Source organism: Nicotiana tabacum, chromosome 1 (genome assembly GCF_000715075.1).
Source record: "Nicotiana tabacum cultivar K326 chromosome 1, ASM71507v2, whole genome shotgun sequence".
Lineage (NCBI taxonomy): Eukaryota > Viridiplantae > Streptophyta > Magnoliopsida > Solanales > Solanaceae > Nicotiana > Nicotiana tabacum.
Window position 1 is genome coordinate 43,014,177 of NC_134080.1, and position 72,089 is coordinate 43,086,265.

At 37.0% G+C, this 72,089-nt stretch overlaps 4 protein-coding genes across 6 annotated transcripts; 1 reads left to right on the forward strand and 3 right to left on the reverse strand.

Annotated features, from left to right (window-relative positions):
• Positions 1–30,292: 30,292 nt before the first annotated feature.
• LOC107817598 (uncharacterized) lies at positions 30,293–36,213 on the reverse strand. 2 transcript variants are annotated; one of them, XM_075250309.1, is made up of 6 exons: positions 35,970–36,213; positions 35,710–35,854; positions 31,953–32,209; positions 30,843–30,930; positions 30,650–30,716; positions 30,293–30,568 (listed from the first exon to the last, which is right to left on the reverse strand). In XM_075250309.1, the coding sequence occupies exons 2-6, from the start codon at positions 35,763–35,765 to the stop codon at positions 30,515–30,517; spliced, it is 522 nt and encodes a 173-aa protein (XP_075106410.1). In that variant the 5' UTR covers positions 35,766–35,854; positions 35,970–36,213; the 3' UTR covers positions 30,293–30,514. The 2 variants fall into 2 exon arrangements, with proteins under 2 accessions (XP_075106410.1, XP_075106408.1); XM_075250307.1 differs by lacking the exons at positions 35,710–35,854; positions 35,970–36,213 and adding an exon at positions 34,826–35,480 and having other exon boundaries at positions 31,953–32,214.
• A 1,743-nt stretch (positions 36,214–37,956) lies between these two features.
• LOC107817599 (phospholipase D alpha 1-like) lies at positions 37,957–42,653 on the reverse strand. Its single transcript, XM_016643450.2, has 5 exons — positions 42,610–42,653; positions 42,430–42,526; positions 40,550–40,621; positions 38,568–40,434; positions 37,957–38,469 (listed from the first exon to the last, which is right to left on the reverse strand). The coding sequence occupies exons 2-5, from the start codon at positions 42,517–42,519 to the stop codon at positions 38,036–38,038; spliced, it is 2,463 nt and encodes an 820-aa protein (XP_016498936.2). The 5' UTR covers positions 42,520–42,526; positions 42,610–42,653; the 3' UTR covers positions 37,957–38,035.
• Positions 42,654–47,173: 4,520 nt separating this feature from the next.
• On the forward strand, positions 47,174–49,170 carry LOC107798715 (ethylene-responsive transcription factor WIN1-like). 2 transcript variants are annotated; one of them, XM_075250331.1, is made up of 3 exons: positions 47,174–47,301; positions 47,831–47,921; positions 48,360–49,055. In XM_075250331.1, exons 2-3 carry the CDS (start codon positions 47,842–47,844, stop codon positions 48,922–48,924), a joined length of 645 nt encoding a protein of 214 aa, XP_075106432.1. In that variant the 5' UTR covers positions 47,174–47,301; positions 47,831–47,841; the 3' UTR covers positions 48,925–49,055. The 2 variants fall into 2 exon arrangements, with proteins under 2 accessions (XP_075106432.1, XP_075106429.1); XM_075250328.1 differs by lacking the exon at positions 47,174–47,301 and having other exon boundaries at positions 47,606–47,921; positions 48,360–49,170.
• A 937-nt stretch (positions 49,171–50,107) lies between these two features.
• On the reverse strand, positions 50,108–56,076 carry LOC142161631 (RNA-dependent RNA polymerase 6-like). The gene is made up of 3 exons (XM_075250315.1): positions 55,860–56,076; positions 51,878–54,657; positions 50,108–51,245 (listed from the first exon to the last, which is right to left on the reverse strand). Exons 2-3 carry the CDS (start codon positions 54,593–54,595, stop codon positions 50,370–50,372), a joined length of 3,594 nt encoding a protein of 1,197 aa, XP_075106416.1. The 5' UTR covers positions 54,596–54,657; positions 55,860–56,076; the 3' UTR covers positions 50,108–50,369.
• Between the last annotated feature and the right edge of the window lie 16,013 nt (positions 56,077–72,089).

Below are 72,089 nucleotides of genomic sequence, written 5' to 3' on the forward strand. Positions count from 1 at the left end.
AAATTCCAAAGATCTTTGTATGGTCTAAAACAATCAGGACGAATGTGGTATAATCTTCTTAGTGAGTACTTATTAAAGGAAGGCTATATAAATGATGTCATTTGCCCATGTGTTTTTATAAAGAAAACAACATCGAAATTTGTTGTACTTGCCGTTTATGTTGATGACATAAACCTTATTGGAACTCCTATAGAACTTGTGAGCACGTAATTTTTGCCTTACGAAAACTACTCCTAAAATAAATCAAAAAAATAAAATAAATTTCTTTTACTATGTAATTTTTTGAATTTGCGTGGTGTTAAATATTTATGTTATGTCCGTAAATGTTTATTTTATCATAATAAAATGAAAAAATACATGTTTCATGTATATCTAGGATTTAAGTACGCATTTAAGAGATAATTTAAATAAAATCACAAAAAATATGCATTCGTTCTATTTTTAAATGTGTTACTGTGTGATTAATGTTTTGACTATGTGTTAAATAGTTGTTATAGATTAATCAATATATTTTTGTGAAGTTAAAATTGTTTTATAATTAAAATTGAAATTTAAATTAGAAAAATAAATTAGTTGAAAAAGGAATAAAAAATCGGATCCGGATTTAAATCTAGGCCCAATTACCCCAACAGCCCAATCCAACATCCCCTGTCCGGTCCAATTTAGACCAGACCAAACGACGTCGCTTCTGGATTTTTAATCTGGGCCGTTGATTCATGTCAATCAAACGGTCCAGTTCAGCCCCTTCACAAAAGGAACGACGACGTTTAGGGCAATCAAATCTGAACCGTTCATCCATCCTGATCCTACGGCCTAAAAAACTCACCGAGACCCGATCCATTTCACCCCCGGGTTGACCCCTTTCCCCAACTTAAACCAAACGATGTCGTTTGGTTAAGTGGATTGATCCTAGCCATCCATTCTACTTGATCCAACGGACGATACTAACCCACCCCACCCCTATATAAGTCCCCAAGCCTTACCCGGCCCCCAACTGAACACCCCCCCTCCTACACTGTTCATCATCGTCCCCCAGACCCCCCACTCCTAACCCTAGCCGCCTTAGGATTCCACCGCCTGAAACCCGGCGGCATCAACGCCGTCGGTCACCACCTTGACACCCCAGAACCCTCTGAACACCCTCTATCCGTATATGTTACCTGCTTGGTTCGAATCTCCCTGGAGGTTCTCGAATCTTCATTTAAAGATTCGAGCCAAGTTCAGACTTGAACCAATCAACTCCAAATTAACACCATGGCTTCCCCTAACAACCCTTGTTATGGATCTGAAGATAGTTTGGCTCGAATCACTTCAGAGCTTCTCGAATCTTCTTTTGAAGATTCGAGTCAAACAAAAATTACCCAGATCTGTTCCAAAGTGACACCAAATAACCCCTAGGCTTCCCTCACCCTTGTGTCGTACTTGGTTTCTCTCGAATCTAACCAGAAATGATTAGATCCCAAATCGAGTTTTTAAGAAACCTAAAAAATACCAAACTTCCGGATTCGGTTCAGATTATGATGAAGATTGAGGTTTAATCGACCTTAGTCGAAGTATTTTCAGTGGAAAATACTTCGACTAAGGTCAGTTTGATTTCAAAAAAAAAAAAAAAAAAATCCGAAGTCCAAGTTGAGTTCGAGTCAGAATTTAATTAAAGTTCAGAGGTATTTTTTCTATTTATTTTTGTGTATTCTACGTGTATTGTTGTCCGTATTAATAGCTTGTTAATTTTTCATCAATTCTGTCATTTCTGTCTATTTGATCCGAATGTAAATTGTTTCTGTTGGTTGCGGTTATTTACAATATGTGTAATCGACTCGATTAAGTTCGTCGATTAGTTATATTACGAATTTTTTCATTTCTGAAAATGTTGACTAAAACAGTCTGCTTCTATTTTAGACTAGTTATTGACAAATGTTATAAATAGTCAATTGATTAATGCTCGTCAATTAAATCATGATTGTCTGTGAATCAGTGAATTCAAATGTATGTTGTATATGTTATTGTCTGAACATTAAAAGTTTCAGGGCATTGTCAGCATTGACAATGATCCTGTGTGTGTTTGATTTTGGTTTAATGTTAAGTCCAGTCTGAATGATTTTGATAATTTCAGAAATATGCTGTTATGATGTTAGTTCTGAATTCAGTGTTGTAATGTCCAGTTTGAATTCCAGTTTACAAAAGTTGGTCAAATACAATTGTGTTTAGGAGGTTAATAGGATTGATTTAGCTGTAAATCAGAAAGATAACTGAGTCTGTACAGATTTTAGAATATGTTTTGCTGAAGGTTCTGATTTTTCAGTAATAACATTAAGATTTCAGGGGCACTTATGGGAATGAAACAGTAAAAACAGGGTGTTAGTACTAGTATATTATAATGTAATGTTAGTTGCTATTAGTTAATAATACTAATGGGGAACAAGGGATAATGGGGCTGCTGAAAATCATGTTAGGATCATAAAGTATTAAAAAATAGTTTTTAATGGAAACTTTCTAATTTTTTAAAGGGATAAAGGGTCCATCCAGCACTAAAAGGGTGCAACCAGCCCTGTATAAATACAGGAGCTGGACAGACAGAAAGGGATCAGTTTCAGAAGAGAGGGAAATCAGCTTTTCATAATAGAGGGCAGTCAGTTTTTTTTTAAGATCAGTTTTAGGAGAGTTGGAGAGACTTGAAGAGATTTTAAGAGAAGAAATCAGATTTTAAAAGGGAAATTTACTCAGATTTTAAGGACTGCAATTTTTTTTTAAGAAAAGGAAAGAGAGGAAGAAAACAGAAAAAGAAATAGTAATCTGAAGCAGATACAAAAGCAGAAACAGAAAAATCAGAAATAGGAATTTGAAACAGATAGAGGAAAGAAACTGAAATCTGAAAAATGTTATTTTTCTAGAATCTGTCCATTGTTTGCTTGGGAATATTGTTCGGTTCAAATCTGAAATTTTTCTCAAGTTTTCTGTCACTATTCATCTGGGTTCCTTGGGTCTTATTATTGCTCAAATCTGTGGAAAAACTGGTATTCTGCTGATTTTGTTACTGCTGCTACTGCTGAAATTTTCTCCTTCTGCCTTCGTTTTCCAGGTACATGTCTTTTAAAATCATGTGGTGAAAAGCACCAACATGATGAATAGATGAAGTTTGAGAATTATAATTTTGTCTTCCACGTGTTTAAATTCAGTAGTTCAAACTTCTGTTTTGTTTCGTGTAGGTTAATATGACAATATGCTTGATACGATAACTATTAGCTAATTATTTCCTTTTGAAGTTTTGTATAAATATTGTAACAAAGTTATTTATTTCGAATTTTCATTCAGTATAAGTTGTATTTTAATCATCAAAATAGGGAACATGGCAGAAAACTGGCCATTAATCGCATCTCTTAAAATTGCTAGTATAGACTAGTATGGAAATTTCAAGATAACAGCATTACTAGTCTATGTTGTTAAACATCTGATTTTTAAGGCTAAGATAGTATTGATTGTGTCTTGTTCATATTTAGCATAATAATGTTCATGTTCATAATCAATAGCCGAAAGATGCATCGATAAAATCTGTTATATTCACGATATTGGCATATGGTGAATGGTGTAGGGGTATATTCATGTTATATGTGATATTGTCTTCTTAAGTCAACGATTTTTTTATGTCGGCCAAATAACTCGTATAGGTTGAGAATAAAAATTGGGTTGATTAAGTATATTTCGAATTCAATCAATAGCAATTAATCAAAAATAATTAGGCCTATCAAATTAAGAACAAGCAATGTAGAAAGAGATTAGATTTATAATGTATAACAAGTTTAAGAGTGTAAATAGTAGCATTCGTTGCAAAAAGAATATTGAAAACTCTTCGAAAATATCATTTCCTTTCAAGAATTGAAATTTTTTTTAATTTCATACGTTATTCACATTTTAGTATACATATGTTGTATTTACTAAAAATAGTGTTAATCATATGTTTATTCTTTTCTTTAAATTTGAATAGTTTGGAGGAATGTAATTCATACGCGAAATTATAATCAATGGGCGACAATCAATAAATTGTGAATTTTTTTTAAGAATTAAGAGTATTTTAAATGAAGATTTCTCATAATATAATAAACAATTTGTGGAAAAATCCCTAATATCATTATAAATATTTTGCGCAATTAGGGATACGTTCGCGTACCCTGATTATATTTTTAAAAGAAAAAATTCGGATTATGCGTACGCGCAATTTCGAGCGAATATTTAATAAAGGATTTTTCCAAAGGCGTTAAATCAATTTCATAAAAACCCGAGATGTACGGTTCACTATTCAATAAAAATAAATATCCTTGATTAAACACAATCTCGAAAAAAAAAATGATTGTTTAAAATATTATCAAAAAATTATTGTGTACACGTACGCGTGACACAATTCCGCATTTTAAATTTGTAACACGAATATACGTACGCGTAATTCGATTCGAAGAAGGGTCCTTAATCACGATAAGTATAAGCGGTAGTAAAATCAGATAACATAAATATATTTAATAAAATCAAGATGATTAAGCCAATAATAAAAACAGTTAAGCGACCGTGCTAGAACCACGGAATTCGGAAATGCCTAACACCTTCTTCCGGATTAACAGAATTCCTTACTCAGGATTTTTGGTTCGCAGAAAAATAAACAGAGTCATATTCTCCTCGATTCAGGGATTATGATTGGTGACTTGGGACGCCTCAAAATTCCCAGGTGGAAACTCTGAAACAAATAAACAAATCCCGTTTCGACTGTCCTTTAATTGGAGAAAACTCCCCATGCGCCCCGCGGGCGCGGCAAAAAGGAGGTGCGACAGCTCTGGCGACTCTGCTGGGGAATAACATGTTATTTTAACCCAGAACCATAGGTTCAGGGTTTAAAGAATTCGAGCTTAAAATATCTGTTTTTATTGGCTTTACTTACTATATAATTTTCAACTGTTTATATGCTAATATGCTAAATATTTTTTTTTACCGCTTTAATATTATTTAAATTGTGCATATATACAACTGCTACGAAACCCCCTTCTTTCTGAGTCTTCTGAATTTATGGTGTACACGTGCGCGTGACCCACCTTTCTGTTAAAGTCATACCAAATAAGACGGAGTTGGGACAAGTAACTAGGCCGGGCAGACTTTCGTGCTCCCGGTACGTTGCCCCCGCTTCGGCTCAACCTGTCCGTTTGGGTAAGCCAGGTTTAGAACAATCAACCTAAGGTTTTACACTTAGAATAACTCAGCCATGTACCGGATCCCTAGTAGGAACGAATATTTGCATCATATGCATTTGCCCTTGGAGACTCAACACAGGGGTTGGGTCTGTCTAGGACAGGTGAACCCAAAAATTAAAAGACCATCATGATGCATCCTACTTGCTACTTGTGCATTCATTTGCCTCGAACATGCTTGTTGACCAGTTTAAATAAAATCATGGTAAGAAGCAAGGAATAAAATAAGTTGCCTTAAAATTTTCGAAAAAATATAGTTTTAATTTGTTTAAAAAAATAAAAGAAAAAATTTCGAAAATGATTTTAGTATAAATTTTGACTTTATTAAAATTAAATTTCAGATACAAAATGAGCACTACACAAAGCCCCTCATCCACAAGTACGGAGGAATTTTTATGTCAGCTTCAAATGTGGTGGTATGATTTAGGCGAAGACGGTCAAAAATGGGTCGTCAAGCATTTGGGAAATCTCACGGACATTATGAAAGTTAAGCCTCGGGATGATCTGATTACGGCATTAGTAACTTTCTGGGACCCTGCACACAATGTTTTTCGTTTCTCTGACTTTGAGCTTACTCCTACATTAGAGGAGGTAGCTGGCTATGTTGGTTTTGACGGAAGTTTAAGAAATCAAAGTTTGATATTCACAAAGGCTCCTTCAATACATCGATTCTTCGGTCTTCTGAACATCAGCAGTCAAATCAGGAAAAGCAATGTCATCAATGGATGTTGTTCCTTCAACTTTTTGTATTCCAGATTTGGAAAGTCAGATGGGTTCGAAATTCATGAGAAAGGCCTTACTAATAAGCAAAACAAAGACACTTGGCAGATACACCGACGATTTGCTTTCATGGTGGCTTTTCTAGGAGTCATGGTCTTCCCAAATAAAGAGCGAACAATTGATATTCGCACCGCAAAAATTGTGCAAATCCTCACCACTAAAGAAAATCACACCCTTGTCCCCATCGTTCTGTCAGATATTTATCGGGCTTTGACTTTATGCAAATCAGGGGCGAAGGTTTTCGAAGGATGCAAAATTTTGTTGCAAATGTGGGTGATTGAACATCTCCAACAACAACCCAAGATCATACAGTATGGGTCGAACAGAGCTAATTGCATCGAGAGCTATGAGGAAAGAACAAAAAATTACCAAGCTCCAGAAGGGATAGAAGCATGGGTATCTCATCTAAAGGCTTTAACGGCAAATCAAATTGAATGGACTCTGGGATGGCTCCCGATGAGAGAAGTAATACATATGTCAACCTCAAATAGTTATCTACTACTATTGGGATTGAGAAGCATTCAGCCATATGCACCACTAAGAGTCCTAAGACAACTAGGGAGATATCAAATAGTTCCTGATGAGGAAGATTTGAGTATGCAAGTAATCGAATTACACCCAGAAGCCACTATTCCCGAAGCTCTACTTCAGCAGATGTGGAATGGGTGCCGATACTTGAAAAGTGATACTCAAGTCCTAGACGCTACCAAGGGTGAGATAAATCCTGGATATGCAAGGTGGTTCGAAAAGCGGTCCCGCGTGGATGATGTACCAGAACCTGAGCTAAAAAGGCCAACAAAAAGACCCCATGTTCAAAATTTCAATGATAAAATCCAAGAACGGTTAATCTGGGGAGAAAAAGAAAAAGGGTACAAAGCCACTATCCATGCCCTAAAAGAAAATCTAAGAAGCCTCAGTTTGGAGAAAGATTTGCAAGAACAAGAAGCCAAAGGCGAGAAAAAAAGTCTAGCTTGTGAGAATGAAAATCTTCATGCTCGATTCCAAAAAATGAAAAGAGTCTCTGAAACGCCAAAGAGAAGCTGGAAAGATCAAAAAACCATCGCCAATCTCTTCGAAAAAATGCAAGATTTTGACTCCATTCTTGCAGAAAACGAAAGGGCATTGAGCAGAGCAAAAGAAAGGATCCAACAATTAAATGAAGAAGCCAGATCTAACAAGGAACGCCAGGATAGGCAATCCGAAAAAGACAAGGCTCAATTCAAGAAGGAAAAAGACTATTGGATGCGATCAGAAGACCAGCTTCGTGCACAACTAGAAGAGGCAAGAAGATGCAACAGAGAATACCAACAAGCAGACCTCGACAGGGAAAGATCACAAGCAAGATTAGAGCAGGCCAGACTCCGAGCTCTATTAGAATCAGCTTTAGATCGTGAAAACCGTGTCAGAGACATAGCCACCACTCGTCAGCAGCAATTGCAAGACCAAGACCAACGTCTCCAAGGTTTCAGGGCACAAGTCCACGACTTGGCAGTCTTCACATCTCAAAGTTATGTAAACTGCCAAGGAATGGATTGTGAAAGGTTTACAGAGCATGCGCCCACTTTTGCTCGTCATCTAGCAATAGAGTTGGAAAGGATGTATCGTACGCTGGGAGGCCATCCAGGTCAAGCCCCACATTGAGCAGATAATCCAATATTAGAGAACAAAAGTGGAAAGTGGGGCATTTTGTGAGATGTTATGAATTGTATCTTTTATTCTGATTTAAGTGTGTGTATTTCAAGCTATTTTCTTAAAGTTTTCGAATGTAATTCCATCTTTGTGTAATAAATAAACATGATTGACTTTGGTCCGAACTACGCAAGGTCTGATTCATGTTTGACATAATACATAGGCAATCTCTAAGAGTCGACCACCACGATAAAGATATCTATAGTAAATAAAAGCGAATGACAATTTTTCAATTTCAATAAAGCTGGGAGGATACAAGCAACCGAGCGAATGCATAATAGAAAGGGATTATTTGTCTAGGAGCATTGCATCTCAACGTGTGATTATATATGTGTTAAACTCTCAAGACTAACAAGTTTGTTCATTTTCCAGAATTCAACCAGTTAGTTTTTCTAAAGAGTATACTGGCATATTATCACTATCACACAAGATCAAAAGGACCAATACCCGAAAGTATGTCTATCCCAGATGTTGACACAGGTATGGAGATAGAAGAGATGGATGTCGGGAAAATGAAAGAAGAGATGCTTAAGCTCAAGCAGCAAATGGCTGAAATGTACCAAGCTTGGTCTACAGGACAGTTACCCCCATCTTACCCAAATAACCCTGCTCCATCAATGATCCAAACTCAGGATAATATCACCACTGAATTATCCCCAAGTTTCCCCATTTATCAGCACTACCGAGGCACCACCTCTCAGACACCACAGTCTCCACCTCCAAAACCAGTTCCGTACCTTCCTCCACCTATGACTCCTGTTTTCGTAGCACCTCCCCCTGCTACATTTCACAAATCTCCTAGTGAGCCTACATTCCAGGCCCAAGACAACCAATATTACCCCCGGAGCCCACCTTCAAAGCCTCCGAAATCAATTCAACTGCTCCTCGGTTTGATCTCCCAACCGAAATTGACAAGCCAGCCAAAAATGCTGAACAAGAAGAGATGTTCAGGAAGGTCAAAAGTCTAGAACAGTCGTTCCGAGACATGCAGGGATTAGGTGGGCAAGTCAGTGTAGCATACAAAGATTTATGCTTATTCCCTAATGTACAATTGCCAGTTGGCTTCAAGATGCCCAAATTTGACCTATACAGCGGGCACGGCGACCCAGTAGCCCACTTAAGGGGTTTCTGTAGCAAGATGCGAGGAGCTGGGGGAAAGGATGAATTATTGATGGCTTACTTCAGTCAAAGTCTAAGTGGATCAGCTTTGGAGTGGTATACACGCCAGGACCATGGAAGATGGTACACCTGGGATGACCTGGCACAGGCATTCGCATACCATTTCCAATACAATCTGGAAATCATCCCAGATCGATTATCTTTGACCAAATTTGAGAAGAAACACAATGAAAGTTTCAGAGAGTATGGTTTTCGCTGGAGAGAACAGGCAGCAAGAGTGGATCCTCCTATGAAGGAGAGCGAAATGGTAGACTACTTCCTCCAAGCCTTGGAACCAACTTACTATGCCCACTTGGTTTCAGCGGTTGGAAAATCATTCAACGAGGTAGTGAAGATGGGAGGTATGGTGGAAGAAGGCCTCAAGACAAATAAAATCATGAGCTATTCAGCAATTAAGGCAACTACTCAAGCTATTCAAGGCGGGGTAGGAGGAATCGGAAGAAAGAAGAGGGAGGAGGCAACCGTAGTTGATTCAGGAATTTGGCCGGGACCCAGAGGTTCACCGCTTTACTATAATCAACAACGACCTCGCCAATCAGCTTACCACCATGATTCATCCCAACACTACTATCACTCTTCAGAGCCTCATTTTGCCATTAACCATGCTCAAGCATACAATCAGCCACCTGTTCACACCAATTGGCGTGCTCCTGTCACACCAAATACTTACCCACGAGCCTATCCCGGACCAGGTTTCAGGCCTAGGCCAGCATTCAGGGGAGAAAGGGAACAGAAAAAGAAAACTTACACTCCATTGGGAGAGTCTTACACTAGTCTGTTCCACAGGCTGAGACAGCTAGACATGCTGAGACCAATACAATCCAAACTACCCAATCCTCCTCCAAAGAATCTGGATTACACCATTAGCTGTGAATATTGCTCCGGTGCACCAGGCCATGATACGGAGAAATGTTGGCATTTGAAAAATGCAATACAAGAGCTGATTGATACTAATAAAATCGAGGTTCAAAACCCCGAAGCTCCAAATATCAATAGAAATCCAATGCCAGCCCATCAAGAGGCTAACACGATAGAAATCATACAAGCTAATGGGGAGACAAAGAAGCCGTCACAAACTGTCATGATGATCAAGTCTCATGAAACCAAGCCAGATAAGCAGTTAATGGAGGAGAAGCCGGTGTCTAAGCAGAACAAAAATGGTGATGAACCGTCTATGATAGTTGATGAGGGATCATCGAGCAAAGTTGCCGCAAAAAAAGAAAGGCCAAAGGTGATAGTACCAGGGGTTGCTAACAAACCCGTCGTAATTGTGGAAGGAGCACGTACAGATCGGGTTATTATTGCACCTGTAATTCAGCTGCCAATCATCAACAACAAAGCCATCCCATGGAACTATGAACGGGTGACCGTAATGTACAAGGGCAAAGAAATCAAGGAAGAAGTGTGTGAGGTACAAGGCTTGACTCGTTCGGGAAGATGTTTTACTCCCGAAGAGCTGAGAAAAACTAAAAACAATCCAATGCCCACGAAGAAAGCTGTGACGGAAGAAGAGGCGGAGGAGTTTTTAAGAAAAATGAAGCTCCATGATTATTCTGTTGTGGATCAATTAAAGAAGACCCCCGCTCAAATTTCATTGTTGTCATTACTGATCCATTCAGAGGAACACCGTCTGGCATTGATGAAAATCCTGAATGAAGCTCATGTTCCTGAAAAGATCTCTGTAAATCATTTGGGCAAAATAGCCAACAGAATCTTTGAGACGAACAGGATTACATTTGCTGATGATGAATTACCTGTGGAAGGTACCGAGCACAACAGAGCTCTTTACCTCACCGTGAAATGTGAAAACTCCGTAGTAACCCGGGTATTGGTCGACAATGGGTCCAGTGCAAACATATGCCCTCTCTCCACTTTAAACAAATTAAAAATTAAAGAGGAGAGGATTCAAAAGAACAGTATCTGCGTACGAGGATTTGACGGTGGAAGTAGAGATTCATTTGGCGACATAGTGTTGGAACTAACTATAGGGCCAGTTGAATTCACAATGGAATTCCAAGTTTTGGACATGACTGTTTCTTACAACTTGTTGTTGGGTCGACCATGGATCCATGCTGCTAAAGCAGTCCCGTCAACATTACATCAGGTTGTCAAGTTTGAATGGGACCATCAAGAAATAGTCGTGCATGGAGAAGAAAATTTAAATGCTCACAACAGCACCATTGTACCAGTCGAGGGAGCAGAAATTGACCAAGGACCATGGGTATACCAAGTATCAGACACAGTGTCGGTAGAGAAAATTCCAGAAGGAAAATACCTTGCGAATCCAAAGGTGTCCTCTACATCAGTCATGGTAGCTTATGAAATGCTGAAGAATGGCTTTATACCCGGCAAAGGTCTGGGCTTATCTTTGCAAGGAATTGTACAACCAGTATCTCTCCCCGAGAACTGGGGAACATTCGGTTTAGGGTTCACACCTACCACCAATGACGTGATAAAGGCCAGGAAGTTGAAACACCAAGCATGGGTTCTTCCAAAACCAGTACCACAGCTGTCGAAGTCTTTTGTCAATACCGGCGCTAAAAATCGCCCGGTAACAACAATTCCTAAATCCCGGATCAATCCTGAGGAGGAATTAATTGAAAGGTTCGAGAAATTGTTTAGTGATGTAAATATGCTGGAAGACGGAGAAGGGTGTAGCAACGCAGAAGTTCAATTCGTTGGACCAAAAACAAAGCTCAATAATTGGAAAGCCACTCCTCTCCCAATTCGAAAGGAGTCTTGGTAGTTTATTTTGATTTTTTTTCAGTTTGTTTGGGATATTTCAAGGTTGTAATCCCAAAATTTATCTTACAGTTGGTTTGAAGCGTGCAAAACCTTGTTATTTTTCATTATCCAATAAAAAGCAGTTTCCTTTTTATTATCATTCTAATAGCTTTCTTTTCTTTTTCTTCTTTTTTGTACAGTTCTTTTTATGCTGGCTCTAGTGATATGGCATGCATGAGGAATCTTCAGCCCAGTCTTAAAAATCAATCTGATTCCGAAATATTAATTCAAGAAACATATTGTGATTATGAATCAGAATATGATGAAGATGAGGTTTTTGAAGAGATTAGTAAAGAGTTAATTCACTTTGAGGAAAAAATCAAACCTAACTTGAATGATACCGAGGATGTCAATATAGGGGACACGAGTAATGTCCGAGAAACTAAAATAAGTGTCCATCTCGAGCCAAAAATCCGAGAGGAGTTAATTAAAGCACTCATAGAATTCAAAGATATTTTTGCATGGTCGTATGACGACATGCCGGGCTTGAGCACTGATTTAGTGGTCCACAAATTACCCACCGATCCAACAGTGCCTCCTGTCAAGCAGAGGTTGAGAAAATTCAAGCCTGATATGAGTGTGAGAATTAAAGAAGAAATCACCAAACAATTGGAAGCAAAGGTCATTCGAGTCACTCGATATCCTGTTTGGTTAGCTAATATCGTTCCTGTGCCAAAGAAAGACGGCAAAATTAGAGTATGCGTCGACTATCGCAATCTCAACAAAGCAAGTCCAAAGGATAATTTCCCATTACCCAATATCCATATCTTGATCGACAATTGTGCCAAGCATGATATAGGATCTTTCGTGGACTGTTATGCCGGATATCATCAAATTCTAATGGATGAAGAAGATGCAGAAAAGACGGCATTCATCACACCATGGGGAACTTATTGCTACAGGGTAATGCCATTCGGTTTGAAGAACGCCGGAGCAACCTATATGAGAGCAATGACCATAGTGTTTCATGATATGATACACAAGGAAATTGAGGTATACGTGGATGATGTAATCATAAAATCAAAGCATCAGACCAACCACGTTGGGGATTTGAGGAAGTTCTTCTTAAGACTTCGCAGGTACAACCTCAAGCTTAACCCTGCCAAGTGCGCATTCGGAGTTCCATCTGGAAAATTGCTGGGATTCATAGTCAGTCGACGAGGCATCGAGCTAGACCCATCAAAGATCAAAGCCATCCAAGAACTGCCACCCCCAAGAAACAAAACTGAAGTAATGAGTTTGTTGGGAAGGTTAAATTATATCAGTAGGTTTATTGCTCAGCTCACAACAACCTGCGAGCCAATTTTCAAATTATTAAAAAAGAATGTTGCAGTCAAATGGACCGATGAGTGTCAGGAAGCGTTCGATAAAATAAAAGGGTACTTATCAAACCCACCCGTGTTGGTCCCGCCAGAGCCAGGAAGACCTTTGATTCTTTACTTGACGGTTTTGGAAAATTCATTTGGTTGTGTATTGGGGCAGCATGACCTCACTGGCAGAAAAGAACAGGCCATCTACTACCTTAGCAAGAAGTTCACAACTTATGAGGTTAAGTATACTCATCTGGAAAAGACATGTTGCGCCCTAACATGGGTAGCTCAAAAATTGAAACATTATTTGTCATCCTACACTACTTACCTCATTTCTCGTTTGGATCCCTTGAAATACATTTTTCAAAAGCCTATGCCAACGGGAAGACTTGCAAAGTGGCAGATATTGCTCACGGAATTCGACATCATTTATATGACTAGAACTGCAATGAAGGCTCAAGCACTGGCCGATCATTTAGCCGAAAACCCGGTCGATGAGGAATATGAGCCGTTGAAGACTTATTTTCCTGATGAAGAAACAATGCATATCGACGAGGTGGAACAAATCGAAAAACCTGGCTGGAAACTTTTCTTTGATGGAGCCGCCAACATGAAAGGAGTCGGAATAAGAGCTGTAATCATTTCTGAAACAGGGCGTCACTATCCTGTTACGGCTCAATTGCGATTTTATTGCACCAATAATATGGCTGAATATGAAGCTTGCATTTTGGGGTTAAGGCTAGCTGCAGACATGGGTATCCGAGAAATCTTAGTCATGGGAGATTCGGATCTTTTGATACATCAAATTCAAGGAGAATGGGAAACCCGAGATTTGAAGCTCATACCATACCGACAATGTCTACATGATCTTTGTCAGCGGTTTCAATCAGTGGAATTCCAACATATTCCAAGAATCCATAATGAAGTTGCTGATGCATTGGCTACTCTAGCATCAATGTTGCACCATCCAGACAAAGCTTATGTGGATCCAATACATATTCAAATCCACAATCAGCACGCTTATTGCAATATGGTTGAAGAAGAATTTGATGGAGAACCATGGTTCCACGACATCAAGAAATATATCGGGATGAGCATATATCCCGCACAAGCCACAGGAGATCAAAAGAGGACCATCAGGCGATTAGCAAATGGATTCTTCTTGAGCGGAGGAGTTTTGTATAAAAGAACACCAGATCTTGGATTATTAAGATGCATAGATGCCAGACAAGCTACAATTGTCATGGCTGAAATACATTCAGGAGTTTGTGGACCCCACATGAGTGGATATGTGTTGGCAAAGAAGATCCTACGGGCTGGTTACTATTGGCTTACTATGGAGAGAGATTGTAACAGTTTTGTACGCAAATGTCATCAATGCCAAATACACGGAGATTTGATTCATTCTCCACCATCCGAGTTGCACACAATGTCGGCACCATGGCCTTTCGTTGCTTGGGGCATGGATGTGATCGGACCAATTGAACCGGCAGCATCCAATGGACACAGATTCATTCTGGTAGCTATTGATTATTTTACCAAATGGGTTGAGGCCAAGACATTCAAATCAGTGACCAAGAAAGCTGTGGTCGATTTTGTCCACTCAAATATCATATGTCGATTCGGAATCCCGAAGGTGATCATCACGGATAACGGTGCTAATCTTAACAGCAACTTAATGAAAGAAGTATGTCAACAGTTTAAGATTACACATCGTAACTCTACCCCATATCGGCCCAAGGCGAATGGAGCAGTAGAAGCAGCCAACAAAAACATAAAGAAGATACTGCGGAAAATGGTAGAAGGTTCAAAACAATGGCATGAAAAATTACCCTTTGCATTATTGGGATACCGCACTACTGTTCGCACTTCAGTAGGAGCAACTCCTTATTTGTTGGTATACGGCACCGAAGCAGTAATTCCTGCAGAAATTGAGATTCCTTCCCTTCGGATCATTGCCGAAGCAAAGATTGATGATGATGAATGGGTCAAAACCCGTCTAGAACAGTTAAATTTGATTGATGAAAAACGATTGACCGCAGTATGCCATGGTCAATTATATCAAAGAAGAATAGAAAGAGCATACAACAAAAAGGTGCGTCCCCGGAAGTTCGAAGTAGGTCAGCATGTGCTGAAACGCATTCTTCCACATCAGGTTGAAGCAAAAGGCAAATTTGCTCCGAATTGGCAAGGACCATTCATTGTGACCAGAGTATTATCGAATGGTGCACTATGTTTAACAGATATTGAAGGCAAATGCATAGATATGGCGATCAATTCTGACGCGGTAAAGAGATATTATGCATAACTTTTGAATGTTTGTATTTAGCACTATTTCAAAGATTGAAATGACAAAGGCAATTTATTCTGCTGTCCAAACACTATACCATTTGCTTCCCCTTTGAGCCATACTTGTTTCTTTCCTAACCTCTCTTGGAATCAATAAAAAAAAAAAAAATCTTCACTATTATGGAGTGAACTACGTTTGACCTGATTCCTCAAAGAAGGATACGTAGGCGCCTCACGGCTCGGTCATAGGGTGCACAACATGCACAATATGCACGGAAAAGAAATATCAAGAGACCCCAATCAAGAAACTGGGGCAGGAATTGTATGGGAAATAAGAAAAGATTCCAAGAGTTGTAATTTTAAACCCATACCAAAGCTATTTAGCTTTTAATACCTTTTCCATTCCTAACCTTATACGAAAAAGACCTTTCGATCAATCTTAGAAAAATGCTGAGGCAAGCAAATGAAGTGGTTCATAACACTCTGGTACAAACAAGGAAAGAAAAATGAGAGAGTCTTATAGGTGAAAACCCGCGCGGGCACCATAAGGCGACGAAAGTTGAGAGAAGAGTAAAATGAGAGAGTCTTATTGGTAAAAACCTTCGCAGGCACCATAAGGCGAAAAGGAAGTGAAGAAGTGAAAAACGAGACAAATTTATCGATGAAAACTCCTTGAGACAATTGAAAGGAGATTGATTAAAAGACTGGGTTGATTAATCCGAAATGCATACCCTGATCATTGGTGCCAGTAATTCCAATCAGATAAGTCCTTTATTCTTTTTCCAACAGTCATCCAAAAATTGGATATTTCTTTTCATTCTATAATTGTCGAAATCAGCATATTTCGCTACTAATAATCTTACTTTCTCCAAGCTTTGAGATAAGTTTTATTCTAAACAAATAAGAAAAAATGTCAAGGTATACTACCAAGATCCAAGGTTACAAAATACGGCCACGAAAGGTGGGAGATAAAATATGGGTGTAAGAAAGAGGAAATCAAAAGTGGATCAGCAAAGTCAGGAGAGGCATATGATTACAGTTGAAAGGTTTTGAAGGAAAACACACAGAAGGAAATCCTATAGTCAAGGATCAATTACAAAGACAAAACAGTCTTTTCAATCATTCCAAGGCAATAAAGAGAGACGAAGAGAAACATCACCATCGGCAAGAATACCACAACCAGCCATCCTGTTTTAAACTAACGAAGTTTTCTTTGATTTAAAACAGGGGCAAATACAATATTTGTGTCAGGAAATACCTGGATGAGAAAAGAAGAAGTCAGGCGTCCACCTGGAGAATGAGGACAAAGAATTGAAGAAGTCAGGCGTCCACCTGGAGAATGAGGATGAGAAAAGAAGAAGTCAGGCGTCCACCTGGAGAATGAGGACAAAGAATTGAAGAAGTCAGGCGTCCACCTGGAGAATGAGGATGAGAAAAGAAGAAGTCAGGCGTCCACCTGGAGAAATGAGGATGAGAAAAAGAAGAAGTCAGGCGTCCACCTGGAGAATAAGGACAAAGAATTGAAGAAGTCAGGCGTCCACCTGGAGAATGAGGATGAGAAAAGAAGAAGTCAGGCGTCCACCTGGAGAATGAGGACAAAGAATTGAAGAAATCAGGCATCCACCTGGAGAACGAGGATAAAGAAAAGAAGAAGTCAGGCGTCCACCTGGAGAATGAGGACAAAGAATTGAAGAAGTCAGGCGTCCACCTGGAGAATGAGGATGAGAAAAGAAGAAGTCAGGCGTCCACCTGGAGAATGAGGACAAAGAATTGAAGAAGTCAGGCGTCCACCTGGAGAATGAGGATGAGGAAAGAAGAAGTCAGGCGTCCACCTGGAGAATAAGGACAAAGAATTGAAGAAGTCAGGCGTCCACCTGGAAAATGAGGATGAGAAAAGAAGAAGTCAGGCGTCCACCTGGAGAATAAGGACAAAGAATTGAAGAAGTCAGGCGTCCACCTGGAAAATGAGGATGAGAAAAAGAAGAAGTCAGGCGTCCACCTGGAGAATAAGGACAAAGAATTGAAGAAGTCAGGCGTCCACCTGGAAAATGAGGATGAGAAAAGAAGAAGTCAGGCGTCCACCTGGAGAATAAGGACAAAGAATTGAAGAAGTCAGGCGTCCACCTGGAGAATGAGGATGAGAAAAAGAAGAAGTCAGGCGTCCACCTGGAGAATAAGGACAAAGAATTGAAGAAGTCAGGCGTCCACCTGGAGAATGAGGATGAGAAAAGAAGAAGTCAGGCGTCCACCTGGAGAATAAGGACAAAGAATTGAAGAAGTCAGGCGTCCACCTGGAGAATGAGGATGAGAAAAGAAGAAGTCAGGCGTCCACCTGGAGAATGAGGACAAAGAATTGAAGAAATCAGGCGTCCACCTGGAGAACGAGGATAAAGAAAAGAAGAAGTCAGGCTTCCACCTGGAGAATGAGGACAAAGAATTAAAGCAGTCAAGACACCCACCTGAAGAACGAGGGAATACAATTGAAGTGTTGAAATCAAAAGCCCGCTCATATGATAAAGGAGCACACTTAGAATCAATAAAACAGAGAAGTCCAACAGAATCCCCAGCAAGAAACAACAAGAGTTCCAAAAGGAATACGGAATAAGCCAAATGCCCAAGAGTCACCAAGATATCAAGACAACAAGAAACGCAAGGGCATGATCTAGATAAGATTTTTATAATTCATGTACCATAGTCTAGTCTAATTTTGTATTTCCTTTAAAGTAAGGTGTAATAAGGAGGTCAGCAAGCAGTAAAAACAGCATGAAGCAGCAGTAACATCACAGTACCACGGTAGTCCCAGCTACCCAAAAATTCCCGAACTACATTGACCTGATTCCTTTATAGCCAAGGATATGTAGGAAACCTTTGAAGCAGAGGTTCGGTCAAATCTTTCAAAAAATGCTTCCCACGGAGTATTCGAACGGGCAAAAATCGCTCGTGTCCGCTCACTTTATCTTTGTACGAAAACTCTTCAAGTTTCCGCACAAAGAGGGGCAGCTGTGAGCACGTAATTTTTGCCTTACGAAAACTACTCCTAAAATAAATCAAAAAAATAAAATAAATTTCTTTTACTATGTAATTTTTTGAATTTGCGTGGTGTTAAATATTTGTGTTATGTCCGTAAATGTTTATTTTATTATAATAAAATGAAAAAATACATGTTTCATGTATATCTAGGATTTAAGTACGCATTTAAGAGATAATTTAAATAAAATCACAAAAAATATGCATTCGTTCTATTTTTAAATGTGTTACTGTGTGATTAATGTTTTGACTATGTGTTAAATAGTTGTTATAGATTAATCAATATATTTTTGTGAAGTTAAAATTGTTTTATAATTAAAATTGAAATTTAAATTAGAAAAATAAATTAGTTGAAAAAGGAATAAAAAATCGGATCCGGATTTAAATCTAGGCCCAATTACCCCAACAGCCCAATCCAACATCCCCTGTCTGGTCCAATTTAGACCAGACCAAACGACGTCGCTTCTGGATTTTTAATCTGGGCCGTTGATTCATGTCAATCAAACGGTCTAGTTCAGCCCCTTCACAAAAGGAACGACGACGTTTAGGGCAATCAAATCTGAACCGTTCATCCATCCTGATCCTACGGCCTAAAAAACTCACCGAGACCCGATCCATTTCACCCCCGGGTTGACCCCTTTCCCCAACTTAAACCAAACGATGTCGTTTGGTTAAGTGGATTGATCCTAGCCATCCATTCTACTTGATCCAACGGACGATACTAACCCACCCCACCCCTATATAAGTCCCCAAGCCTTACCCGGCCCCCAACTGAACACTCCCCCCCCTCCTACACTGTTCATCATCGTCCCCCAGACCCCCCACTCCTAACCCTAGCCGCCTTAGGATTCCACCGCCTGAAACCCGGCGGCATCAACGCCGTCGGTCACCACCTTGACACCCCAGAACCCTCTGAACACCTTCTATCCGTATATGTTACCTGCTTGGTTCGAATCTCCCTGGAGGTTCTCGAATCTTCATTTGAAGATTCGAGCCAAGTTCAGACTTGAACCAATCAACTCCAAATTAACACCATGGCTTCCCCTAACAACCCTTGTTATGGATCTGAAGATAGTTTGGCTCGAATCACTTCAGAGCTTCTCGAATCTTCTTTTGAAGATTCGAGTCAAACAAAAATTACCCAGATCTGTTCCAAAGTGACACCAAATAACCCCTAGGCTTCCCTCACCCTTGTGTCGTACTTGGTTTCTCTCGAATCTAACCAGAAATGATTAGATCCCAAATCGAGTTTTTAAGAAACCTAAAAAATACCAAACTTCCGGATTCGGTTCAGATTATGATGAAGATTGAGGTTTAATCGACCTTAGTCGAAGTATTTTCAGTGGAAAATACTTCGACTAAGGTCAGTTTGATTTCAAAAAAAAAAAAATCCGAAGTCCAAGTTGAGTTCGAGTCAGAATTTAATTAAAGTTCAGAGGTATTTTTTCTATTTATTTTTGTGTATTCTACGTGTATTGTTGTCCGTATTAATAGCTTGTTAATTTTTCATCAATTCTGTCATTTCTGTCTATTTGATCCGAATGTAAATTGTTTCTGTTGGTTGCGGTTATTTACAATATGTGTAATCGACTCGATTAAGTTCGTCGATTAGTTATATTACGAATTTTTTCATTTCTGAAAATGTTGACTAAAACAGTCTGCTTCTATTTTAGACTAGTTATTGACAAATGTTATAAATAGTCAATTGATTAATGCTCGTCAATTAAATCATGATTGTCTGTGAATCAGTGAATTCAAATGTATGTTGTATATGTTATTGTCTGAACATTAAAAGTTTCAGGGCATTGTCAGCATTGACAATGATCCTGTGTGTGTTTGATTTTGGTTTAATGTTAAGTCCAGTCTGAATGATTTTGATAATTTCAGAAATATGCTGTTATGATGTTAGTTCTGAATTCAGTGTTGTAATGTCCAGTTTGAATTCCAGTTTACAAAAGTTGGTCAAATACAATTGTGTTTAGGAGGTTAATAGGATTGATTTAGCTGTAAATCAGAAAGATAACTGAGTCTGTACAGATTTTAGAATATGTTTTGCTGAAGGTTCTGATTTTTCAGTAATAACATTAAGATTTCAGGGGCACTTATGGGAATGAAACAGTAAAAACAGGGTGTTAGTACTAGTATATTATAATGTAATGTTAGTTGCTATTAGTTAATAATACTAATGGGGAACAAGGGATAATGGGGCTGCTGAAAATCATGTTAGGATCATAAAGTATTAAAAAATAGTTTTTAATGGAAACTTTCTAATTTTTTAAAGGGATAAAGGGTCCATCCAGCACTAAAAGGGTGCAACCAGCCCTGTATAAATACAGGAGCTGGACAGACAGAAAGGGATCAGTTTCAGAAGAGAGGGAAATCAGCTTTTCATAATAGAGGGCAGTCAGTTTTTTTTTAAGATCAGTTTTAGGAGAGTTGGAGAGACTTGAAGAGATTTTAAGAGAAGAAATCAGATTTTAAAAGGGAAATTTACTCAGATTTTAAGGACTGCAATTTTTTTTTAAGAAAAGGAAAGAGAGGAAGAAAACAGAAAAAGAAATAGTAATCTGAAGCAGATACAAAAGCAGAAACAGAAAAATCAGAAATAGGAATTTGAAACAGATAGAGGAAAGAAACTGAAATCTGAAAAATGTTATTTTTCTAGAATCTGTCCATTGTTTGCTTGGGAATATTGTTCGGTTCAAATCTGAAATTTTTCTCAAGTTTTCTGTCACTATTCATCTGGGTTCCTTGGGTCTTATTATTGCTCAAATCTGTGGAAAAACTGGTATTCTGCTGATTTTGTTACTGCTGCTACTGCTGAAATTTTCTCCTTCTGCCTTCGTTTTCCAGGTACATGTCTTTTAAAATCATGTGGTGAAAAGCACCAACATGATGAATAGATGAAGTTTGAGAATTATAATTTTGTCTTCCACGTGTTTAAATTCAGTAGTTCAAACTTCTGTTTTGTTTCGTGTAGGTTAATATGACAATATGCTTGATACGATAACTATTAGCTAATTATTTCCTTTTGAAGTTTTGTATAAATATTGTAACAAAGTTATTTATTTCGAATTTTCATTCAGTATAAGTTGTATTTTAATCATCAAAATAGGGAACATGGCAGAAAACTGGCCATTAATCGCATCTCTTAAAATTGCTAGTATAGACTAGTATGGAAATTTCAAGATAACAGCATTACTAGTCTATGTTGTTAAACATCTGATTTTTAAGGCTAAGATAGTATTGATTGTGTCTTGTTCATATTTAGCATAATAATGTTCATGTTCATAATCAATAGCCGAAAGATGCATCGATAAAATCTGTTATATTCACGATATTGGCATATGGTGAATGGTGTAGGGGTATATTCATGTTATATGTGATATTGTCTTCTTAAGTCAACGATTTTTTTTATGTCGGCCAAATAACTCGTATAGGTTGAGAATAAAAATTGGGTTGATTAAGTATATTTCGAATTCAATCAATAGCAATTAATCAAAAATAATTAGGCCTATCAAATTAAGAACAAGCAATGTAGAAAGAGATTAGATTTATAATGTATAACAAGTTTAAGAGTGTAAATAGTAGCATTCGTTGCAAAAAGAATATTGAAAACTCTTCGAAAATATCATTTCCTTTCAAGAATTGAAATATTTTTTTTTAATTTCATACGTTATTCACATTTTAGTATACATATGTTGTATTTACTAAAAATAGTGTTAATCATATGTTTATTCTTTTCTTTAAATTTGAATAGTTTGGAGGAATGTAATTCATACGCGAAATTATAATCAATGGGCGACAATCAATAAATTGTGAATTTTTTTTAAGAATTAAGAGTATTTTAAATGAAGATTTCTCATAATATAATAAACAATTTGTGGAAAAATCCCTAATATCATTATAAATATTTTGCGCAATTAGGGATACGTTCGCGTACCCTGATTATATTTTTAAAAGAAAAAATTCGGATTATGCGTACGCGCAATTTCGAGCGAATATTTAATAAAGGATTTTTCCAAAGGCGTTAAATCAATTTCATAAAAACCCGAGATGTACGGTTCACTATTCAATAAAAATAAATATCCTTGATTAAACACAATCTCGAAAAAAAAAATGATTGTTTAAAATATTATCAAAAAATTATTGTGTACACGTACGCGTGACACAATTCCGCATTTTAAATTTGTAACACGAATATACGTACGCGTAATTCGATTCGAAGAAGGGTCCTTAATCACGATAAGTATAAGCGGTAGTAAAATCAGATAACATAAATATATTTAATAAAATCAAGATGATTAAGCCAATAATAAAAACAGTTAAGCGACCGTGCTAGAACCACGGAATTCGGAAATGCCTAACACCTTCTTCCGGATTAACAGAATTCCTTACTCAGGATTTTTGGTTCGCAGAAAAATAAACAGAGTCATATTCTCCTCGATTCAGGGATTATGATTGGTGACTTGGGACGCCTCAAAATTCCCAGGTGGCGACTCTGAAACAAATAAACAAATCTCGTTTCGACTGTCCTTTAATTGGAGAAAACTCCCCATGCGCCCCGCGGGCGCGGCAAAAAGGAGGTGCGACAGAACTCCAAAAGGCAATTGATTATTTAAAGAAGGAATTCGAGATGAAAGATCTCGGAAAGACAAAATTATGTCTTGGTTTGCAAATTGAACATTTGGCAAACGGAATTTTTGTTCATCAATCTGCCTACATAGAAAAAGTATTAAAATGGTTTTACATGGATGGAGCACATAAGTACTCCGATAGTTGTTCAATCACTTGATGTGAATAAGGATCCATTCCGACCCCAAGAAGAGAATGAAGAGCTACTTGGTCCTGAAGTACCATATCTTAGTGCAATTGGTGCACTAATATATCTTGCCAATATTACAAGGCCTGACATAACTTTTTCAGTTAATGTCTTAGCAAGATATAGCTCTGCTCCCACAAGGAGACATTGGAATGGAATCAAACACATATTGCGGTATCTAAAAGGGACTACCGATATGGGCTTATTTTATGACAATAATTGTAGTCCTGATCTTGTTAGTTATGCTGATGCTGGGTATTTATCCGATCCACACAAGGCTCGATCTCAAACAGGTTATGTGTTTACCTGTGGAGGAACTGTCATATCTTGGCGATCGACTAAGCAATTAATTATGGCTACTTCATCTAATCATGCTGAGATAATTGCTATTCATGAAGCAAGTCGAGAGTGTGTGTGATTGAGGTCTATAATACATCTTATTCGAGACAAATGTGGTTTGAAATGTGACAAACTACCCACGATTTTATATGAAGACAATCCAGCATGCATAGCCCAATTGAAGGGAGGATTCATAAAAGGAGATAGGACAAAACACATTTCACCAAAGTTATTTTTCACACATGATCTTCAAAAGAATGGTGATATCAATGTGCAACAGATTCGTTCAAGTGATAATATGGCTGATTTGTTTACAAATTCTCTACCAACGTCAACCTTCAAGAAGCTAGTGTACAAGATCGGGATGCGAAAGCTCAAGGATGTGAATTGATGCTCTCATCAGGGGGAGTTAATGCGCGTTGCACTCTTTTTCCCTTATAAGGTTTTGTCCTACTAGGTTTTCCTTGCAAGGTTTTTAACGAGACAACCAAAAGGCGTATTATTAAACATGTGTACTCTTTTTCCTTTTCTAGAATTTTTTCCCATTGGGTTTTATTTTAGTTAAGGTTTTAATGAGGCACATTACTTATCGAGTAGACATTCAAGGGGGAGTGTTATGAATAGAATTCTATTTAGAGTGAATGTCTATCTTGTAGAGAGTTTTACTTTGTGGCTAAATTATTTTTTCCCTATAAATAGAGGGGTCTTACCTCATTGTAAATCATCCCAAAATTTAATAAAAAATTCCTCTTTCTCTTTCTCTGCAATATTGTTCTTCTACTTTTATTGTTTCATCTCAATTAATATTTTGTTCTAATTTTGCTTGGTATTTATCCAGTAGTCGGAATTTACGTGTCATAAACAGAATATAGACTATATGCTTCGGTCAAACTTTTATGCTCTCACTTTATAACCTATATCTATTTATGAAAAAGATGGTTAACTTTCACACAATTTATGCGAAAAGAAAAATGAAACACAAAACAACACATATAATAGTGGTAATTAATTGGTAATACAGACCTCAACAAGGAAAATATCTTTTTGTTCATAATTCGAGTTTATATGTACCAACTACCAATTCATCTGAACCACATCTGATTTGTATTTTTTAATGTTTGGTGGCCTGGACTGTAGTCTTACTCAAGTATTCAACTTATTTAGTACGTCAATCAAAAGAATAAAGATGATGGTTTTTCGCGTTATCATCAACATGCTTTTGATGTAATTTATTATCAACTTGTTATTATTAACTTTAACTTTAAACAAGATTCCCCCCCCCCCCCCCTTCCAAAGCCCCAAAAGAGAACCTTCCAACCCTAAAAGAAAGTTTATTTTTTGAGGGGGCAAAGATCACTTTTAGCGTGCGTCCGAAATTATTTACATAACCACAAAAATATTTATAATTTCTACACTATATATATATATATATATATACCCTCCAGTCCACAATAAGTGATCATTTTACCTGTTTATTTTGGTCTAAAATAAGTGTCCATTTACATAATATAATCAAGAAGAAATTAATTTTATTTTTCCAAAATTTGCCTTATTTACATATTCTAATATGTCAAGATAACAATTAATTAAATTAAATTTAATGAATACATCTTTTTTTCTCTAGGGGATCGTATTTTCTTAATGGATGTGCCAAAGATAAAATGGTCGACCGGAATGACTTACAATAGTATCATTTTTCTTAATATATGGGCTCCCCTCAACATGCTTTAATTATGGACCGTCCAACTCAATTGAATTGGGGATTCACGTGTTGTGTTTGTTGATACATTTGTTGAATTGAAGAAACAAAATATGGAAGATTTCTTATTTTTGCCTCGTTTGGGATCCCATCCAGATGCATTCATTATGAGAAACAAGTCCCTAAGATATTGCCTGGAAATTCTCTATTCTCTCAAATTTCCATGTAATTCCAACTCATTAAGTTCCCAACTTGTATCCTTTATTATTTAGTTAAGTGCGCGCTTTTAATTCCTCAATTATTTTTTTATTTTAATCCTTATAATATTTGTATAAGCACATTTAATCTTCAATTAATTGAAATGTGCACATCTGCATGTAAATCTTCACGAATTTAATTAATTATTAATAATTACATCATTTAACTGATCATTCGTTAAGTTTGTGAAATGCTCTCTTTTGATTGTTAACGCAAAAGAAGAGAACACATAAGATTTCTTCCTCTTGACAGTTTTAGACATTTAAAGCCTGTTTGGAAAGCCGCCTTGGAAATGAATTTGGGTGTAATTTGATGTAATAACACGGTTTGGTATATTTGTTTGGCCAAGTAATTACTTGGTCAGCATGAAATTGGGTGTAATTGGAGGGGTGTAATTACACTCTCCAATTCTCAAGAGGGAGTTGAGAATTTGTGGTAATTACACTGTGTAATTACAAGGTTGCTTTTTAGTTTCTTTCCTTTTTGTTTTTATTTTAATTTATTTTATTTATAATTTTATTTCTATTATTTTAATTTTTAAATTTTATTTTTACCTTTTAATTTCTTTTGAAATTTTAAAATATTTTTTTGTACATTATTTCTTTTATTTCTCTATCTTTGCTTCTTGTGATTCCATGTAATTGCTTATATTTTATTTATTTATTTATTTATTTATTTATTTATTTTATTATTCTATTTTTTGAAACTACACCTCCTACTATTAGAAATAATGAGTCATTAACAAACTTGGCATATAATGAGTGATGCAATTAAAGTGAAATTTTGTTGTTGAATGTGGTTATAAACTTATCATATTTTCTAATCTTAAGTTATAGTGGAACTTACTATTATTATGTCGGAATTTGACATATGTTAAACTATTTTAATTTTTTGAATTTTGAAATTATGTTATATTCATGGTTCCAATTTACATATTTTAGTAGTATTCGCTCACATTGCATCTTGTTCATTTTTTAGTTAGAATTGATAGATCAGTTTTGTCAAACATTTGAATAATGTTGACATTATATTTATAAATATTAATTTATTTTGTCAAACATGAATTCCAAAATATTCTTACAAAATATATATAAATTAATTTTACAATATTGGTTATAAATATATGATTACTAATTAACGTATATGCACGAAAAATATACATCTTAAATACCAAATATAATATCATTTATAGGCATATATTTATTATATTAACTTTTAAGTTTTGATAATTACTTAATTTAAAATTTAACTAATTGTGTAATTATACTTGTGCAACCAAGCAGTAAACTTGTAATTATACTTTAATTATATTATGACAAATAAACAGGTCGTCGTAATTATATAACTGTGTAATTGCTACTCTAGTAATTACACCAATTCTAGTTACCTGATGGCTTTCCAAACATACCTTAGTTCGTGGAACGAAACTCAATTTCCTAAAGAAACAACGTTACACTTGCGAAAATTTCATTGTTGGTGGTACACAAAATTATCCCTTATATTTGGGTGCATGCTTCAATTATGCTTTTAATCCCTAACATTTGGTTTATCCTTTATCATAATTACCATCGAGTATCCTATAATCCTAGCGTAAATTGTACGTTCAACATTGCGAATTTTATTGTCACTCTCTACTTTTCTTTTTTGTTAGTAGCTAATTTATCCCCACCACCAAAGTCAAAGGATGTGGTGCAGCGAATATGGCTGCTCTTCCTTTAACCAGAGATTTCGGGTTCGAGCTCTAAGTAAGGAAAAATCCTTGGTAGGGAGCACTTCCTTCCTAATGGGACCCTATGCGGTGCGAATCCGTATATAATTGGGCTCAAATGCGAGCACTGAATACCTGGTGGGAAACCAAAAAAAAAAAAGTTTTATCCCCTACTGTTAGGGGCTTGGCTCTTTGACATCGGGCATGGTGCGGCTGTGACAAGGAGTGGATGTGATGACCTTGCCATTGGCCTATGTGCGGGCAAAATGATCATGCGGGCAATGGGCAAGACATTGTCATGTGGGTTGTTGTGGGCAAGGCATGCTTGGCAAAGGCTTGACAAGGCAGTATGAGCAAGTTGACAAGGCAATGCCAAGTGCGGGCTAAGCTAAGGCAAAACACTGTAGGATGATGGCAAAGGCTTTAAATAGCTAATGCGCGGTTATGTGAAGCAAAATACAAGCATTGGCAAGGGTGAAACAAGAGTTGACATAGATAAGGCAGAAACCTGGCCAAGGCATGTGCAGGCAACAGTGGCGTCGGGCATGTGCGACAAAGTAACGAGCGGTAGGTTGCGAGCAAGACATTGGTGCAGAGAAATGTCAAAAGGAACCAAGGCTGGGCGCAATGCCAACCTTGGGCGTGCAACAGCTGGCCAACAAAAGCAAACATGCAGTGCACAAGTTAGAGTAGTTGACGGTTACCTTTTTGTAACTACTTGTATCCATGTCTGCTTTATGCTTGTATCTAATATCATTTCGTGTAGATCATGGCCTATGTGGTTGGGGATGTCAACTACAAGATACAAACAGATTTAGCATTAGCCCGCCAAGTGGCAAAAGCTGTAGACAACAAGTGTCAATGTGCTTTCAAGTGCCAAAGGCTGCCTATGTGCTATAAATAGGTGCTTTTGGACTTAGTCAGATGGGTGTGTGAAATTCAAAAAGTGAAACATGAGGGTTTCTAAGTGTGGGGATTAAAGCTAGGCATTGGGTAGGTCATAATGTTGGCTAAAGAACGACTTGCGTTCTTTGTCAAAGTGGGGTTCTGATCGACTCGTGATCATAGTCAAGTGAGAGTTTCCTTTGTAAGGTTTTCGAATTAATAACAATGTAGGAATTTTTTCGTATTTGATTGTGTTATATTTACGTTTGTTGCCTAAAATAATCTAAGTACAAACTTGCTGAAAATTTGGTTAATTATTGGAAAGGCTGAGTCAAGTGCAATTTGAATGCCGTGCGGATGTGACTTTTGAAAACTTTTCCGATGCCAGGCGAACGGGGCTCCCAGGCCGGGACATCTGGCATAATAATTTAGAAAAAGCGGAATTGGATAACTTCTTTGGCTTTATTGAGGCTTTTGTAGTGTGTCCTCTCTACAATAGAGAAAGCCTTATTACCCTATAAGAATAGACATAATGCTTTAACCTTCCCAACCGGTAACTTCGTAGGCGTCTATTTAGCGAAGAATTTTTTTATGCCCGAAACTTGGGTTATAGAATTTTCCCGCTGGACTGACAAAAATCGCCCTTGTGACACCTACCGTTAATGAACTTATAGTACTTTGACTCAATTGCTATGGAAATTTTCCTTCTCTTTGTTAAGATTTTTCTCTTATACTGAACATGTTGTATCGTAACCCACAGTTTGGAGTAGTAAAATACAACTAATACTATGGATGAAATAAGAGCCCGTTTTGGACATAAAATATTTTTTGCTTTTTTTCGAAATCAACGTTGGTACACAAAATTTTCAATTTTCACTTGAAGATGCATATTGGAAATTTTCGAAAATTTGAAAAAATCCAAAAAGCCGTTTTTCAAAATTTTCACTCAAATCACTTCCAAAACTTCAAAAAGAACCCAAACTGAAATTTATGTCCAAACACAACTCTAAATTTCAAATACCATTTTCACTTGAAATTTTTTTTTACCATTTTTTTGAAATTTTATAATTCTTATGTCCAAACGCCTACTAAATGTTACAAGAAAACGGGATAGAATTATAGAAATATTGAAGGTGTCAAAATTTGTCAAAGAACAAGATAGGGACTTGAGGATGAAATATGCTTGTTCCCTTTTTGGTTTTATAGTCAAAATTAATTGGCTCAATTAATTCGAATTCACATCGAATAAGTTGGTTAGGGAGATAAAATGCGTTTTACAAAGAGAGTTTTCATTCTGATAGCTCAAATTTGAACTTATGATTAAATGTGGAGAAACATGAATCGTCCTGCTAATACAATTCTACTCATGTCCCCAAAGGGGCATAACATGTAGGACCCAAACACCACTTAATACATACTTCCAAACACGCTTCCTTATTTAGTCAAAAAAGGCAAATTGTGTATGAAATGAAATGAAATGAAATAAATGAGGACTGCTTTAGTAATAGTAGTTGCTTTAAAGACGTATTAGTCAATTATGTTAAATAAATTCAAAGTGTGTTTGGCACATAAAATACATTGACATACAAGTCTTCCTTTTATAAATCATGGCATTTTGCATTATTATATTCTCTGTGTGTGTCTTCATACACCTTATTCTCTTCTTTTATTCAATCATATAATGCTGAAAATTTCCCATTACCTGTTCTACATAATTGACCCTTATGCTTTATGGAGGCTATGTTCTAGTGTTAACTATATCTGAACATAATAATGATATAGAAACCTTCAGCAAACCTTCTTTTCCTCTATCTATCCCAGCAAGTTCCAAGAATTTAGAGAAAATATTTCGCTTTTGCTCAAGACACATTTGGATAAGTCAAGAATTTTTTTCTTAACAATTAATAAGTATATATTTTTATAGTATATTATATATTTTTTAAAAAAGATTTAAAATATTGGGTGTCCGAATTTGCATTGGCTATCATATTCTGGAATTTTTCATTCTTTATGGAAAGGAGGTAATACTTCCTTAGGATCACTACACACACCTTTTTGCTAGTTGTAAGAGTCGAAATGATTGACATCATGACCAAGAACACAGGAAGATATGTTGTCTTCTAAAATCTTCACCCAAAAAGAAAAAGAAATATTTCGTTTTAGGGCCTTTAAACAGGAATTCAAGATGATTCACAGATTTTTGCTTGCTATATTCCACGGCGCACGCCATCTGCATGAATTAGTGTATTAACCAATATTACCGTAGAAATTTATCAAGAAGTAAGGCAGCTCATGTGAATGCTTGAATATCACTTTTCTTGAAAATAAATTCGTTTATTAACAAATTAAAGAAGGGTCCTCTCCTCCATTTGAAAAGCTTTCAGGTATTTCAATTTTCCTCTGTAAACATACAAATCTTGTGATTAAACATGAACTGTTTTAATCTTTTCTGTCCTGCTTTCTGTAAACTTTACAAACAGAAATACAATGGTTGGGTAAGACCAGTTATGTGGCAGCTCAATCATATAGCCCCTCCTGTTCCCAGACATCAACAAGAAAGTCTACCATTTCCTGACAATTCAAATGTAGAAAATCAGCAAGTAGCCTTGAAAAAACTACATACCACAATCGTCCTAGTTTAACAAGACTCACCGATAGAGGGATTGACTGAGGGAAAGGCTTGTTGGTCCCTAGCAAAGTCTCGTAACTCGCACCAAAGCTGCAAGAAATGATGGTATGATACACTCATCACATATATATTTACAGTTGTATGAAAAGTAGATACTCTGAAAGCAGCAGCAGTAGGGAACTACTGTCTGAGGAATGTTTAGAAGGGAAAGCTCACCTTAGTTTAGGTTCTCGAGCTGCAGTACGCTTCTGAGGTGTTCTACTTCCAATCCATTCTTGCCTAGTTTTACTCCAAAGAATTAGACCTGTTCCAGCCAATGTTCAATTCAGCATATTAAAACACGTGGAGAGAAGTACAAAACTAAGCTAAGATGAAAAAGGAGAGCACTTGTGCTTCCAAAGCTAGGTCATGCCTTCCTCCAATTAGTGCACCCAGATCAATGGGATCTCTGCATGGGCAATAAGCCAAATCTAAAAGAATGAACAGTACAAAGAGCTGGTTTTGTCCACGCCAAGTGTTAATGAACCATTACACAACCTTGAATCAATTGATATGTTTGCAAATCGCGATTATAAAGACTACTTTTTTCCAATAACAGTGGTGCAAGGGCCAGGTTTTGTGCACCTTGACTATTCCACTTGACTATTCCACTGGGTACCTTCTATCACACATCGACAGAGGTAACAGCAAACTCTACGCCCTAAGGCTTAGACAGATGGAAAGTAATCACATAAAGTTTTGTCTCTGCTGGAATTTGACCTCTGATCTCTCATGGTTTTTCACCCACTATATTGACCAATAGGCCACACACTCTCTCGGGTGTAATTGCAGGCAATTTAAGAAATTTAACGGATAACTATTTTCTCTTTTATTATTTTTTGACATAGCTCTTAGGACACTACAGCTACGAATCTTATTTAGGTTCATTCCTTTACCATAATTAAACTTGTTCATCCCCTCGGTGGAACACCAACATACTGATTTGGATATCTCGAAGAAAGGTTACTACTACACCCTCTGTTTCAATTTATGCGTCTTACTTTCCTTTCTAGTATGTTTCAAAAACAATGCCTCTTTCTATAATTAGTAACTCTTTAACTCTAACTTTCCACATGATATATTTAAGACCATAAGATACAAGGGCATTTTGGTATACTATACATATCTAAAAGATTAAGACCACAAGATTTACAAGTCTTCCTTACTTTCTTAAACTCCGTGCCTAGTCAAAGTGTCAAACCAAGACAAATAAGTTGAAAGGGAGGGAGTAGTAAAATATAGCCATGATATGCGAAGAAAGCAAAAAGGAGAGAAATATGCACTTGCCATGATTTACAAATTCAGCGTTGTTGTTTGTGGTGCTGGAGCTACTATGGGGATCAAGGCCCTGATTTGAAGTACTAATTGACGAGATGCTTCTCTGTGAAGGAAATGCGCTATTCTCCATCTCACAAGCACTACTGCTCCAGAAGTCGTCCCTTGAACTACGTTTCCTCAAGTGTTTACCCTGAACTTTCTGTCCTTTGGATGGCCTATCCACTGAAATAACATGTGGGGGCTTTATACAGCACCCAAGACAACTTCTGCTCTGTTACAATCAGGTTTATAACCATAAAAGATGATTAGTTTAACCAGAAAAGAAAAAAAATCTGTATGCTGTCAACAAGATATAAGGGAACAAATGGACAGAAACCTCATGATATTATATTGTCAAGTTTGAGATCCATTTCATAACAACCAGTGCTCACCCCCTTCATCCAGGGGCATGTGAGATCTGTTACAATGATGGCCCTATATGGCTATACCATTGTGCAAGTGACGCAGTAAGTCCCATGTAATTAATGATAACATCCAAAACAATGATTATACTTTATAAATACATTGCAAGCCTGCTACTAATTGGTTCAAGCAACTTTGAGACATTTGAACTGCAGTTTACCATGTACAAATCATTGGTTTGACATAATCACGTCAGTCGTGAATACCCACAAACACATCAAAAATAAGGACATCTTACTTCACAAACAACTAGTGAAAATTCTCAAATTCAGGTACTTAAAAAAGCAATTAAGGAAGTGAACATACAACCCAAAGGTGTTACTATTTTTTTTTTTTTAAATCTCAAAGTGACTAGTTATTAAGTCTCACATAAACTTATAAAAACAGTTGGATTTCCTCCTGACATACTGGAATCAAAGCAAAACAAAACATCCAAGCAAGGCTCAAAAAGTTATGCCCCATGTTATTTGCTGGTCTAACGGCATATTTGATGTGATGACAATGTTGTGGAAGTGAAAGAGTTGTACCATAAGGGAGTGCTACATAAATGATACTTACTATTTAGCTACCTCATGCATTTGGTTGGGTTAAGAACAGAAGTATGAGAGGATAAAAGTAAACCAGATGCACTATAAGTTAAGACTTAAGAGTATTTCCCTTCTTTGATAATAGCAGGAAAAAGTTCCAGCCTTTTCAACCCCATTAAAATTAGACAAAAAGGAATGAACATTTTTTACTTCTTTTATAGTCATAGTAGAGGAAGAAAATCACCAGTACTCCACCCAAGAAGAATAAACGTTTGGTTTCTCCATCCTTTACCCTTCATCTCCCCTGCTTGGAATTAAAGAGAGTCAATGATGACATTTTACTTCTTTTATAGTCATAGTAGAGGAAGAAAATCACCAGTACTCCACCCAAGAAGAATAAACGTTTGGTTTCTCCATCCTTTACCCTTCATCTCCCCTGCTTGGAATTAAAGAGAGTCAATGATGACATTATTCCTCTTAGCGTTGTTGGATGGGAGACCAGAGACCCCAATAAAGTGGTTTTCCACATTGCCCGGAAGACAACTTTGATAAATAAGAGCTGAAAACGGGCCTCAAGAGGAACTTGGAGATCTTATCGGCCATTTATCTTACGATAACCCGACATCCACTCAACTTTCAGCTAGCTTCTCAGGGTCTAGGGTGTACCCTAGCATGTCGTTTAGACGTATACAAAATATGATATATTTCCACGTTAGGAATACACCAAACACACAACAAAATGCCATAACAGAGCATACAATCTAAAGCTTAGAAATTGTATGACAATGCAGGGATATATGTGAGATTTAAAGAATCTAAATTTTTCGAGAACCTAAAATTTAGGCTGCCAACTTCAACAATTACACTTCAATCTCAAATTAGTTGGGGTCTGAATCCTCACTATCCAATCCACTCCATCTGAGCACTTGTCATTCCAGTACCTAATAATTCGTCTTTCGAGCCGAATTGGGATTTCCTAAGAAAACATTGAGTACTGGAACACATTAGGCCCACCTGAAGCAACATCGATATAGCAGATATATATAGCCATTAGTTTGGGATTGAAATAGCTGTTCTTGTTCAATTCTCACCAGCCTTCCAAATTTCACATGGCAATACAATACAAAAACATCTAATTCGACACAAGTTCATATTTTATACAAATCTTTCATGTCCTTCACAGAATTCATTACATCGATTTTATTTCTCATTTCACCGATGCTTTGATAATGACTAAGTTATTAAGTATTTCTGATTGCATTGTTCAGGAATGGATCAAGTCATCTGCTGCGGTTCCAATACTACCAAAATGGACTTTGAACCCATTCTAACTAACAGGGATTTCTTCATTGAAAGATTAAGATTTAAGAGGCCTGCTAGAGGAACCAACCCCTTCTCCAATACCCAAAATAGAAAATAAAGCAATAATATGCTTCAGAATTGCTCATATCGTCATCATTTCAATCAAAACTTAAAAAATAGGATATAACTAACCTAAAGTTATCTTCAAAACTCCAATAGGGAAGTGTTCAAAAATCAAAAGCTAGTCTACTGAATGCAATGCAAAAGATAAGTCTTGTCATGAATAAGTGTAGCTCGGATTACTACTTAAACAAATTCCTCGACTCATATTTGACTCATCTTGCTGTATAGAAGCATAACCCACAAAAGGAACTTTCTTTGAGAACAAATTGTTCGAGGTGATCAGTGAACTCATGCAATTTTTTTCAGCCTTTGGGTGCTTAACTAATCATAGCAATCATTACACAGAAGAAGATAACTAGCAACTTATAGCAAAATGAAAATTGGCGTCAAAACTTTCCAGAAATAGAAAGGGAATACTCAATCTACTGTACACCAAATTTGAGACATAGTACATAAATAAACTCTTACATTAATAAGTGCCCTCCATGTCTCCTTCAACTTTTCCATCATTGTACCAATGACGGCTCGAAGATATTCTCCAAAAAAACCCAAAATAGAACACAAAGGCATACGTCTAAAACATGCCTCAATTTCGATTTTTAAACATATATTATACATGGCTAGAAGCAAAGCATTTGATACTGTAGCTAGCAAGACAATTACGTATAGAATATAACATTCTAGCAACAAACTCCCTCAACATAACAAGCAAAAGCATGGGAAGAAAAAAACCAAAAAGAAACAGAAAAAGAAGCACCAGCTCATCTTCCTTTCTATTCACTATTATTGCTTGCTTAGCCTGTAAGCAAGTACCTCAGATTCCAAACCACCAAATAAAAGCCAATTATTGCCCACTAAACCAAGAAAAGAATTCTAAAAAAATATTATTATCAAACTTTCTAACTTTTCATTCCTTATGTCATTTATTTACTGTGTATCACTCCCTCTGTCCCAATTTATCTGACACTAATTCCTTCTTATTCTGTTTAACTTTGAACTTCCCATGATTTATAGCCATAGAAATATATATGAGATGTTTTAGTTTTTCCTTTCTTTGTCAAATTCCGTACTAAGTCAAACACCATCGCATAAATTTGGACGAGAGAGTACATAAAAAGGTAAACTCGGTGCTTATACCTCAACTAATCCACCAGGCAACCAGCTACAGGCCACAAGCACAAATGGGGACTGAGATCTCCAGGTTTTTATCTTAGCCTCAACCACTCAACCAACCCTTGAGGGGAGTGTATATGAGTGTGCGTGTGAAATACAAAACCACCAAACAAGGGGAAAATAGAAAAGGGATAGCAGAATATTTTATATGAAAACGAAATAAAAATCAAATGACTGACCCCATGCAAGCGAAGAAACGTGAAATCCAGGAGGCTACTGATCTACAAAGTTGCATTTACACTGTGAAATAAGCAAATGGGTATTCGTCAAAGCATAGATTTGAACCTCTGGACCTCCAATACTGACACAAAATTCATCTCTTGCCTGCAGTTTTAACAAAAAAGATTCAAACTTTCCAATTTTTTCTATCACTTAGCATAGGAAAAAGAGACATTTGGGTGTAAAAATGTATAAAATTTTCTGAGGTTGCGTTACTTACAATTTCTTAGCCTTTTCTGCTTCTTTGCTCTTATGGAATTAAGCAGTAAACAAGAAGAGAAAAAAAATCCTGGTAGGTGTGTTTTGTTCTTGTTTATGTTTTTTTCCTCTTGGTTTTATCAATATGTTTTATGGATTTGTAGAAGAAAGTCAAGAATGGAGATGGGAAAATGGTGAAGGAGGGAAAATGGTGAAGAAAATAAGGGGGGGCTGTGCAGCCTTGCTGGACTGGTGCTAATGGAGGTGGGTAAATGTATGGGTTGTGGGCCCTTTTGAGTATTCTTGTTGAATGCAAAGACAAATTTGCCCTCTAGAAATGTATGTAAGAAAATTCTCCAAGTTGGCACCTTTGAAATTTGGTTCCTTTTGATTGTGCTATTCTTTTATCTACTTTTATCCAATTAAAATGCACCATTTATTTTAACTATTTCTTTGTACTTGGCCACTAGGAAAATGAAGGAAAATAATGGACACTAGGAAAAGAGGATAAACGGTAGAGAAAGTGAGGGAAAATAATTTACTTTTCTTAGCTTGATTTTGGTGGAAAACGAGAAAGAAAAGCAAAATAATTTGAATCTTCTTGATTATGAAGTCTTGGATTCAAGAGAAAGATGATTTTCTCTATTGTTTGCTTTCCTTATTATTTACGCATATCAAGCAAGAGGCGAAAAACTTTATTGTTCTTCTTCCTTAACATTAGTTTTTTCCAAGTACAATCAAACCTCTCTATAACAACTTCGTTTGTTTCGAATATTTTTAGATGTTATAGCGAAGTGCTGCTATATAAAACAAATAGACATAACAAGAAAATTGGTTTCGGAAAAGCTTGGCTTTTTATAATGAAGTGTTGTCATATATGGATATTGTTATAGAGAGGTCCGACTGTAAAAACAAATATTATATTTCTCTCTATTTATAACTAATTGCTTAAGATCCTCCGGTTGGAGATAATGAAACCAAATAGATTAGGAAAGGGAGGTCTATATAGGTGGGATCTCTCTCATAATAGGTGTAAATTCAATAACTTAATTTTTATTAGAATTTAGAATCCTAAATTTTCCCCTTTTAGGTTTTTTTTTCTTGTATAACTCGACAATAATGTATTATCGCATTACCTCATTCTTGCACCTAATAATCCTTTTAATGGAACTCACCTAGAGAATAGAGTAATTAAAGTAATAAGGCCTTTGTCCACTGAGATTCTTTTTACCAGGACAATCATTTCAAGCAAAAGAAAAAGAAGCAAATTTTATGAAGCCATTTCCTCATTATTGACCAAATGCTGTTCTAAATGAGGCAAGAAGTTTCAAATTCATAAATAGCCAATAACAGATCATAAGACTACAATTTTTCATTCCGTATTCATAGTATTATATTTGGTTCATGAATTCGGTATAAGCTCATTGTAAGACAATAATCTATCACATCTATAGTCCCCTCCTCCCAAATTCTGGTCCCCACTCTCTTTGAACCAAACATGTGATTCTTTTTTTGTTTCTTTATTTAATCATTCGGTCTCGGAAACTTACTGTCCGACTAATTGGATTCATGTCGCGTAAGGCCCACCAAAGGAGGAAAGTTTTTCCAATCCAAGGACTCGACCAAACATGTGATTCTATTCTTCTGAAGGGTAGCCTAGAAACAAGAGGACCTGAATGCAATAAGGAAACCAAAGGTTTATATGTTTGCTAAAATATGCTGCTAACATCATCCAACTATAAACCACTTTATAACCTAAGTATTAATGAGAAGGGGAGCCTTGGAGCAACGAAAAAGCTGTTTCGGTGTTATAGGTCACAAGTTCAAGTCGTAGAATCAGTCACTAACGCTTGCGTTAAGGTAGATCACCGGTTCAAGTCGTGGAATCAGCTACTAACGCTTTCGTTAAGGTAGGCTGCCTACATCACACCCCTTTGGGTGCAGGGTGCTTTGTGCACCAGGCTGCCTTTTTAACCCGAGTACAAATGAATTTTGGTAAATGGTTATAACTCAAAAAATTATTCCAAAGTGTCACGTTTACAGATATTACATGTTCTAGGTTGGTACAATTCTAGAAGTGTACATACATCATGTAGTGAGGATAGGTGGTAGTAACTGAGATTTGGTACCAAGAACAGAAGCTTTTGTGTCTGGGAAGAACTTAAATCCAGGAATTGCTGTAATCTGTCCAGTGTTTGAAATATTTATAGGGTAGCTAAGAAGGTGGCCTGGAAGATCTAAATCAAATGTGTCACTGGAATAAAGCTTCCAACTCTCATCAGCCATTCCATTTACTTTCCTAACACATTCTAGACTCGTTGGATCGACAAACGAATCATCTGCATAGTTCAGATGCTCACACCATAATGCCATTCGAAAACCATATATTTTTCCTCTAGGTGGTTGATTAGCTGCAAGATGATATGGTTGGTAGCCACCCATAGCAATCTCAGAATCTCTTGCACCATCCATTGACCTTTGATTTATGTTCGCGGAGCCAATTATGATGTATTCATCATCAACTTCAAGAAAGAAAGGAAAGAAGCAAGCATTAGTTTGATCATATTTTGCTAGAGATAAATGGTAAATAAAGCTAAGAATGGTAAACTTATTGACTTACCAATCATCATTTTTGAATGAACATAGATCATAAAGCGCCTGAACTCTTGAGCTCTTGAATAATCAGTATCAGGATCTGGTTTCTCTGGAGGTTTGTATTCTCCAGGCTTTTCGACTTCACGGTTGCCAAGGCAGAAAAATGTCAAGTAATCTCTAGGATCAGCATTAGTTATTCCTTTAGCCTGAAGGGCATTACATATGTCTGTGTACATCATTTCCATTGTCCTTCTTTGCCAATCTAAAATTGCCTGAACTGAATCACTTTCAGGTATACCTTCTGGCCACATTGGAATAACAACGTAAACTGTAAATCTCTCTCCTGCTTGAATCTTGCTCACTATCTTAAGCGAGATCTCCTTTGGGATAAGATGCAAAGCTCCGATGTCCTCGAGCTTGATATCTTCTGATGGCTTCCAACCATAGCAGCTTCCAACAAAGTATTGGTTTTCAATGTAAATGAAATTCTTAGCTCGACGAATGGCACTAATGTATGCATCATGGATACTTTGATCAATGACACTATCCTTGCCAGTAACAAGGCCTACCTCAGCAGCTTCTTCTGGTTTTCCAGGGAAGTCAACGACAGCACCACCATCAATGGATCGAAATATCTGAACGTTCCACGTTTCTCTATCCTTCGATGCTGTAACTTCTGTTGGACGAATAATAAATTTATCAAGCTCAGTCATAGAATAGATAAATCGATTTCCAATCTGTTTCCGCCACCTTTGTTCAAAATTGTACAGGGCGTCCCAAGCAACAGGTCCTTCTAGCCTGCAATGAATGTCATGCCAGGGCTCTCTTGGACCACCTTTTGCGATTGAAGAGCCTGGAAAATTGGGCTGATGGAAATCTTGTTTATGAACTGTATCCAATGTTCTGAATAAGGAGTGTTCGCGAGTGTCATATCGCCCATCACAAAGATCAATACCACCAAGAAAGCTAACTATCATTCTTTTCTGTGACATCCCTCCTGGAATTTCACTGTCTACCACAATAGTCTTTTGATGGTGAGTAAACATTGTACCAACCTGAAACCCCTGAGTTATAGTCTTTCCACTGTCAGGGTTCCGCGGACACAAACAACAATGGACTTCTGTGTTCTTAAAATACTCTGCAGTTTCTTGATCATGGGTTGACATTAGTCCATTTCTTTTTAATACCTCAACCGAAGTTCTGTCATCCCAAATTAACAAGAGAACATTAACACCCTCACTCGCCTTTTTTTTAAGGAGCTCGCCAAGAGTAAGGTCTCCGCCTATCTTTGGCCTCTTTGGGTTTCTTATCAAGGTGATTTTAGTATATACAGACCAACCGGCTATATAAATTAAGTGCTTTGCATTGTTGATTGCATCAAAAATGTCTTCCCAACATCTCTGAGGTTCCAAAAGTCCTTGAGACTTGAGATAATTTGTGATATCATCATCTGAGATGTCTGCATCAGGGTAAAGTGTAACTTGACAACCTTGTCTCTCTTTAAAGAAGGTATAAGGGACTCCTCCAAATGCCGCGGAACTAATTCCTCTAGACCAATTACTGTCTTGTTTAACGTTAAAGAACTGCAACCTTACATGGATTTTTGAACGACCACTTATTGGATAGCCGTCTTCATCTAATATTGGTACCCATCTATCGACTACATATCTATTCAAGACTTCCTCAACAGGGAGATAAGCTCTTCCAATTAGTGTCGCGCTAACAGGATTCTCATCTTTTATTGTAAAAATGATGTTAGAAATCTCATGTGCACAATAAATACGAAATGTTTCATACCACCGAGGGTTGGAAGGGTCATTTTCAAAGATTCTGGTCCTCCCAACTCTTGCCTTATCTAAATCTATGGTTGCATAGAATTTTGTACCAGAAATCTGCAATATTATCAATACAGGTTTTGAAAAGCTTAAAGCAAGTAATGGACAAAATTGAAGATCACAATAAGTCAATACAAGTGCAAACATAATGCTGGTTGTATAGACATAGTACCTCTGGCGCACAAAAGAACAATTTCTTGACATTGTTTAGAAATCTTCTTGATACTTTCTGGGGAGATGCAGTCTACGATAACAATATGAAGATCAGAAAGACGTTAGAGGCTACAAAGCGGATCTTTATCAAAGATCAAGTATCAGAAATCAGCAACATACATGTAAACAGTATATTGACTATTGAGAATTCATTTGTATTAAGCCTCAAACTAATGAGTTCATGCAGTCTCAGCCTTAATTAGCACTTCCTAGAGGCTTAACAGTTCACAGGTTTTAGGTATTACTAGTAATTTCTATTAGTGCTAGGCAGCTGCTGATATACCATTTAAGTTAGTGCTAGGCAGTTGCTGATATACCATTTAAGCCACAGCTAGAGAGCTATAAGAATTATTAGTTCGACTAGCATATATATTAGTATCAATTAATAACCCCTAGCTAAGTGATCATTGCTTCTGCTCCATGGGCAACTATAGTATGGAATAAATTCTAGGCATATAGCCCTTCTATATATACAAAATATTATTCACCGCAAGTATGGGGTAATCCACAAATCACAGTATGGCTCTCGTGAGTGTGGCATTCCTTATTTGCCATATTGCAAGCTCTACCCTCACCTAAGGGCGCGACTGTAAGCCCTTTTTTAGGTCCTGTAATTGGTAGCGAGTAGCCATACTCCTAAGCATTATCCATCTAGCTGATGTGAAGCGACCATGGGCGGACCTAGGGGGCGGAAGGGGGTCCGAACCCCTTTGCTGGAATATTACATTGTGTATGTGAGGTCAACTTTGATATTTACGTTTTTAGCTTTGGCCGTTCCCTACAGATTTTAATGCATAGGATGATTTCCATTTTCCAGATTTCATTCCCAGCATTAGTAAAAGTAAGGCCCAAAGTAGTTACTTTCTTTTCTTCTATGCTTAATTGCTGCAAAACCAGTGCACTAAATTAATTTACATGACAGTGTCAATGAACCTGAAGCACACAAACTATTCAACTCCAAATACACGATGCCTTCCGATCCAACAATGTACTTTGGACATCCCAAACGAAGATATGAATTCCATCAATATTTTAAACCCTTTGTATCCCACGTTGGCGATTTTCAAAGATATATAATATATGATTGATGGGCACTAATTTGGAAAGGAAAAACAAACAAAAAGTTTTAAGACAATAGAAAACTGCAAAGTGAAAGAAAAAAACATAAGAAATTTTAAAAGGGCTCAATGGAACAGGGAAGTGGGAAGAAATGTTAAACGGGGCATGACAAGGCGAGCAAAAGTTTAGGCGGGTTAAGGCTAGTCTTTTCCTTCGCCGTCCTACCCTGTTTATCTTTGCATGTTTACCTTTTTTATATTTGAACCTCCTTCGTGAAAATCCTGCCTCTACCACTGGAAGCGGCAATAACAGATTGAATGAGTTCATTGAGCTATCATTTCGTAGTTTTACTACAAATATGCCTCTTAACCATGTGAACAATGAGGAACGACCACTAGCACACAAATTAACTTGTCAATTTTTCTTTCTTTCCTTTTTCCTCCTTTCTTTATCTCTCTCTTTAATTTTTTGCATTGCATATTATCTGATCCTATAGAGGCGAATTTGAAATCTAGAGTCAAGTGAATTAGAATGATTGTAATGTTATATATGGATACATTTGAATTTTTTGCATTTATATACATAGTTCTAGACGAGAGTAATGAGTTCAATTGAACCTGCCAATAGAATCTGCCTTAGATATGCTTATGAGTTATGTCTAATCCTACTGCAAAACTGCAATGATATTATAAAACAGAAAATGCATACACAGAACTTAAAATCATGAAGCTGTTCCTGATATAAACGAAGACAAACTAAAGTTTAGAGTGAAAAGATTACCGGGCCACAACAATCACCACAGCCACCCCTTATCTTATCAACTTCATATATGGTAGCATGAAGAGTCCCATGCAGCAAACGTGGTCCCATTTTTAGCCTAAAAAAACATGTGAAATGAGACAAAAACAAAACCAAGCAAAGCCTGCAAAATAAATAAAATTTAGGATAAAGATAAGGAACCTCAAAAAGGTTGTTTTTGTCGTGAAAGGGGATGAGAATGTTGTCTGAAGAAAGCTAACACAGTTAAAGACTATATAAAGAAGAAAAAGTTTTTACTTGTATAATTCTTGGAATCATGTAACACACCCTGAAGCAACCTAGGAATCACCTATTGTGAAGAAAGAATTATCTTTTGCTTTGAATGTTTAAGTAACCGTTATGGGGTTATTGTTGAAACTTGCAGAATATAGCTAATATTCATGTTTGTAAAGACTTTGCAATTTCTTGGTTATCTTTCTCATGCATTGCGTGTACATGGAGATGAAGTTGCTAACGAAACTTGAAAGGAGCAGAGAGATAAAAGGAGGTTTAAATGCTAACGCAAACCCAAAAAGCTAATGAAAGGGCTGTCTTGTTAACTTCATGGGGATGAATGGGCTTAAACTTTCATTACAAGTCGACTGGCCCAAAGTGAAAGTGCACTAGGAAAAAAATATTTTAAAATTAAGGAAATTTTACCTCCTATAGCAAACTATTACACCCTATTTATTATTATAAACCAAAATAATTTTAAAATATTATTACTTATAGATACTTTTTCTATTTTATAGAAAAATAGATATTTTTTATACCTATCATTGAGGCATGAAATACATCAATTATGTTCTTTCTCTCTCTCTCTCTCTATCAGCAAGATTCTCAATCATCGCTCTTCTCCATCAAACCAGTAGAATCGTCGATGTCATCATCGTGGTCGTCGTCAGGATCGTCGTCGATGTCAGAATCATCGGCGTCATCATCCACTATTGGCTCATCCTCTTAGGCGAACAGATCTGGCCATGGCTATGCCGGAGAAGATTTGAGGGCCGAGTTTTTGTTCGTCTTCATTTTTAGTTTTAATACAATGTATACAGTATTTTGCTTGGCCGGAAAAAATCATCTCCGACGAACTTTCTTCTCTTCTTTGCTATTTAGTCACATACAATGATACAAATATATTGTATTCTGTACAAATACACTCAAATACATTATATTTTTGTATAAATATATTATTATTTTTTTATCTGTATTTATGTATTACGAAGGTCTGTATTTTTGTAATACAACCGAATATCACTATGTTTTGTAATTTTTTGTTATTTGAATACATTGGAATTGAATACAGTGAAATGAATATGATGTATGATAGTGAATAATGAATATCTGTGAATTGAATACAATGTATACAGTCGAATTGAATACAACAGTATACACCTTATTTCTTGATTACTTACTGTATTTATAAATACAGTCGTGCGAATATATGGAATACAACATAGTAGCAGCGAAATTTATGTAGAATTGAATTTGTTGATTTAAATTAGGAGTGATACACGCTAATTGGTCCTCTTTCCGTTATTAAACAGCTGGATTCCCCTATTTTTTAGGCGAATTCCGTTACATGCATACAGTAGCGCGAATACAACGAATACAGTCGCGTAACAACTAAATAGTAGAGCTATAGGAAGTAATTATATGGTAGCAATAGGAAGTTAATAGCCACTAAACAATAGTAGTTTCTGAAAATTCCTCAAAAATCAACTTAAATAGCCGCTCGAACAAAAAAATAGCCGGGATATATATATAATGTAATTAGTACATAATATATGTCTATTGGCTAGAGATTGTAAATATTTTGACTGAGCGGCCAAATGTGTAACTTTCCAAAAAGATTTGCTTTGCTGTTTTTTTTTTTTTTGAAAGGCTTAACTTTGAACAGTTCAATGGTCACTGTTACCAATCAAATTGTAATATCATACGTTTGAATTTCATTTCCAGTGGCTAGTGCCTAATTTAGAGTGTGTTAGTTTCCTATTCAAGAAGGGCGCATTGTCTCTCAATAGTAGTGGAGACCCCCTTTAGAAAGGGGTGTCATCCGGCACTACTAAATATAGTTGTAAATCTAATAGGTAAAAATAGCATGATATAGCCAGTTTTCGGACTGGTCATTCAAAAATAGATAGCGTTTATCAAGTCAATAAAAAATAGTCATTATTTTGCTGCAATAGTGACCGGTCCGGCATAATATACTGGAATTTGGTGCACCTGCGTATGAACTCCAGCATATTATGTTGGACCGGTATACTTTGGTGGCTCCAGCATAATATACTGGAGACTGGAGCACCGGTGCTCCAAACTCCAGTATATTATGCTGGACCGGTATACTTGCTGAAACTCCAGTATATTATGCTGGAGTTCTAGTGTACTTATGCTGGAACTCCATCATATTATGCTGGAGTTTCAGCATACTTATCCTGCAACTCCAGTATAATATGTTGGAGTTAATATGTTGGAACTCCAGCATAATATGATAGAATTCCAGCATAAGTACACTAGAACTCCAGCATAATATACTGGCGTATTTTCTGAGTTTTGAACAGTGTTTTCGCTCAGATTTATCTTTACATGAAAAATGACTAAATTTAGATTACTTTTGAAACTGAGCTATTTTTGAGCGACCAGTTGTAAATCTGGCTATTTTTAAATTTCTCCCATCTAATAGGTGTATATAACGGGCCGACATTATTTGCAAAGTAATCCAAAGTAAATATTAATTTTGTCGTATTTCTTTTATAATGCTTTTATTATCTGAAATAAAGAGCATCTCTCACTAAATGAAGAGTTCAGTAATATCAATTTGCGAGTAAATAACACAATACTTCTTCGTAAGACATAAAATAAAGTCTCAAAATCAATACTCCCTCCGTTTCAAGGAGTTTAAGAAAAGAGTGAAGACTTTTTAACTTGTGGTGTAAAATGAGGTACACATATTTTGTGTGACTATAAATCATTGCATAAAAATAAATTGTTTTCAAATAAGAAAAATGGTTATTCTTTTTGGCACGGACCAAAAAGAAAATAGGTTCACATAAATTGAAACGGAGGGAGTATAATTTTAAGTCTAAACTCAGTCATAAGTCGAATTGTGACAAAGACAGACACTTAAAACCCTGCATATGTCACTATCGCCCACTACCCACCTCCAAATCCTCATCCTATAGGAAGGAGGAACAACAATTTTCATTTCTTTTTTCTTGTACTGGCACATTTGACGTTTCTTGTTTTAGTGCAAAGGGATACTAATATAAACTGTTTGACTTTTCATTAGGGTGTACGTGAATCATTTGGCGGTGCTTTATGGGGTTACACGAGCAGCAACCCATTTAATCTAGTCCATTCATTTTTGTTGCTTACCTATGTAGTAGAGTGAGGGGAGAGTACAGTTGCATTTCTACTTTAATGACTAGTGAAGAGATGAATATGAGTGCCTTACTTTTGAATGGAACGAGTTACACCGGTGGTAGATAGAGGCGGATTCAGGATTTAAATAATGTGGGTTTAATTTTAATATTTTTAACATTGAACCCATTATATTTTTAAAATTATGGGTTCATATCTATTATTTTTGCAATTTTAGTAAATTTTTACATACAAATTTTGACTCCGCGTTGAAAATTATGGGTTCAATTGAACCCGTAAATTATACACTATATCCGTCTCTGATGATGGAGCCAGAATTCACGAAAATATAAAAACGTAAATATATGAAGAATTTAAGAGGATTCAATCTATAACATCTGTACATTTAAAAAAAAACTAGTTATGCAGTATAATTTTCCAGGAGAAAGAATGTCAAGTAACACCCCTTGAAATAAGGTGACTCCGCCACTAAGTTACATTATAAAAATAAAAATAGAAAAAATATCTACGAGCGATACCAATATTTTATGATATATATGAAAGTCTCTCACGTTATAGACGTGGATTCCGCGAATCCATACTGTCTTCGTTCCGTCTCCTTCGTCCCCCCCCCCCCCCCCACTTTAATCGCGAAATTAAAGAAAAAGAAAATAACGTAATTGTATTAGGATAGATTGTCTACATCATACCTCTTAAAATGATGTCCTTCTTCGGATCCAGCATGAACACGAGATACTTTATGCACCGACCTGCCTTTTAAGGTAATTACATAATAGTGAATATTATTTCCTACGCAAACAATTATGTTGTACTGCGAGCCTGAGTTTTATTGTCATAATTATACCACGCAATTAGCTTATAAGATGGAGTAACAGTAATCTAAAACAGTACTGCTAAGTTGACACCAAGGCTATATCTTCTTTCTTTTCTTACATTCACACTATTCATTGACGGTTTTCTTTTCTTGTTCAACTTCTATTCCCTTTTGTAAGACAGGTGGAAACTAATCATTTTCGAAGTTTTCTATGTTCTAACAACTGAATACAATTTGGAAAATATTCCTAGAAAACATGATAATTTGATCCCCTTCATCTTTGTGACAAATATCAAAGTCCTCTCTTTCTCCCTTTTCCTTCCTACTTAATTTCACCATATCCCCCAACCAAATGTTATTAGGAGTTTAAAATATTCCTTAGTAATGTCAAAAATGGAAAGCGGCATCCACACTTGAGGAAAGTATTAGGTTTCCATAAAGATGACAGTGTGTATTAATTGGTAATTAAAGTTAGAAGTTCAGTAGAGTTTGAAAAAGATGGAGAATGGAGAAGGAAAGAAGAAGCCTGTTCCTTCTTTTTCCACATAAAGCCAGACTCAAATGTTGGCAAAAACTTTGTCCTATGTATTATTGCTTTCTCATTTACTCCCATGCAGTTATGGATATTAAGGTTCAGTCAAAAGATTATAGATGAGCAGGTGAACTCCTTTATTGCACTCTCCAACTCCCTCCACTCCCCCCCCCCCAACCAAGTGATCATCTGTATATAAACACACACATACATATATACAGAAAGTTATTATCAGCTATTATAAATCTATCACAGTTCATGTCACTTCATTTAAGCCCATCACAGTAAAATAAAATTATAGTATATCGTAAGGATCATCATAAATTGACTAGTTTTACGTTAACTGGCAACCTACCGAAAAACTTTTCTTTACTCGGGTTGGGGACCGGCAATGTAAGAGAGTTATTTATATTTATTGGACCAGAAAATGAACATTTGATGTATAGTGTACTTTGTAGACATACCTACCTTCTCTATAAATTCCATTACTAAACTCATCTTCCTCCTCTACCGACACCACTCTCTGTGATGGCTTTAATTCTTCTCATCTAACCCTCATTTCATCATTCATTTCTGTGTCTCCCTATATCAGAACTTCTGCAACTTTTTTTTTTTGAGGTTTAATTTTTCTTACAAATATTAATAATCTGTGACAGAGAAGAACAACATGGTACAATCAAAGAAGTTCAAAGGTGTCAGACAACGCCAGTGGGGCTCTTGGGTTTCTGAAATTCGCCACCCTTTGCTGTAAGTTCACTCCCCCACCCCACAACCAAAACTATACCACAACCAAAACTATAAGTACATGCAAAATGTACATGTCTGAAGAACTCCTACTTGTTAAATTTTCAACATTCTTTTGCTTTGAGTACTATGTTTTCTCCGGGATAAGAAAATGTTGTTGCACTCCTTCACTAGTACTATAAAAATGTCTCTATTTTAAAGATTTTCTACAATTTAATGTTTATTGAATTTCTAATATATGATCTCATTCTCTTCTAAGAGATCAAGTCCCTTTAAAAAAAAATAGGGTAGCCCGGTGCACAAAGCATCCTGCGTTTAGGCAAGATCCGGGAAAAGGCCGCACCCCAAGGGCCTACCCAGCCACTCTCGAACCCATGACCTATAGTCACACAGAGACAACTTGACCATTGCTCCAAGGCTGAAAAGTCTTTTTTTTTATAGGAAGAAAAGGATATGGCTCGGAACATTTGAGACAGCAGAGGAAGCAGCAAGAGCATATGATGAAGCAGCAATCTTGATGAATGGTCAAGTTGCAAAAACAAACTTCCCAATAGTAAAGGAGAATCATGGTAACAACAGTAATGACAAGAAATTCCCCTTATCTTCTGCATCTACACTGTCCACTGTGCTCAATGCAAAGCTGAGGAAATGTTGCAAAGATCCAGCACCTTCCATGACCTGTCTGAGGCTCGATAACGATAATTGTCACATTGGAGTATGGCAAAAGAGATCAGGAAAAAATTCAGGCTCTAATTGGATAACAAAAATTGAGCTTGGGAAGAAGGAGGAGCCTCATCAGAGCCATGACAGTATGAATTCTTGGTCTCTATCATCATCCTCTGGTTCTACATCCTCTTCATCTTCTTCTGAACTTGGAATTAGTAAGCCGTTGGATGAAGAAAACAGAGCTGCTATGCAGATGGTTGAAGAGCTACTCAATTGTAATTCTCCATTTTCTTCTGCACCTATTAGTGATCTCTCTCCCTCTTTTTCCAACTTTAAATGATAGCATCATAGCAAATGTGGGATGTAGTACATAGTTAATTAGGTATCCTTAGACCAGTTATAGTAACCCCCCCCCCCACCAACCCCCTTCTTTGAAGGTATCTTCCCTAAATACCATAATCTACAATAATAGGGCCTAAAAAAAGTTGAATATTCAACTGGCCATATCTCACTCCTTATATGATCAGATGTATGTATATGAAGATGAGTAATAATACTACCATAAAGTGGCTGATTTCTTAATTAAGCTCATTTAATCCTATAACACAAAATAGATTGCATGAATTGCTCCAAGAACCTTCTTTTATATCTTGCAGACTTGATATTTCTACCATTTTCCCCTAACCAGGAAATAAAATAAGTAGGACAATTCCTTTTCTAATTTATATTTTGAAGTCCTCCCCTTGTCCATGAATAAGAAAGAAGAGCTCAATCTTGTAGGGCTCTATCCCCCAGAGTAGGGGTAGGGGTAAGGTCTGCGTACACACTACCCTCTCCAGACCCCACTTGTGTGATTATACTTGGTTGTTGTTGTTGAGCTCAATCTTGTAGGGGCTAGGACTCCTCTCATCTATGTCTTATTTCCAACAATTTGAAAAAGTGCAAAGCTCAATGGAAGGGAAAGAAACCCTGGAAAAGAGTTGTGTTAGATGGGAAACAAGTGCATTAAATTTAGGCCAGATAGGACATGTGTGGTTTTAAGACTTGGTCCACCTAACCAGCTAGAATCCACTGGGACAGTTCTTGACCCCATTAATTGCTGCTGTACAAGTAGTGTCCTATATTTCATGTGGCTTGGGAAGAAAATGAGTTTCAAGAACAAGGTTGAAAACTGAAGGGCACTTCTGTTTAGTTAACAACAAACCATGTGGTATGAAATGATTTGCATTTCCTAAAACCCTTTACAGATCATCATGCCAAACAGAGACTAAAATAAGCTCAAAACTGAGTGGTTAACTTTGGTACCATATGAAAAAAATCTGAACTTCCAACTCAAAATCTCAAAGCAATAGGTAAAGCAGTTCAATTAAGAAGCTCTGTTGGATGACTTTTACCCCCGAACGTGGCGACATGGGATAATATATAACTTAACAGCAACAAAATATCCTCAGTCCTTTTCCTGTTCCTTGTTATCGCATATTAATATGATTAAACATGACAAATTCTTTCTTTCTGACCAAGAATAATAAAAGAAAAATGAAATTACAAGCTCATGAGACAATTCTGAAATGCGAAAACATTCATAAAAACCAAAAATATATGAGAACTATTCCAAGAAAACTCGGGCAACAAGCAAATCACCAGTATCAGCAGGCAAACTCATGGATGAAATTACATATAACAACAGATCAACGTAAGGAAACAGGAGGATTGGGAGGTCCTAAAGGACATCAAACCAGGTTTGATAATGGCAGAGAGGCCTTGCAGCCAAAGAGTTGATGAGTATCATATTTTGTCAACAAGATACCTTCCAAGGGAATTGATTGGCTTGGTAGAGTCGGAATACTGCAATCCCCTGTGCCTAATTTTAATTCGAGCAAGGTAATCTGCTGCAATCCATGCAAAACTTAGCATTACAGTACTTGAGATAGCATCTGGCAATTGCAACTCCAGTGATCTAGCAACCCAATGAGGATTGTAGGTGACCTGATACCATGCAGATGCCTTTCTTTCATACATATCATTCTTCTCATCATCGGGAAGAAGATCAAAATCAGGATCCATACGCTCGAAGACATTCCTGAACTCCTTCCTCAGCGTATTATATGCGTGCTTCAGCCTCTCTTTTAATTCCCCTTGCTTCTTAGCACTGTACTTCGGCATGGACCATATATGTCCAGTAACCACCTCTTCTTCCCTGTTAACTTTGTATTGCCCTAAAAGTCCATTCAACTGACCATCATAAGAACATTTGCTGTTCCATGCATCGTCTATGAAAGTTGTGGATCCTGGGATCTCAAGACTAGAGTCATATGGGATGTCGTTTGGGACAAGCTCAAGTCCAGCAGATACTTCACCCTCTGTATCACATACATCTTTCACTTGCCTATACAATTTGCCCAAAATTTTCTTTGACTTGTATGATTGGAATTCCTCTTTCCCCATGAAGTCGGGATACATTTTTGGTTTGAGGTCAAACGGCATGGTCACAAGTTTTCCAGTTTTGGGGAAGTCAACGGCTAGAGCAGCAAGCTCTGCCAATTTTAGGCACTTCTCATCCAAAGCTCCAAATTCACTGAGGTCAGCATGAACCACATGTGCGTTGCAGATTTCTCCTAGACTCTCTTGGACCATGTTTTTTGAAAAAAAATCTATTATGTCCTGTAAACAGAGCAAAAGATATTTAAAACTGAATAAATACGGCGCGTGAAAAATAAAAAATAAACTAATATTAGGCAACCAGTTAAATGATCCAACCAATAACAAGTTCCAAAAAGTAGACTTAAATTTCTAATCAAGCGCAAATTTTTGAATATAGCCTGATAGAACAAATATTTGAGCCATGAAGAGCACAAGATCTTTGCAAGTGTCTTTAGCTTTATCTTTTTATTTCTAGCGAGTGTGCCAACAGAAAAAGAGTCTCCCTCTTCTATTACAACTAAATCAACTACGGACAAACTAAACAACTTAAATATGATCAAATGCAAACAGCTTACCATAAAAAGGAAAATACACATATCAGAGAAGCGTCAAGTTGGGGCTCATAAGACAAGAAAAGTGAGAAACAAGTATATCTTACTTGTGCAACAAAAATAAAAACAGTTGTTAAATATAAATATTAGCTAAAAAAAGTAATGGTAGCTTTTCTAGAAGGCTTATAAATATTTCATCAACATTCTAACCAAATGAACATTATGTTGCAAAACAAACGTATAAGCATCTGAAAGCTAACCAAATAATTAGGAAGATATGAACCAAAGCTGCAAGAAATATAATTATTGTCGGGTAGCTACCATATGATTAACTTGACGACCCAACTGTTTGACTTCCGCAGGTTCATAGTTCATCGGGATCCAGCTTTTCTTACTGGGTGGGATGAGATTTTCATCCCAAGTCACAAAGTAGAGGTCACCATCCAGGTCACTTCCTGATGCTTCATTTGAATGTGGCCTATCCCCCTTCTGAGGAAAGACCAGACAATCATAGAGATGGTGTAAACCAGGAACATCTACAGCCTCCAGAATCCTCACATCCCCAGGATGAAGACACGGGTTCTTTGCAATTACAACAAGGCCCTTTACTACTTGAAGATTTTGCTTTATATCAGAAAATTTCGGACCATGCTTAATAAAACAATTCTCCAAAGAAGGGCTTGACACTTGAATAAAGCATTGGCCTTGCTCAAGCTCACCTAATTCATCCAAACAGCCCATCAACCACCTTCCCGAAGGAACAAATATCCTTGCCTTATTCCTGAGGTCCCCAAGCTGAGAAGCTCTTATGCTAGAGAGCATCCCTCTTAAATGAGGCTCACTTTGAGGTTTAAAACCTGCACTCAACATTATAGCTGCAGTATTTCCTGCCTCAGCACATGAAGCTGTGATGACATCAAAAGCCACGTCCGAATCCACGAGCATTTTATCCAACCCTGATATCATTTCTTTTTGCATTTCCCAGAATATTCCATCTTTAACGTCCAAGGAAGAGAGCAGGGTTACTATTTGCCGGTTCAGGAAACCAGGTTGAAATCTCGTCCAAGAGCATATTTCAAGGATAGTGTGATTTGAGTCGAATTTCTTCATACTTGGCCTCAGAGAAAGGCGGATGCCATCATTCTTTGTCGGCCAACAAGCAACAACACCTTTACAACCAGCATACCTTATCTGATAAGCAGAAGGAGGGTTGACACTTAAATGCAGCTTCTCTGCAACTTCTATAGCTAGATCTGCTGATATCATGCCGATTCCATCAGAGAAAACATACCCATTTCTTTCAATATCTGGAAGCTCTGAGTTAACCTCCCTTGAAGGGACTTCCACTGTTGCATAAGTTGATGAAAAGCACTGTCCCATCCTAGCTGCACATTTGGCGACATTCCTGTTACTGAACCTCCCCATCCAGCTTATGATGCCGGGTACCCTAATTTTAGGGTCTTCTGCAAAAAACCAGGCAGAACGATCCCTCAGCTGGTTAGCTGAGAATGCCAAAAAGGAGTACTTTCGACCACACAAATGAAATCCTCTACTCAGAATACTTTTCACCCTTTGGAAGATTGCAGTTCTCTGGGGATTCGAATTTGATGTGATTTCCCTCACAATGGTAGCAGCATAGTATGTCAGCACATTCCTATTCAAGTTCCGCATGCCCTCGTCCATGAATGTAACTCGCAAAAATCGATCTGCAACATGTTTATAATTCCTGAGGACTCTGTTGGAAAGCTCCACAGTCGGTGGAAGACAGTATGCTTTGGTTGGGGTGATAACCAATCTCCTAACCTCTACAATATCATCCAACTCTCCAGTTCTCTCGAGAAGTTTAGGGTTTTTCAACAGCCATTTCTGGATGCCTACTAACTTCTGAATAGCATCATTGACAGGCCATTTGTAAGAAAACATGTGCTTCAGTGCAGCTAAATTAACCTCCTCCTGACGACTTCTAAGTAAGTAAAAGAATTCATTAGTCATTTGATGCTGATTAACTATGCCTTTGTGCAAAACCGCATTCACCAGAAACATGACCTTAAAGCTTATACCTTCATTTTGGAAGCAGAAGAAAGGATCTGACATGGACACCCCAAAATCAGGCTCGTCCCTCACCCGGAGCATCTTCCGGTTACACATTTCTACCATGGGAACCCTATGAAAACTGAAATATGCCATGGCCTTCTCAAAGCTAGGACCATTGCGAGGTCGAATTGAAATACGGTAGGTATTACACCTACCAATGGCTCCACTACCTGTAATATCTGTGGTACGGATCCATTGATCATCATCGTCTAACAAGTCAAATGCAACTGATTCTTCAATATCATCATCAGCAGTTCTATAGAAAACCAATGGAGATGAAGCCAACTGCAACAGTATTACCAAAGACGTAAAGTCTTTACATTTCTTTATCTCATTGATTTCCCTTACCATAAACTCAATCTTGAAATTGCATTTTATAATGGCATGTCTGGCTTCACCCCTGAAAGAGAAAGCAGTATCCTTTGTGAAAAGTATTCTGCATGCCCCGTTGAATGGGTCCACAAAAAAGTCAACACCAGTGCGAGGTCCCCTCCAACCAACCACAAAGTCATCTTTACTAACCAGTACTCCCAACTCTACACTAACATCTGAAAATCTAAAGGGCATGGTAGTTCTTCTCCGCTGATTCAGACGATAGGGATTCTCAGGTCCCAAACTAACAATCAAAGGCTTCTTTCCTAATATGAGCTCATTACCCCCAGCAGCAGCCAGAGCATGCTTTGCGGACTCTGAAGATGCAAAATGAACGAATGCATGAGGTACCACTTTTTCGTAATCTTTCATTCTATGCACCCTCTCTGCATCAATGTCATAAGTTGGGTAAGAGTCAGGAGGGGTGGCTGAAATCTTTAATCTACATCTCCATACTTGTCCAACTTGTTCTTCCAGATATTCTGAAAGCATTTTCGCATTGACATCATTGTCAAACCCACCAACACTAATTTGAGTCACTACGAGATCCTTTTCAGAGCCCTCTGATCCCATCTTTTCTTTAACGAGTCACAAGTACTTTTGGATTTGCTTGTTCACACAATATCCAAGTTCACCTGTTATATGACCCAATATTTGTGAGAAAAATGAACATAACCAACATTAACTAAAAGGAGAAAAATGAACAACGAATGAGGCAGCAAAATGTTTAACTATTTATAGAATACAATAACGCATCAGGTTGCTGAGAAGGATCAGCTATGAGCTGGAAAATCATAGTTCATGATTGTACATTCGACTTGTTGATTATCCATTTAGACTGCATGGATAACCTTCTAAAAGGTCCTTAAGCATTTCTACTTTCTAAGTGCAGGAAAAAAAAACATTAACAAATAAATTAACCAATTATGCACGAGAAGATGAAATACAAGTGCACTGCATTTCAGTAGTTAGACAGTGATGAGACACCGTGGAAGAAAAAAATCAAGGAAGTAGAGGACAACATGGGTCAATAACTCCTCTTCTTTACCAATTGACAATTTGAAAAGCAGACATCTGCAAATCAGTATTTTGTACTATCTTCAGGTATTAATCATGTTTTTTGTCCATGACTCCTTTGGTACATCTGTTTATCAGATATGTTTGTTTCACTGCAAAAGGTCACTGACTAACCTTTCAGTGCCCATATTGCTCTTATTTATCTGGCTCTGTGAATTAAAGACATTCAATTAGCAGATAACTAGTCGAACAATCTCAGAACACATCTCTTAACCTAAAATTTGATACTCTCTGAAGAAGAAACCTAAATAAACAAACCTCTATAGTTGCAACTTTATTAAGTAATCGTGTTGTAGCACCATGTGAAGAATAGTTGATCAAACAAAATTATGCCTAATTCACTTTCTCGAAATCTCACCCATTTTCCCCTTGATTAAGGACAAATGATCAATTGATGCAAATTTGGATCAGAATTTCAAAAAGGTACAAACTTTAAGAAACCCAATCGAGAAAATTTCCATAACCCACTTTCTGTTACTAAAGTAAAAACAGAATACTGCATAAACAACGCCAGCCATAAGTGAAACAAATGATCAATTGATAAAAAATGGGATCAATACTTAAAAAAGATACAAACTTTAAGAAACCCAAATGAGAAAAACACATAACAAGAGAAAGAAACCCACTTTCTGTATAAACAATGCAGCAATAAGCGAAGCAAATTATCATGGATGCAAATTTGGATCAAGAACTTTAAAAAAGATAGAAACTTTAAGAAACCCAATTGAGAGAAAATGCAAAATGAGAGAAACCCACTAACCTTTCTGAACCAAATGACCATCAACAACACAACCCAAGAAAGAAATACAAGAAATTAGAACAGAAGAGTGAGTGAGTGAATTATGAATTGACTGAATTTGATGGTTCCCTTTTGCTTCTTGAAGAAGATTACAGTTTTGGAGACAGTGGGGGTCCAAGAGGGGGTTTGGCTATGGGGCCAGGGTTCCTTTTTCACGCGGGAAGGATGTTTTGAGTACGGAGAATATTTGCAGGAAAAGCAAACCAAAAAGAGTAATAATATGTACAATTCATTTTTTTAAATTTATATTGCCTAATAACCCTCCCTAATTATTTCTTGTAGTGATTTTATTGATTTTTTTGCACTTTTTTTGCGTTACATATTTATTAGTTATTACTATGTCGTATGACGCAAAATTATGCTCAATAACGCTTTAAAGTGGTCCCTCGTGTATTTTGTAGATTAAAAATATTATTGCTTACCCCAACATGAGTATTAGAATAAAATGAAACCATTTTTGTACTAACCAATGTGATAATCCTCGAGAAGGAAATACGAGATTTTTTCATTCCTATACACTATTGGAAACTTTATTACCTTAAATGTTCATGTTTAGTAAATTACCCTACCTACACAAATTTTATTTACAAAATATATATATTTCACCTTAAAAGGCTCCCAATTCATTATTAGTGTCTTCAACCTACTTAATAATAAACTTCTAATCTTTGCCACATTCAGAAAGCAGTGTACGTCGACGAAGAAAGCTAATCTCGTTTCCAAAATCCCTATTCGTAGCTAGGTGATGAAACCACTGATTGCAGCTGAACATAATTGGTACCTAGAACCAGTTTTATTTCTTCCAAAATAGGTACAGCAAAAGGCACATAATAAAGGCACACAAGGCTTAACACCCCCCTATTCCACAAATTGAACTACGACAATGTTGAACTCATTAGAGATATCACCGGCATTGTTGAAGCTTGGAACTTCAAGCTTCAGATGAAGATATGGATTTTAATAGATAAACAAAAAACTTATGTAATCAAGGAACTAAAATACGACAAAACTTCAAAGCTTTCTGGAGATGGAGATCGAAAGCAACTAAGGCATTATTTTGAGAGTTGATAGCCACTTCTATACAAATTTTATACAATATGTCTTTTGTATATTTTGTATCTAATTTATATATAGTAAAAATAATATATTATACAACTTATCTACAGTTATCTACAACTTATTTACAATTTTCATACATTATTTCTACTCAGTTATATACAACTACAATATCATACAACTTAAATATAATTTTTATACAATGTTGTTCAACTTTCATACAATAGTGAAATGAATAAAAGAAAAATAAATAAACAACAGAATATTTTTTCTACAATTTTACTACAATTTCTGCAATATAATGTATGTCATGTCGTCTTCTTCTTCTTCTTCTTCTTCTTCGAGTTTCAATCTGAAATTCAGCTAAAACTAAGTCTAATCTTCACCAAAAACCCTCAAAATTGAGATATAAACTCCAAACCATATTCCCAATTATTTGCAAGAACACCCAATCCAAACAAATAATGATTTTTGAAAATCCAAATTTGAATTCAAAGTTTCAAAGTTTTTTAATGGCTGTCAATGATGCTCTCTTTTCCTTTGCTTTACATTATTGAAATTTGGGATTGAGAGATAGAGAGAGACGTAGAGAGAATTCTTAATTCTTTGCAACAACATCCAATCCAAACAAACAATGTCTTTTGAAAACTCAAATTCGAATTCAAAGCTTCAAAGCTTTTTAATGTTTGTCAATGATTGAGGGGTTATAGATTTTCGATGGTTTTATAAGAGGAAATAGTGGGTGATTGGAGAGGAAATCGTGGGGTGAGGTTTGATAAGTGGGTGAAGGGGTGGGATTTGGAGAGAGAAATTTGGGGGGAGTGGAAATATCCGGTAAAATTAACTTAGGAGACTAATTAATACCATTAAAACCCCTAAAATGTACATAAATAGTAATTAAGTATATAAAAGATAATTATATCAAAAATTAAGCATGAAAGGTAATATAGTTTACTATATAGTATAGGAATGTAAAAATCTCATTTATTAAAGTAGAAATGGCATCAGGTAGACGATTTTGAGGGCATCATTTAAAATATATCCAATTTTTTTTTTAGAAAACATAAAATGTGATCAGATTTGACAAATTTCAAATTTCCTCCTTCAAATCTTCAAGTTTGAAATTTTGAACTGCTAAAGCGTAACTTCAAACCCGAGATTAAAGTTGGAGTCCGGAGCAATTAAATTTTATATACTGCGCGAATTTCGGCTATGTTATGAAAAATGACCCTATTTGTGAACTTCACTCTTTCTTAAAGGCAAAGCCCTAGCAGCAGTACTGTGGAGCTAGTGAAAGAAAATATGGGTTCAAACGATCTCAGTAACTTTTGTTAAGATCTTGTATTTGTATTAAAAAGTTTACAAGATATATATAACTATTTAATTGTGAACCCAATGACTAAAACGAGTAATGAGTTTCGTAATAAGTTCAGAACCCATAAACTTCAAATCATGACCGTCTCTGTTTAGCAGCCACAGTCGTGAGTAGGTGTGTACAAAATAAATCGCACCAAACCAATAATCTGAGTCAAATTGAAAAAAAAAATATTTGATTTGGTTTGGTATTGGGGGAAAAGAACCCGACCATAATTGGTTTGGTTTGGTTTTAAGTAAAAGAGATCAAACCGAAACCAAACCAACCCGATATTACATTTAAATAATTTTTAAAATATTTTATACGTATAAATATTTATTTGTAATGTAATTTATAAATATTTCTTAAACTTTTTTACATTTTTATCTTGTAATATATTATTTCAAGCTTGGACTTAACATTCTTAAATGATCCAATAAGTTTTATAGCTCATAAATGTAGTAACTCAAATAAAGTTCAAATCAATACTAATGCTAACAAAATAAATTTAGTTCAACACTAGAATGACAATAGTGTTAGATATCTATTTTTATTTTTGCATTGGTTTATAATGAAAATGCATAACTTAGTTTATCTTTTTCTTTAGTGCTTAGTCATGTAATTAATAGTACTTATTAGATATAATCATTTTAGCATGACTTATATCAGTGGCATTACTTTTAATCATATATAGTAAATTTGCAGAGGCAATTATAAAAATATGTAGATAAATATTGAGTGAGCACCCACAATTAAATTTCTTTTTTCTCTTCTTTTGGAATTTTTATCGATCAGCACCCATAACTTTAAAATCATGAATCCGCCACTGACTTATATAGTACTTTAAATTATATTCATTTTATTATGGCTTATTAATTAGCAATATTTATTTTATGCGATTTTATAATCTTTGTTGTTGAATAATTTAGTACAATGTTATGACTCATCTCATATTATTGTGTTATTTTTTTGAAAATTATATTATATATTGAGTAAGTTTGACTCTGGCCAACATTATGAGTAAACAACCTCAGAACTGGAATTTGACGGTTCTAATAGGTTCGTATGATAATTTTGGACTTGGGCGTATGTTCAGATAGGATTTTGGATGACTCGGGAGCGTTTCAACGCTTAATAGTGAAAGTTGACACATTAAAGCTTTTAGAGTTCTTTAAATTTGGTTTGAAGTGGGATTTGGTGTTATCAAGGACTGTTTGGAATTCCGAGCCTGGGAATAGTTCCGTATGGTAATTTAAGACTTGCACACAAAATTTGGTGTCATTCCGAGTAGTCTAAGCATGATTCGGCGCGTTCGAAGCAAATTAAAACTTGAAGTTCATAAATTGATTTAATTTAGTTTTGGGGTGCGATTCTTAGTTTAAGTTGTTATTTGACACATTTTGAGAGTTCGATCAGGTCTGTATTATATTTATGGACTTGCAAGTGCATTTAGACGAGTTCCGAGGGGTTCAGGTGTATTTCGAACCACCCAGAGCTAAGTTGGAAAACCCAAAGATTTCCTTCTTCACGAACGCGGAAGGACCCACGCGTTCGCGATGAAGGAATTGGGCTGGGGGAATTGCGTGAAGGACCCACGCGTTCGCGATAAAGGAATTAGGCTGGGGGACTTTTGTGCTTCACATTCACGTGATAGGGTCCGTGTTCATGAACAGTAAGGCGAGCCGGGTGGGGATGGCACCACTAGTCTTCGCGTTTGCATAGGGCACGACAGGTAAGCCTCCGCGTTCGCAATGGCCAATTTTTTTGGGCCTAGGCCATTTGCTTTCGTGAACGCGAGGCCTTTCCGCATTTGGGTAGAAGGCAGCTGGGCAGAACATCTTTTAAAAGTGAGACTTAGGCTATTTTAAGCTCATTTATTACACACTTGGGCAATTTTAGAGCTTTAAAGAGGGAAATTTCAACCTATCTATTGAAGGTAAGTAATTCCTACCCAATGTAAATTTAATAAATAGATTATGTGTAGATTTTAACATGAAAAATTATGAAAATTGTGGGTTTAGCCGAAAAACTTAGGTTTTGATAAAATGGGATTTAACCACGAAAATGATTATGGAATTGAGTGAAAATTATATATTTAAGTTCGTGAGGTTATGGGAAACAACTTTCTTCAAAAATTTCAGGAACCCATGCACGCGGGCCCATGGATTAATTTTAGGAATCCTTCAATTGGGGTTGGGTAATCACTCTAATAGTTAGAATTATTAACTCTTGAGCATATATTGATTATTTTATATAATATTTGACTAGTTTCGGATTATTCGGTACCAAGTTGGGTCCTTAGAGTGAATTTGAGGCGGGAAAGTGAGCTTAGAGATGTGGTAAGTCTCTTGCCTAACCTTGTAAGAGGGAATTTATCCTATAGGTGAATTAAATTGCTATTTGATTCTAATTGTGGGGGCTACGTACACACGAAGTGAAGAAAGTCCATGTGTAGCTACTAATTATGCTTAAATCCGGGTAGTTTACGACCCAAATCATGCAATACTTGTAATGTTTGCACTCTACTTGTTAATTAAAGTGCCTAAATTATATTATAACTTGATAAGGAATTTGAGAAGACCGAATTTTACTTACTTGAGTTTTGGAGGGTTACTTGACCGTTAATTTAAATTGTATTATATTGTGTATTAGCCTTATTATAACGTTTAAGTCAAATGCTTATAAAGTATCCTCTCTTCTTGTGGAGCAGGTCGGACGCCTCAATAGTAGAATAGATACATCTATGGATCTTGCCGCACTTCCCTTGATAGTGTACACGTTATTCTGGATCAGATCGTGGGACCTCGACATAAATCGTGCTTAATATTACTCGTAGCCTAATCATACTTGATATTATTTTGTGGCTTATGAGGTTACAATTTTAAATGACGTGAATTTACTTGAAATTTATTAATTTGTGAAATAATTATTTGTTCCTGCTTGATAATGAGTTATTATTATTATTTACATAATCCATGCTTATTTAGAATTTATGTATTCATATTGTTAGCCCATAGTGTGTGTCGAAGTCGACCCCTCGTTATCACTTCTTCGAGGTTAGACTAGATACTTACTGGGTACATGTTGTTTATATACTCACGCTATACTTCTGCACTGACCGTGTATAATCTGAAGCAGGTGTATCTGGCGACGCGCATCCCCTTTACCTGGAGGCCTAGTGGTGAGTTGCTTCCTGAGCCATTCCGCAACACCTAGAGTCTCTCCTTTACATTCATTTTTGTCTATTTTTATTTCAAACAGTAGCTAGAGTTTTGTATAGTCTATTAGTGCTCATACACTTGTGACACCAGGTCTTGGCACACACTAGCAGACTTGTGGTTTTTGGACTATTTCTATGGTTATGATTGCACTTAGTTGCTTTCGTCTTATTTATTTAAATCTGTTGTTTCTTAAATCTTTTAATTGAGGAAAATTTAATTACTTGAAAATTTATGAAAAAAAAAGAAATAACATGGCTAGTTCACTATTGGCTTGCATAGCAGCGGAGTTGGGCGCTATCACGGCCTATAAAAGAATTGGGTCGTGACATCACCACTGTCAAAGCACATCTTCAGATATACAGTACCTTTTAGATACCATAATATTCATTTTACTGCATCCCAATATTCCTTTCAAGGATTAGAAAGTAATCTAATAACGGTACCAACAACATGTGCAATATCTGGTCTATGCAAAGCATAACATACATCAAACTACCAACAACAAATTAGTAAGGAATACGAGACATCTTCTTTTTTTCTTCATTAGTAGATGAGCTCTAACTAATACTCAGAGTAAAGTATTTAGCAAGAGGATTACTAACCACTTTTGCATATGTCATATTGAACCTCTTGAGTATCTTCTCAATATATTTTTTTGGGACAAGAAAATCCTTTCTATCTTCGTGTCGATGGATTTGAATGCCCAAGATATTTTTGCTGGTCACAAATCCTTTGTCGCAAATGATTTGCTCAACTACTTCTTAAGGACTGCAATTGTGGATTTATTCTTGCCAATAATAAGCATATCATCCACATAAAACAATAAGATAATAAAAAATATCATCAGAGAACTTCTGGAAGAATACATAATGGTCTAAAGAAGTTTTCTTGTACCCTTATTTTTCTATGACAGATTCAAACTTCAAATACCATTGCCTTGGAGCCTGTTTCAATCCATACAGACTCTTTTTCAATTTGCAATTATGGTTTCCTTTTTCCTTAGTTACAAAACCCTCAGGTTGCTCTATATAAATCTCCTCATCTAAATCATCATGAAGAAATGCATTCTTTACATCCATCTGCTTAACCTCTAAATCTAGACTCGCGGCGAAGCCTAGAACCACACGATTGAAGACATCTTTACAACAGGGGAATTTTTTTTATCAAAGTCAACTCCCTTCTTCCGGAAAAAACCTTTAACAACTAACCTCGCCTTGTACCTAGGCGCAAAGGTATATTGAAGTTGCTTTACTTTGAGTATACATTTATTTGATAAAGCTCTCTTACCTTTCGACAATTTCAGTAACTCATATGTGCCATTATCATGGAGTGACTTTATCCCATCTTCTATGTGTTCTATCTAATAATCTTTGTGAGTATCTTGTATGGCTTCATCATAACTTTTAGGTTCTCCCATATCAGTCAAAAGTGCATATTCATCAGGATGATAGCGCATGGATTTTTGCTTCTTCCTTATAGATCTTTTAAGAGACGTTTTAGGAGCATTCGACGTAGTTACCTTAGCATGAATTAGTTGTTGATCAACCAGAACTTCATCAACAGGAGCATCCATGAAACCTACACCATGATGATCATTTTGATCTTGATCAATATCTTAATTATTGTCTTGGGTTCCTTCCTGTATAATAAGTATCTTAGCAATGGAAACTGGATTAATATCAACTAAGCTCTCATTACTCTGAGAATCTATATTCTCATCTTTGTAGAATATTGCATCACGACTTCCAATAAGTTTGTTGTTAACTAGATCATAAAAAAGATACCCAAACTCATATTTACCATAACCAATAAAGATGCACTGTTCAGTTTTGGCATCCAACTTCGATCTCTCATCATTAGGAACATGCACACACTTTATACCCAAAAGCTCTTAGGTGATCATAAACAAACATTTTTGGCAAACCAAACTCTGTCCGGAATATCACCATCCAAAGCAACATAGGGAGACAAATTGATAACATAAGCAACTGTATTAAGTGCTTTCGTCCAAAATGTATTTTGAAATTTAGCCTCTGAAAGCAAGCATCTAAATCTCTCAACTACAGTTATATTCATCATGTTTGCCAAATCATTCAATTGAGGCATCTTGGTCAGAGTTTTCTAATGACGAATCCCTTGTTCTTTGCAATAGTTATTAAAGGAACCATCACCATTGTCAATGCGAATGCATTTTATTTCTTCTACGTCTGCCTCTCAGCTAAGGCCTGAAATTCCTTAAACACGCAAAGTGCTTGATCTTTAGATTTCAAAGGATACACCCAAAGTTTGAAAGAATGATCATCAATGAAGGTCAAAAAGTAAAGTGCAGATCCTTAACGATGATAAACTAGACAGTAAAAGATAAATATACCAAAAGAGACACAAGCATGTAATGTTGTTCGGTCAATTTACCTACGTTTGTGGTGGAAATGAGAAATCCACTATATAAAAGAGAGTATAAAATATCGAGAGAACAACCTCACGAAGAGGAAAATACAAGTGATACACTAACACTTGTCCTGAAAAGTTTTTCTTCTAAACAAGACTCTCAAACCCCTTATGGCTACATTGCGGATGCTATTGAATGAGAATGAAGGATCCTCAATTTATAGAAGTCTAAAATCTTTTCCTCCAAGAAAAAGGATTAGTCAAATATGGAAGAATTATATTTTCCTTCTAAAAGAAGAAAACTTAATTATGGTAAATATGTTGTCCTTTCCTTCAACAGACAGGATAATCAAATACGATAATAAAATCATGATAAACAACTAATATTAAAAATATTAAATAATAGTTGCATTAAGTTAAACAATAACTCAATTATATTATTTTATACAGAGATAAAAATATCTTGAATTAACTCGTAAGCTAGTTAATGAACTGAGGATTACCTAAATATTTATTTGATGAACTCATTTACAATGTAGAATACATATATGTACCATTAATTTGAATCTGGGAGCAAATGAAATGCACGAACTTAACATATGCATATTTGTATATGGATAAAACCGGTCTTGTAGAACTTCCTGATCTCTGACATGATAGGCCAAGCTCGAGATATGGTAACAGATGGGCCTAGACCGAGGTAGAGATCTCACCAATACGGAGCCCGGGGCATGACGCCCACCCTCGAGGATATCGGGGTCGTGATTCAGGATCGTTTCTAGTCTTCATTAATTTTGATGAATGTCGATAGGAGGTTGAGCACGGTCGACAGAAAGATTCGAGATCGTTTCTAGTCTTGATTAATTTTGATGAATGTTAACAGGAGGTCGAGCACGGCCGACAGAAGACCGTAGCCATGACCGACCGAATATCACGATGGGGATCTCGGCACGTACCGAGCAGAAATTGGAAATTAGTTGTTAGGAGATTTTTACCTTTTATATAATTGTAATTAATGTAGGATTGCCCTACTATATAAAAGGGTCTGATTATTTATAAAACACATTGTAACTCGTACTTCAAGGAAATATATTATCATTTTCTCTCTTATTAGCTATCTTTCTTGTTCATTAGCGAAGATTTTGATGAGCCCGGATCGAGGTCGGTTATTCCACTAAGGCTGGAACTAACTCACTCATGTGGTTTGAATTATTTCTGTCTTTCTTTATTTGTTATTTATTTCATCAATTGTTATGTATCGAATTAAACCACGTATCCTTAAAACCACTTACAAATTTATTTGTTATCCGATTTTGAGGGTAAACAGTTTGGTGCCCACTGTGGGCTAAGGATAATAGTGGCTATTTGATACAAACTTGTATAACACACCTAATATTACACTTGTTCTTTTATGTATCTTTGATTTCAGCCAAAATCTAAAATGTCTAACTCCTAGTCAGCCCCTCAAAACGTAGACGCTGAATCCGGCCACCATGGCAAAAATGACGACGTGGTACCCGGAAACAAGGTTCCCCCAACCGACCTCGGCGGAGTCCCGGTCGTAGACCCAATCGACATTAGCTCGCATGTGGTCATCGATACAAATTTGCCCATCGATCCTGAGAACAACGTCCACAGAGATGTCCGATCAGTTGCACAAAGCACACACAACGGAGAAGATGGTAGGATCAAATTGCGGGTAATTATCAAAATGTTACAGGCTCAACATGCAGCAATAACCCAAGTGCAGAACTAGAACTGCGCTCTGAGCAGGATTGAGCCCGAACTATCCCAGGAAGTCGTCCACAGAAATGAACCGAACCAGAGAGGCCGAATGAAAAGGAGTCAGGGACCAAACCCGAGATCATGAAGATGCTCGAAGAACTAACAAAATGGATAGAATCGGGGGAGAAGAAAATTAAAACAAATGACAAGAAGGTGGAAACATACAATTTTAGGGTTGATGAAATCCCAGGATCAACACCGATATTCAAGGGCCTCAACTCCAAGAAGTTTGTTCAAAAACCTTTTCCTCCGAGTGCCGCTCCAAAATCGATTCCTAAGAAGTTTTGCATGCCCAAGATTCCTAAGAACAATGGGACGACTGATCCAAATGAGCACATGACTTCCTACACCATGTGCCATCAAAAGGAATTATTTGGAGGATAATGAGATCGAGTCTGTCCTGATGAAAAAGTTCGGGGAAACTCTGTCCAATGGAGCCATGATATGGTACCATAACCTACCTCCTAATTCTATTGACTCGTTTTCTATGCTTGCAGATTCCTTGGTAAAAGCACATGCTAGAGCTATCAAGGTCGAGATAAGGAAGTCAGACCTCTTCAAAGTAAAACAGAGGGATAATGAAATGCTCAGAGAGTTTGTGTCCCGATTTCAGATGGAGAAAATGGACTTACCCCCGGTTGCATGTGATTGGGCCATTCAAGCTTTCACCTAGGGACTCAATGTTCAAAGCTCTGTGGCTTCACAACAGTTGAAATAAAATCTGATAAATATCCAGCCATTACTTGGGCCGACGTGCATAACCGATGTCAATCAAAGATTAGAGTCGAAGATGATCAAATTGGGGCCCCTTCGGGGTCTGTTTATCCCGTCAGAGTTGTCGATAGAGCCAAAAGAGATATTGATCGTGAACCGAGATCAAGCAGGAATCATTATCAACCATACAATGGGGATCGAAGAGGTAATGTATCCATGAGAAACCTCATAAGAAGTGAAAGGAGAAGCGATCGAGGTCAAAGTAACCGAGGACTTATGAGCAAGAACAGTTTCAACAGGCCTATTGGGCCGAAGGAAGACACAAGGTTATCGAAATACAACTTTAACGTTGATGTTGTCGCCATTGTATCAGCTATCAGACACATCAAGGACACCAAATGGACTGGACCTCTACAATCCGATCCATCCCAAAAGGATCCTAGCCAGTTGTGCTAATATCATGGCACCCACGACCATAGAACAGAGGATTGCCGACAGTTGAGAGAGAAAGTAGCCCCGCTATTCAAAAATAGGCATCTTCAAGAATTCCTGAGTGACCGAGCCAAGAATCATTTCGGGAATAGGGATTCTAAAAAACAGACCGAACAAGAAGAACCTCAACATGTCATTACATGATCATCGGTGGGGTCGATGTCCCTCAAGGGCCGATGTTGAAGCGCACCAAAGTATCCATCATGAGGGAAAACAGACTCAAGATTACATACCAGAAGGAACCTTATCTCTAAACGACGAGGACGCGAAAGGGATTGTACAAACCCCTAACGATGCACTAGTAATATATGTACTCATAAATAAATCTCGAGTTAAGCGTGTGTTAATTGATCCAGGTAGATCGACCAATATCATCCGATCGAGGGTCGTAGAGTAGCTCGATCTACAAGATCAAATCGTGCCTGCAGTCAGGGTTCTAAATGGATTCAATATGGCATGTGAAACCACTAAGGGGAGATAACATTACCGGTAAATACCGCTGGGACCATCTAAGAAGCCAATTTTTATGTGATCAAAGGAGACATGAGCTACAACGCTTTGTTCAGGAGGCCACGAATCCACAACATGAGGACAGTGCCCTCGGCTCTGCACCAAGTGTTAAAATTCCTAACACGAGGAGAGGTTAAAACAATCTACGTAGAACATCTAGCCGCAAAGGAGATGTTTGTTGTCGAAGAGGCAATTCTGATATCCGCACTTGCAACAACAAAGGGGCCAAGTTCGATCGCAAAGCAAGAAGCTAAATAGCAATCACCGACACGAGCCCTGACCCAACCGGAGAAGCAGGGGACTGATTACGGGGTTACTAAGTCTTTTATAGCCGCCGATGATTTCTATGCCACTAAATCGACGGTCGAGGAGCTAGAACATGTCATATTGATCGAGCATCTACCCGATCGAAAGATATACCTGGGCACGGGGTTAAGTCTCGAGCTCAAGAAAAAACTTATATCTTATAGCTAACGTAGATTGTTTTGCTTGGTCCCACATTGATATGACAGAAATCCCGCTAGAAATAACCACTCACAAGCCGACTCTGAACTCGAAGTTTCATCCGGTCAAACGAAAAAAGAGGCCTTAATTCGAAATTAAGCATGATTTATCAAAGACGAGGTATCTAAACTCCTTAAAATAGGGTCCATTCGGGAGGTTAAATACCCGGATTGGTTAGCAAACATAGTGGTAGTACCCAAGAAGGGGAATAAATTAATAATCTGTGTAGAATATAAAGCTTTGAATACGGCATGCCCCAAAGACTCTTTTCGTCTACCCAACATCGATCGCATGATCGATGCGACAGCCGACCATGAGATCCTCAGTTTTATCGACTCCTATTCCGGGTACAACCAAATTCGGATGGACCCGGATTATTAGTAAAAAACATCCTTCATCACTAAGTATGGTACCTACTGCTATAACGTAATGCTATTCGGACTAAAAAAATGTCGGTGCCACTTATCAACACTTAGTAAAAATGATGTTCGAAAAAAATAGGATAGTCAATGGAGGTTTACATTGATGACATGTTAGTTAAGTCCCTGCGAGCAGAGAACCATTTGAAACATTTGCAGGAAACCTTCAACATATTGAAGAAGTACAATATGAAGATGAACCCAAAAAAATACACGTTCGAAGTCGAGTTCGAGAAATTCCTCAAATTCATGGTGTCTAACCGGGGAATCGAGATCAACCTTAACAAAATCAAGGCCATAGAAGACATTACTATAGTGGATAACGTTAAGTTTGTACAGAGGTTAACCAGATGCATAGCCACTTTGGGTCAATTCATTTCGAGATCCTCTAACAAAAGCCATCAATTATTCTCACTGTTGAAAAAGAAAAATAGCTTCTCATAGACTCCGGAGTGTCAATAAGACTTGGAGGAACTCAAGCGGTACTTCTCGAACCTGTCTCTGCTCCACACTCCGAAAGCAAGCAAATAATTGTACATGTACTTGGTAGTATCCCGAAGTAGCGGTAAGTGGAGTCCTGGTCTGGGAAGAAGAAGGTATGCAATTTCCATTCTATTTTGTCAGCGGGACTCTAGGAGAGGCTGAAACTAGGTATCCTCACCTAGAGAAATTGGCGCTCGCTTTGTAAAGCGCCTCTAGAAAACTAAAACCTGTAACATCCCGACCGGTCGTTTCGAGCATCTGCACTTCACTCGATAGTTTACGGGCATGAGTAGCTCTGTATGATGTATTATGACTTATGTGAATCATCGGTTGTGGTCAAGTTATTCAAAATTGATTTGGAAGAAAGAGTTTCAACTAGGAAGCTTTAAATGTGAAGAGTTGACCAAGTTTAACTTTTTAGTATTTGACCTTGGATATGAATTGTTATGGTTCCGCTAGCTCTGTTGGATGATTTTGGACTTAGGAGCATGTTCGGATAGTGATTTGGTGGTTAGTAGTTGAATTTGGCTTGAAATGGCGGAAGTTCAATTTTTGGAAAGTTCGACCGGGAGTGGACTTTTTGATATCGGGGTCGGATTCCGATTCTAAAAGTTGGAGAAGGTTCGTAATGTCAAATGTGACGTGTGCAAAATTTGAAGTCAATCGGACGTGATTTGATAGGTTTCGACATCAGTTGTGGAAGTTTGAAGTTTCAAAGTTTATTGATTTCGAATTGAGGTGTGATTCGTCATTTCAATGTTATTATATGTGTTTTGAGGCCTCGAGTAGGTCCATGTTATATTATGGGACTTGTTGGTATGTTCGGACAGGGTCCCAAGGGACTCGGGTGAGTTTCGGACGAGTTTCAGACTATTTTTCCTTCATTTTTCACTGTTGTGTCCTGCTGATATCTGGTGTCGCATTTCTTCATCGCGTTCGCATGGCAAGTGTCACGAACGCATAATGTATTTTTATGGCAACATCAATTGTTCTTCACTATCGCGAAGCAAGTCCCGCGTTCGCATAGTTGGGGTAAGTCTTCTTCGTGTTCGCACAATGAGGCTTCGTTCGCATAGTGTTGAGATGTGCAGCTGGGAATTTGGAATTTCTTATACGCATTCGCATAATACTAGACCCGTTCACGAAGCTTGTTCACCTGTGTGCTTTGCGTTCGTATGAGTACGTTCACGATCTCATAGAGTCGTTTGGAGATGTGTATTTTTTATCATCCCGAACGTGATGGTTTTCCCGCATTCTCATAAGAGGATGCCTAGACAGATTATAAAGTACTCTATTTCGAGGGTTTCAGCCATTTTTACATTTTGGAAGCTATGAAGCTCGGATTGAGGCGATTCTTGAAGCAATTTTTACCATGTGAATTGGTGTAAGTGTTCTCTACTTGGTTTTGGTTATATTCCATGAATATATCTTCAATTTTAGCTTTTGGTTGATGAATTTTAAAGAGGAAATTAGGGGGTTTGGCCTAAAGTTTCATAATATGAATTTTTGAATTTTGAACATCGATTTGGAGTCGGAATTGAGTGAAACTACTATGATTGGACTCGTAATTGAATGGGTTGTCAGATTTTGTGAGTTTTGTAGGGTTCCGAGGTACGGGCCCGAGTGTGTTTTTTGGCCGGTTTTGGATTTTGATTAAGGATTCGATCTTTATTATGTGAAATTATTTCCCTGGGTTTTATTTAATTTATTGAAGTTGCTTTTGGCTAGTTTTAAGCCGTTTGGAAGTTGCTACGCGCGTGGTGGCATTTTTAGAGCATCGCTTGGCTTGCTCGGTATTGAAATTGGCCTGTTTGAGGTAAGTAACTCTTCTAAACTTAGTGTTAATGGTATGAAACCCCGAATATCGAGTTGTGTGATTGGTATTGAGGTGACGCCCATGCTAGGTGACGGGCGTGTAGGCATGCACCCTATGAATTGTGACTCCGTTGTTTCCATGTCACTGTATAATGGTCCTATTTTGTTGATATCTGTGTTTTCACCATATGATAAAGTAAATAAGCTATCAATCATGCTAGATATCATGTTTAGGCTTTATGCCGATATTGTTGGGACCCATAGTGGTCTTTCTTTCTGTCACCTCATGTCACGACCCAAATCCACCATGTCGCGATGACGCCTATCATGGTACTAGGCAAGCCAACACATTACCAAACCAATCAATATTTTCATTCTTAAGATAAAATCAAAGCTATTTAACAATAAACCTTCATAAAGTGTATACGAATAACAAAATTGTGGAAACAAAGCCCGACATCGGGGTGTCACTAATCATGAGCATCTACCAAGAACTATACGATACTACTAAGACTAATGCAGTCTGTAAAGCAACTAATAACATTAATAGGAATATAGGAGAGAGAAGAGCAGGGCTGCGATCGCCATGCATCTACCTTGCTAACTCCAACAGATCCGCAACGGATGAAATCAACACTCACTAGCACATCCAGCAACTCCTGGATCTGCACACAAGGTGTAGGGAGTAATATGAGTATGCCGACTCAGTAAGTAATAAAGGTAAATAAAGACTGAACAGTAGTGACGAGCAGTAAAACATATACAGTTCATATCATGAAATCTCAGTAGAATACAACATGCTTTTAAAATCAGGATTTTGAATCAACTCGGCTCATTTAAATCCAGTTTCGGTAAAACCATTTAAAACATCTTCCAATGGTTTTCAAACAAAGTGATGAAACAATGAGTAAAAATGATGAAAGCATAATCAGCCCCTCGGGCAAAAACTCACTTGCAAACATCACTGTCACTCATATACAGCCCCTTGGGCATACCTCACAGTCACTCATAAACAGTCCCTCAGGCACAACATGAATCAAGAACAGCCCCTCGGGCATAACATCATATCACTCACTCAGGGTACCCGTGCTCACTGGGGGGTGTACACACTCCGGAGGGGCTCCTACAGCCCTAGTGCTATAACAAGCCACCTCGTAGCATAATCAATTAGGCCCTCGACCTCACATAACAAGCCACCTCGTGACGTAAATCAATCAGGCCCTCGGCCTCGCAACATCATGAATCAATAATAACATGCTGCGGCGTGCAGCCCAATCCCATAAATATCCTCACCAAAAACAGGCCCTCGGCCTCACTCATTCATAAACCTCTCAAGCCACTCGGGCTATGAGTAAAACCAGGGTGCTCAGCCCAAAATAACATTTTTATATGCTTCAAAACTGGTATTAAAGACTAAGTTTATGAAATCAGTAAACATAACATGACTAAG

What these genes read in the sequence shown, in the direction of transcription:
- LOC107817598 (XM_075250307.1), bottom strand. Translation starts at nt 34,975, where the DNA reads ATGTATAATATATGTTTAAAAATCGAAATTGAGGCATGTTTTAGACGT. An exon ending in CGCTGAATTTGTAAATCATG is followed by an intron (nt 30,931 to 31,952) that starts GCAAGTGCATAT and finishes TGGCTGGAACAG; the next exon opens with GTCTAATTCTTTGGAGTAAA. An exon ending in GCTCGAGAACCTAAACTAAG is followed by an intron (nt 30,717 to 30,842) that starts GTGAGCTTTCCC and finishes CATTTCTTGCAG; the next exon opens with CTTTGGTGCGAGTTACGAGA.
- LOC107817599 (XM_016643450.2), bottom strand. Translation starts at nt 42,519, where the DNA reads ATGGGACCACGTTTGCTGCATGGGACTCTTCATGCTACCATATATGAA. An exon ending in GTGGTGATTGTTGTGGCCCG is followed by an intron (nt 40,622 to 42,429) that starts GTAATCTTTTCA and finishes TTGTTATCGTAG; the next exon opens with ACTGCATCTCCCCAGAAAGT. An exon ending in TGTTCTTTTGTGCGCCAGAG is followed by an intron (nt 40,435 to 40,549) that starts GTACTATGTCTA and finishes ATAATATTGCAG; the next exon opens with ATTTCTGGTACAAAATTCTA.
- LOC107798715 (XM_075250331.1), top strand. Translation starts at nt 47,842, where the DNA reads ATGGTACAATCAAAGAAGTTCAAAGGTGTCAGACAACGCCAGTGGGGC. An exon ending in GAAATTCGCCACCCTTTGCT is followed by an intron (nt 47,922 to 48,359) that starts GTAAGTTCACTC and finishes TTTTTTTTATAG; the next exon opens with GAAGAAAAGGATATGGCTCG.
- LOC142161631 (XM_075250315.1), bottom strand. Translation starts at nt 54,595, where the DNA reads ATGGGATCAGAGGGCTCTGAAAAGGATCTCGTAGTGACTCAAATTAGT. An exon ending in GTCGTCAAGTTAATCATATG is followed by an intron (nt 51,246 to 51,877) that starts GTAGCTACCCGA and finishes CTCTGTTTACAG; the next exon opens with GACATAATAGATTTTTTTTC.